The following is a 72,089-nucleotide window of genomic DNA, read 5'->3' as shown; positions in this document are numbered from 1 at the left end:
AATGCAGTTTCTAAGAAAGCTTCTCTTTACTTTTTATGTGAGGATATTTCCTTTATCACCATGGGCCCCTATAGGCTCCCAAATATCACTTTGCAGATTCCACGAAAAGAGTGTTAGCAAACTGCTTCTTGAGGCAGAGGTTGTAACTCTGTGAGGTGAACTCACAGATCAGAAAGAAGTTTCTCAGAAAGCTTCTTTCACGTTTTGAACGGATGAAATTTCCTTTATCAGCGTAGGCCTCAATGTGATCCAAGAAGCCCTTCTCAGTTTCCCCAAAGACAGTGTTAATGGACTGCTCCTCGAAACATAAGTGTAACTCTGTGAGATGAATTCACACATCACCAAGAAGTTTCTAAGAAAGCTTCTTTCTAGTTTTCATCTGTGTATATTTCCTTTGTCACTGTAATGTTCTTTGCGCTATGAAGTAGCTAATTGCAGATTTCCAGAAAACTGTGCTAACAAACTGATCATTGAAGAGAAACGTGTAACTCTGTGTGTTGCATTCACACATGGCAATGCAGTTTCTCAGAAAACTTCTCTTTAGTTATTATGTGAGGTTATTTCCTTTATCACCATGGGCCCCTATAGGCTCCCAAATATCACTTTGCAGATTCCACGAGAAGAGTGTTAGCAAACTTCTTCTTGAGGCAGAGGTTGTAACTCTGTGAGATGAACTCACAGATCAGAAAGAAGTTTCTCAGAAAGCTTCTTTAACGTTTTGAACGGATGAAATTTCCTTTATCAGCGTAGGCCTCAATGTGATCCAAAGAAGCCCTTCTCAGATTCCTCAAAAACAGTGTTAATGGACTGCTCCGCGAAACATAAGTGTAACTCTGTGAGATGAATTCACACATCACCAAGAAGTTTCTAAGAAAGCTTCTTTCTAGTTTTCATCTGTGGATATTTCCTTTCTCACTGTAATGTTCATTGTGCTATGAAGTATCTAATTGCAGATTTCCAGAAAACTGTGCTAACAAACTGATCACTGAAGAGAAAAGTGTAACTCGGTAAGTTGCATTCACACATGGCAATGCAGTTTCTCAGAAAGCTTCTCTTTAGTTATTATGTGAGGATATTTCCTTTATCACCATGGGCCCCTATAGGCTCCCAAACATCACTTTGCAGATTCCAGGAAAAGAGTGTTAGCAAACTGCTTCTTGAGGCAGAGTTTATAACTCAGTGACATGAAATCACAGATCAGAAAGAAGTTTCTCAGAAAGCTTCTTTCACGTTTTGAACGGATGAAATTTCCTTTATCAGCGTAGGCCTCAATGTGATCCAAGAAGCCCATCTCAGTTTCCCCAAAGACAGTGTTAATGGACTGCTCCTCGAAACATAAGTGTAACTCTGTGAGATGAATTCACACATCACCAAGAAGTTTCTAAGAAAGCTTCTTTCTAGTTTTCATCTGTGGATATTTCCTTTGTCACTGTAATGTTCATTGCGCTATGAAGTATCTAATTGCAGATTTCCAGAAAACTGTGCTAACAAACTGATCACTGAAGAGAAACGTGTAACTCGGTGAGTTGCATTCACACATGGCAATGCAGTTTCTCAGAAAGCTTCTCTTTATTTATTATGTGAGGATATTTCCTTTATCACCATGGGCCCCAATAGGCTGTCAAATATCACTTTGCAGATTCCACGAAAAGAGTGTTAGCAAACTGCTTCTTGAGGCAGAGGTTGTAACTCTGTGAGATGAACTCACAGATCAGAAAGAAGTTTCTCAGAAAGCTTCTTTCACTTTTTGAACGGATGAAATTTCCTTTATCCGCGTAGGCCTCAATGTGATCCAAAGAAGCCCTTCTCAGATACCTCAAAGATAGTGTTAATGCACTGCTCCACGAAACATAAGTGTAACTCTGTGAGATGAATTCACACATCACCAAGAACTTTCTAAGAAAGCTTCTATCTAGTTTCCATTTGTGGATATTTCCTTTGTCACTGTAATGTTCATTGCGCTATGAAGTATCTAATTGCAGATTTCCAGAAAACGGTGCTGGCAATGCAGTTTCTCAGAAAGCGTCTCTTTAGTTATTATGTGAGGATATATCCTTTATCACTATGGGCCCAATAGGCTCCCAAATATCACTTTGCAGATTCCACGAAAAGAGTGTTAGCAAACTGCTTCTTGAGGCAGAGGTTGTAACTCTGTGAGATGAACTCACAGATCAGAAAGAAGTTTCTCAGAAAGCTTCTTTCACGTTTTGAACGGATGAAATTTCCTTTATCAGCGTAGGCCTCAATGTGATCCAAGAAGCCCTTCTCAGTTTCCCCAAAGACAGTGTTAATGGACTGCTCCTCGAAACATAAGGGTAACTCTGTGAGATGAATTCACTCATCACCAAGAAGTTTCTAAGAAAGCTTCTTTCTAGTTTTCATCTGTGGATATTTCCTTTGTCACTGTAATGTTCATTGCGCTATGAAGTATCTAATTGCAGGTCTCCAGAAAACTGTGCTAACAAACTGATCACTGAAGAGAAACGTGTAACTCTGTGAGTTGCATTCACACATGGCAATGCAGTTTCTCAGAAAGCTTCTCTTTAGTTATTATGTGAGGATATTTCCTTTATCACCATGGGCCCCAATAGGCTCCCAAATATCACTTTGCAGATTCCACGAAAAGAGTTTTAGCAAACTGCTTATTGAGGCAGAGGTTTTAACACTGTGAGATGAACTCACAGATCAGAAAGAAATTTCTCAGAAAGCTTCTTTCACGTTTTGAACGGATGAAATTTCCTTTATCAGCGTAGGCCTCAATGTGATCCAAAGAAGCCTTTCTCACTTTCCCCAAAGACAGTGTTAATGGACTGCTCCACGAAACATAAGTGTAACTCTGTGAGATGAATTCACACATCACCAAGAAGTTTCTAAGAAAGCTTCTTTCTAGTTTTCATCTGTGGATATTTCCTTTGTCACTGTAATGTTCATTGTGCTATGAAGTATCTAATTGCAGATTTCCAGAAAACTGAGCTAACAAACTTATCACTGAAGAGAAAAGTGTAACTCGGTAAGTTGCATTCACACATGGCAATGCAGTTTCTCAGAAAGCTTCTCTTTAGTTATTATGTGAGGATATTTCCTTTATCACCATGGGCCCCTATAGGCTCCCAAATATCACTTTGCAGATTCCAGGAAAAGAGTGTTAGCAAACTGCTTCTTGAGGCAGAGTTTATAACTCTGTGAGATGAAATCACAGATCAGAAAGAAGTTTCTCAGAAAGCTTCTTTCACGTTTTGAACGGATGAAATTTCCTTTATCAGCGGAGGCCTCAATGTGATCCAAGAAGCCCTTCTCAGTTTCCCCAAAGACAGTGTTAATGGACTGCTCCTCGAAACATAAGTGTAACTCTGTGAGATGAATTCACACATCACCAAGAAGTTTCTAAGAAAGCTTCTTTCTAGTTTTCATCTGTGGATATTTCCTTTGTCACTGTAATGTTCATTGCGCTATGAAGTATCTAATTGCAGATTTCCAGAAAACTGTGCTAACAAACTGATCACTGAAGAGAAACGTGTAACTCAGTGAGTTGCATTCACCCATGGCAATGCAGTTTCTCAGAAAGCTTCTCTTTAGTTATTATGTGAGGATATTTCCTTTATCACCATGGGCCCCAATAGGCTGTCAAATATCACTTTGCAGATTCCTCGAAAAGAGTGTTAGCAAACTGCTTCTTGAGGCAGAGGTTGTAACTCTGTGAGATGAACTCACAGATCAGAAAGAAGTTTCTCAGAAAGCTTCTTTCACTTTTTGAACGGATGAAATTTCCTTTATCAGCGTAGGCCTCAATGTGATCCAAAGAAGCCCTTCTCAGATTCCTGAAAGACAGTGTTAATGGACTGCTCCACGAAACATAAGTGTAGCTCTGTGAAATGAATTCACACATCACCAAGAAGTTTCTAAGAAAGCTTCTTTCTAGTTTTCATCTGTGGATATTTCCTTTGTCACTGTAATGTTCATTGCGCTATGAAGTATCTAATTGCAGATTTCCAGAAAACTGTGCTAACAAACTGATCACTGAAGAGAAACGTGTAACTCTGTGAGTTGCATTCACACATGGCAATGCAGTTTCTAAGAAAGCTTCTCTTTAGTTTTTATGTGAGGATATTTCCTTTATCACCATGGGCCCCTATAGGCTCCCAAATATCACTTTGCAGATTCCACGAGAAGAGTGTTAGCAAACTACTTCTTGAGGCAGAGGTTGTAACTCTGTGAGATGAACTCAGAGATCAGAAAGAAGTTTCTCAGAAAGCTTCTTTCACGTTTTGAACGGATGAAATTTCCTTTATCAGCGTAGGCCTCAATGTGATCCAAAGAAGACCTTCTCAGTTTCCCCAGAGACAGTGATAATGGACTGCTCAACGAGACATAAGTGTAACTCTGTGAGATGAATTCACACATCACCAAGAAGTTTCTAAGAAAGCTTCTTTCTAGTTTTCATCTGTGGATATTTCCTTTGTCACTGTAATGTTCATTGCGCTATGAAGTATCTAATTGCAGATCTCCAGAAAACTGTGCTAACAAACTGATCGCTGAAGAGAAACGTGTAACTCTGTGAGTTGCATTCACACATGGCAATGCAGTTTCTCAGAAAGCTTCTCTTTAGTTATTATGTGAGGATATTTCCTTTATCACCATGGGCCCCAATAAGCTCCCAAATATCACTTTGCAGATTCCACGAGAAGAGTGTTAGCAAACTTCTTCTTGAGGCAGAATTTGAAACTCTGTGAGATGAACTCACAGATCAGAAAGAAGTTTCTCAGAAAGCTTCTTTCACGTTTTGAACGGATGAAATTTCCTTTATCAGCCCAGGCCTCAATGTGATCCAAAGAAGCCCTTCTCAGATTCCTCAAAGACAGTGTTAATGGACTGCTCCACGAAACATAAGTGTAACACTGCAAGATGAATTCACACATCACCAAGAAGTTTCTATGAAAGTTCTTTCTAATTTTCATCTGTGGATATTTCCTTTGTCACTGTAATGTTCATTGCGCTATGAAGTATCTAATTGCAGATTTCCAGAAAACTGTGCTAACAAACTGATCGCTGAAGAGAAACGTGTAACTCTGTGAGTTGCATTCACACATGGCAATGCAGTTTCTCAGAAAGCTTCTCTTTAGTTATTATGTGAGGATATTTCCTTTATCACCATGGGCCCCAATAAGCTCCCAAATATCACATTGCAGATTCCACGAAAAGAGTGTTAGCAAACTGCTTCTTGAGGCAGAGGTTGTAACTCTGTGAGATGAACTCACAGATCAGAAAGAAGTTTCTCAGAAAGCTTCTTTCACGTTTTGAACGGATGAAATTTCCTTTAACAGCGTAGGCCTCAATGTGATCCAAAGAAGCCCTTCTCAGTTTCCCCAAAGACAGTGTTAATGGACTGCTCCATGAAACATAAGTGTAACTCTGTGAGATGAATTCACACATCACCAAGAACTTTCTAAGAAAGCTTCTTTCTAGTTTTCATCTGTGGATATTTCCTTTGTCACTGTTATGTTCATTGCGCTATGAAGTATCTAATTGCAGATTTCCAGAAAACTGTGCTAACAAACTGATCACTGAAGAGAAACGTGTAAGTCTGTGAGTTGCATTCACACATGGCAATGCAGTTTCTCAGAAAGCTTCTCTTTAGTTATTATGTGAGGATAATTCCTTTATCACCATGGGCCCCAATAGGCTCCCAAATATCACATTGCAGATTCCACGAAAAGAGTGTTAGCAAACTGCTTCTTGAGGCAGAGTTTGTAATTCTGTGAGATGAACTCACAGATCAGAAAGAAGTTTCTCAGAAAGCTTCTTTCACGTTTAAAACGGATGAAATTTCCTTTATCAGCGTAGGCCTCAATGTGATCCAAAGAAGCCCTTCTCAGATTCCTCAAAGACAGTGTTAATGGACTGCTCTATGAAACATAAGTGTAACTCTGTGAGATGAATTCACACATCACCAAGAAGTTTCAAAGAAAGCTTCTTTCTAGTTTTCATCTGTGGATATTTCCTTTGTCACTGTAATGTTCATCGCGCTATGAAGTATCTAATTGCAGATTTCCAGAAAACTGTGCTAACAAACTGATCACTGAAGAGAAACGTGTAACTCTGTGAGTTGCATTCACACATGGCAATGCAGTTTCTCAGAAAGCTTCTGTTTAGTTATTATGTGGGGATATTTCCTTTATCACCATGGGCCCCAATAGGCTCCCAAATATCACTTTGGAGATTCCACGAAAAGAGTGTTAGCAAACTGCTTCTTGAGGCAGAGCTTGTAACTCTGTGAGATGAACTCACAGATCAGAAAGAAGTTTCTCAGAAAGCTTCTTTCACGTTTTGTACGGATGAAATTTCCTTTATCAGCGTCGGCCTCAATGTGATTCAAAGAAGCCCTTCTCAGTTTCTCCAAAGACAGTGTTACCGAACTGCTCCACGACCCATAAGTGTAACTCTGTGAGATGAATTCACACGTCACCAAGAAGTTTCTAAGAAAGCTTCTTTCTAGTTTTCATCTGTGGATATTTCCTTTGTCACTGTAATGTTCATTGCGCTATGAAGTATCTAATTGCAGATCTCCAGAAAAATGTGCTAAAAAACTGATCACTGAAGAGAAAGGTGTAACTCTGTGAGTTGCATTCACACATGGCAATGCAGTTTCTCAGAAAGCTTCTCCTTAGTTATGATGGGAGGATATTTCCTTTATCACCATGGGCCCCAATAGGCTCCCAAATATCACTTTGCAGATTCCACGAAAAGAGTGTTAGCAAACTACTTCTTGAGGCAGAGGTAGTAACTCTGTGAGATGAACTCACAGATCAGAAAGAAGTTTCTCAGAAAGCTTCTTTCACATTTTGAACGGATGAAATTTCCTTTATCAGTGTAGGCCTCAATGTGATCCAAAGAAGCCCTTCTCAGATACCTCAAAGACAGTGTTAATGGACTGCTCCACGAAACATAAGTGTAGCTCTGTGAGATGAATTCACACATCACCAAGAAGTTTCTAAGAAAGCTTCTTTCTAGTTTTCATCTGTGGATATTTCCTTTGTCACTGTAATGTTCATTGCACTATGAAGTATCTAATTGCAGATTTCCAGAAAATTGTGCTAACAAACTGATCACTGAAGAGAAAAGTGTAACTCGGTAAGTTGCATTCACACATGGCAATGCAGTTTCTCAGAAAGCTTCTCTTTAGTTATTATGTGAGGATATTTCCTTTATCACCATGGGCCCCTATAGGCTCCCAAACATCACTTTGCAGATTTCAGGAAAAGAGTGTTAGCAAACTGCTTCTTGAGGCAGAGTTTATAACTCTGTGAGATGAAATCACAGATCAGAAAGAAGTTTCTCAGAAAGCTTCTTTCACGTTTTGAACGGATGAAATTTCCTTTATCAGTGTAGGCCTCAATGTGATCCAAAGAAGCCCTTCTCAGATACCTCAAAGACAGTGTTAATGGACTGCTCCACGAAACATAAGTGTAGCTCTGTGAGATGAATTCACACATCACCAAGAAGTTTCTAAGAAAGCTTCTTTCTAGTTTTCATCTGTGGATATTTCCTTTGTCACTGTAATGTTCATTGCACTATGAAGTATCTAATTGCAGATTTCCAGAAAATTGTGCTAACAAACTGATCACTGAAGAGAAACGTGTAACTCTGTGAGTTGCATTCACACATGGCAATGCAGTTTCTCAGAAAGCTTCTCTTTAGTTATTATGTGAGGATATTTCCTTTATCACCATGGGTCCCAATAGGCTCCAAAATATCACTTTGCAGATTCCACGAAAAGAGTGTTAGCAAACTACTTCTTGAGGCAGAGGTAGTAACTCTGTGAGATGAACTCACATATCAGAAAGAAGTTTCTCAGAAAGCTTCTTTCACGTTTTGAATGGATGAAATTTCCGTTATCAGCGTAGGCCTAAATGTGATCCAAAGAAGCCCTTCTCTGTTTCCCCAAAGACAGTGTTAATGGACTGCTCCACGAAACATAAGTGTAACTCTGTGAGATGAATTCACACATCACCAAGAAGTTTCTAAGAAAGCTTCTTTCTAGTTTTCATCTGTGGATATTTCCTTTGTCACTGTAATGTTCATTGCGCTATGAAGTATCTAATTGCAGATTTCCAGAAAACTGTGCTAACAAACTGATCACTGAAGAGAAACGTGTAACTCGGTGAGTTGCATTCACACATGGCAATGCAGTTTCTCAGAAAGCTTCTCTTTAGTTATTATGTGAGGATATTTCCTTTATCACCATGGGCCCCAATAGGCTCAAAAATATCACTTTGCAGATTCCACGAAAAGAGTTTTAGCAAACTGCTTATTGAGGCAGAGGTTTTAACTCTGTGAGATGAACTCACAGATCAGAAAGAAGTTTCTCAGAAAGCTTCTTTCACGTTTTGAACGGATGAAATTTCCTTTATCAGCGTAGGCCTCAATGTGATCCAAGAAGCCCTTCTCAGTTTCCCCAAAGACAGTGTTAATGGACTGCTCCTCGAAACATAAGTGTAACTCTGTGAGATGAATTCACACATCACCAAGACGTTTCTAAGAAAGCTTCTTTCTAGTTTTCATCTGTGGATATTTCCTTTGTCACTGTAATGTTCATTGCGCTATGAAGTATCTAATTGCAGATTTCCAGAAAACTGTGCTAACAAACTGATCACTGAAGAGAAACGTGTAAATCTGTAAGTTGCATTCACACATGGCAATGCAGTTTCTAAGAAAGCTTCTCTTTACTTTTTATGTGAGGATATTTCCTTTATCACCATGGGCCCCTATAGGCTCCCAAATATCACTTTGCAGATTCCACGAAAAGAGTGTTAGCAAACTGCTTCTTGAGGCAGAGGTTGTAACTCTGTGAGGTGAACTCACAGATCAGAAAGAAGTTTCTCAGAAAGCTTCTTTCACGTTTTGAACGGATGAAATTTCCTTTATCAGCGTTGGCCTCAATGTGATCAAAGAAGCCCTTCTCAGTTTCCCCAAAGACAGTGTTAATGGACTGCTCCTCGAAACATAAGTGTAACTCTGTGACATGAATTCACACATCACCAAGAAGTTTCTAAGAAAGCTTCTTTCTAGTTTTCATCTGTGTATGTTTCCTTTGTCACTGTAATGTTCTTTGCGCTATGAAGTAGCTAATTGCAGATTTCCAGAAAACTGTGCTAACAAACTGATCATTGAAGAGAAACGTGTAACTCTGTGTGTTGCATTCACACATGGCAATGCAGTTTCTCAGAAAACTTCTCTTTAGTTATTATGTGAGGTTATTTCCTTTATCACCATGGGCCCCTATAGGCTCCCAAATATCACTTTGCAGATTCCACGAGAAGAGTGTTACCAAACTTCTTCTTGAGGCAGAGGTTGTAACTCTGTGAGATGAACTCACAGATCAGAAAGAAGTTTCTCAGAAAGCTTCTTTAACGTTTTGAACGGATGAAATTTCCTTTATCAGCGTAGGCCTCAATGTGATCCAAAGAAGCCCTTCTCAGATTCCTCAAAAACAGTGTTAATGGACTGCTCCGCGAAACATAAGTGTAACTCTGTGAGATGAATTCACACATCACCAAGAAGTTTCTAAGAAAGCTTCTTTCTAGTTTTCATCTGTGGATATTTCCTTTGTCACTGTAATGTTCATTGTGCTATGAAGTATCTAATTGCAGATTTCCAGAAAACTGTGCTAACAAACTGATCACTGAAGAGAAAAGTGTAACTCGGTAAGTTGCATTCACACATGGCAATGCAGTTTCTCAGAAAGCTTCTCTTTAGTTATTATGTGAGGATATTTCCTTTATCACCATGGGCCCCTATAGGCTCCCAAACATCACTTTGCAGATTCCAGGAAAAGAGTGTTAGCAAACTGCTTCTTGAGGCAGAGTTTATAACTCTGTGAGATGAACTCACAGATCAGAAAGAAGTTTCTCAGAAAGCTTCTTTCACGTTTTGAACGGATGAAATTTCCTTTATCAGCGTAGGCCTCAATGTGATCCAAAGAAGCCCTTCTCAGTTTTCCCAAAGACAGTGTTAATGGACTGCTCCAGGAAATATAAGTGTAACTCTGTGAGATGAATTCACACATCACCAAGAAGTTTCTAAGAAAGCTTCTTTATAATTTTCATCTGTGGATATTTCCTTTGTCACTGTAATGTTCATTGCGCTATGAAGTATCTAATTGCAGGTCTCCAGAAAACTGTGCTAACAAACTGATCACTGAAGAGAAACGTGTAACTCTGTGAGTTGCATTCACACATGGCAATGCAGTTTCTCAGAAAGCTTCTCTTTAGTTATTATGTGAGGATATTTCCTTTATCACCATGGGCCCCAATAGGCTCCCAAATATCACTTTGCAGATTCCACGAAAAGAGTTTTAGCAAACTGCTTATTGAGGCAGAGGTTTTAACACTGTGAGATGAACTCACAGATCAGAAAGAAGTTTCTCAGAAAGCTTCTTTCACGTTTTGAACGGATGAAATTTCCTTTATCAGCTTAGGCCTCAATGTGATCCAAGAATCCCTTCTCAGTTTCCCCAAAGACAGTGTTAATGGACTGCTCCTCGAAACATAAGTGTAACTCTGTGAGATGAATTCACACATCACCAAGACGTTTCTAAGAAAGCTTCTTTCTAGTTTTCATCTGTGGACATTTCCTTTGTCACTGTAATGTTCATTGCGCTGTGAAGTATCTAATTTCAGATTTCCAGAAAACTGTGCTAACAAACTGATCACTGAAGAGAAACGTGTAACTCAGTGAGTTGCATTCACACATGACAATGCAGTTTCTCAGAAAGCTTCTCTTTAGTTATTATGTGAGGATATTTCCTTTATCACCATGGGCCCCAATAGGCTGTCAAATATCACTTTGCAGATTCCTCGAAAAGAGTGTTAGCAAACTGCTTCTTGAGGCAGAAGTTGTAACTCTGTGAGATGAACTCACAGATCAGAAAGAAGTTTCTCAGAAAGCTTCTTTCACTTTTTGAACGGATGAAATTTCCTTTATCAGCGTAGGCCTCAATGTGATCCAAAGAAGCCCTTCTCAGATTCCTCAAAGACAGTGTTAATGGAGTGCTCCACGAAACATAAGTGTAGCTCTGTGAAATGAATTCACACATCAGCAAGAAGTTTCTAAGAAAGCTTCTTTGTAGTTTTCATCTGTGGATATTTCCTTTGTCACTGTAATGTTCATTGCGCTATGAAGTATCTAATTGCAGATTTCCAGAAAACTGTGCTAACAAATTGATCACTGAAGAGAAACGTGTAACTCTGTAAGTTGCATTCACACATGGCAATGCAGTTTCTAAGAAAGCTTCTCTTTAGTTTTTATGAGGATATTTCCTTTATCACCATGGGCCCCTATAGGCTCCCAAATATCACTTTGCAGATTCCACGAGAAGAGTGTTAGCAAACTACTTCTTGAGGCAGAGGTTGTAACTCTGTGAGATGAACTCACAGATCAGAAAGAAGTTTCTCAGAAAGCTTCTTTCACGTTTTGAACGGATGAAATTTCCTTTATCAGCGTAGGCCTCAATGTGATCCAAAGAAGACCTTCTCAGTTTCCCCAGAGACAGTGTTAAAGGACTGCTCCACGAGACATAAGTGTAACTCTGTGAGATGAATTCACACATCACCAAGAAGTTTCTAAGAAAGCTTCTTTCTAGTTTTCATCTGTGTATATTTCCTTTGTCACTGTAATGTTCATTGCGCTATGAAGTATCTAATTGCAGATCTCCAGAAAACTGTGCTAACAAACTGATCGCTGAAGAGAAACGTGTAACTCTGTGAGTTGCATTCACACATGGCAATGCAGTTTCTCAGAAAGCTTCTCTTTAGTTATTATGTGAGGATATTTCCTTTATCACCATGGGCCCCAATAAGCTCCCAAATATCACTTTGCAGATTCCACGAGAAGAGTGTTAGCAAACTTCTTCTTGAGGCAGAATTTGTAACACTGTGAGATGAACTCACAGATCAGAAAGAAGTTTCTCAGAAAGCTTCTTTCACGTTTTGAACGGATGAAATTTCCTTTATCAGCCTACGCCTCAATGTGATCCAAAGAAGCCCTTCTCAGATTCCTCAAAGACAGTGTAATGGACTCCTCCACGAAACATAAGTGTAACACTGCAAGATGAATTCACACATCACCAAGAAGTTTCTATGAAAGTTCTTTCTAATTTTCATCTGTGGATATTTCCTTTGTCACTGTAATGTTCATTGCGCTATGAAGTATCTAATAGCAGATTTCCAGAAAACTGTGCTAACAAACTGATCACTGAAGAGAAACGTGTAACTCTGTGAGTTGCATTCACACATGGCAATGCAGTTTCTCAGAAAGCTTCTGTTTAGTTATTATGTGAGGATATTTCCTTTATCACCATGGGCCCCAATAGGCTCCCAAATATCACTTTGGAGATTCCACGAAAAGAGTGTTAGCAAACTGCTTCTTGAGGCAGAGGTTGTAACTCTGTGAGATGAACTCACAGATCAGAAAGAAGTTTCTCAGAAAGCTTCTTTCACGTTTTGAACGGATGAAATTTCCTTTATCAGCGTAGGCCTCAATGTGATCCAAAGAAGCCCTTCTCAGATACCTCAAAGACAGTGTTAATGGACTGCTCCACGAAACATAAGTGTAGCTCTGTGAGATGAATTCACACATCACCAAGAAGTTTCTAAGAAAGCTTCTTTCTAGTTTTCATCTGTGGATATTTCCTTTGTCACTGTAATGTTCATTGCACTATGAAGTATCTAATTGCAGATTTCCAGAAAATTGTGCTAACAAACTGATCACTGAAGAGAAACGTGTAACTCTGTGAGTTGCATTCACACATGGCAATGCAGTTTCTCAGAAAGCTTCTCTTTAGTTATTATGTGAGGATATTACCTTTATCACCATGGGTCCCAATAGGCTCCAAAATATCACTTTGCAGATTCCACGAAAAGAGTGTTAGCAAACTACTTCTTGAGGCAGAGGTAGTAACTCTGTGAGATGAACTCACATATCAGAAAGAAGTTTCTCAGAAAGCTTCTTTCACGTTTTGAATGGATGAAATTTCCGTTATCAGCGTAGGCCTAAATGTGATCCAAAGAAGCCCTTCTCTGTTTCCCCAAAGAGAGTGTTAATGGACTGCTCCACGAAACATAAGTGTAACTCTGTGAGATGAATTCACACATCACCAAGAAGTTTCTAAGAAAGCTTCTTTCTAGTTTTCATCTGTGGATATTTCCTTTGTCACTGTAATGTTCATTGCGCTATGAAGTATCTAATTGCAGATTTCCAGAAAACTGTGCTAACAAACTGATCACTGAAGAGAAACGTGTAACTCGGTGAGTTGCATTCACACATGGCAATGCAGTTTCTCAGAAAGCTTCTCTTTAGTTATTATGTGAGGATATTTCCTTTATCACCATGGGCCCCAATAGGCTCCCAAATATCACTTTGCAGATTCCACGAAAAGAGTTTTAGCAAACTGCTTATTGAGGCAGAGGTTTTAACTCTGTGAGATGAACTCACAGATCAGAAAGAAGTTTCTCAGAAAGCTTCTTTCACGTTTTGAACGGATGAAATTTCCTTTATCAGCGTAGGCCTCAATGTGATCCAAGAAGCCCTTCTCAGTTTCCCCAAAGACAGTGTTAATGGACTGCTCCTCGAAACATAAGTGTAACTCTGTGAGATGAATTCACACATCACCAAGACGTTTCTAAGAAAGCTTCTTTCTAGTTTTCATCTGTGGATATTTCCTTTGTCACTGTAATGTTCATTGCGCTATGAAGTATCTAATTGCAGATTTCCAGAAAACTGTGCTAACAAACTGATCACTGAAGAGAAACGTGTAAATCTGTAAGTTGCATTCACACATGGCAATGCAGTTTCTAAGAAAGCTTCTCTTTACTTTTTATGTGAGGATATTTCCTTTATCACCATGGGCCCCTATAGGCTCCCAAATATCACTTTGCAGATTCCACGAAAAGAGTGTTAGCAAACTGCTTCTTGAGGCAGAGATTGTAACTCTGTGAGGTGAACTCACAGATCAGAAAGAAGTTTCTCAGAAAGCTTCTTTCACGTTTTGAACGTATGAAATTTCCTTTATCAGCGTAGGCCTCAATGTGATCAAAGAAGCCCTTCTCAGTTTCCCCAAAGACAGTGTTAATGGACTGCTCCTCGAAACATAAGTGTAACTCTGTGAGATGAATTCACACATCACCAAGAAGTTTCTAAGAAAGCTTCTTTCTAGTTTTCATCTGTGTATGTTTCCTTTGTCACTGTAATGTTCTTTGCGCTATGAAGTAGCTAATTGCAGATTTCCAGAAAACTGTGCTAACAAACTGATCATTGAAGAGAAACGTGTAACTCTGTGTGTTGCATTCACACATGGCAATGCAGTTTCTCAGAAAACTTCTCTTTAGTTATTATGTGAGGTTATTTCCTTTATCACCATGGGCCCCTATAGGCTCCCAAATATCACTTTGCAGATTCCACGAGAAGAGTGTTACCAAACTTCTTCTTGAGGCAGAGGTTGTAACTCTGTGAGATGAACTCACAGATCAGAAAGAAGTTTCTCAGAAAGCTTCTTTAACGTTTTGAACGGATGAAATTTCCTTTATCAGCGTAGGCCTCAATGTGATCCAAAGAAGCCCTTCTCAGATTCCTCAAAGACAGTGTTAATGGACTGCTCCAGCGAAACATAAGTGTAACTCTGTGAGATGAATTCACACATCACCAAGAAGTTTCTAAGAAAGCTTCTTTCTAGTTTTCATCTGTGGATATTTCCTTTGTCACTGTAATGTTCATTGTGCTATGAAGTATCTAATTGCAGATTTCCAGAAAACTGTGCTAACAAACTGATCACTGAAGAGAAACGTGTAACTCGGTAAGTTGCATTCACACATGGCAATGCAGTTTCTCAGAAAGCTTCTCTTTAGTTATTATGTGAGGATATTTCCTTTATCACCATGGGCCCCTATAGGCTCCCAAATATCACTTTGCAGATTCCACGAAAAGAGTGTTAGCAAACTGCTTCTTGAGGCAGAGTTTATAACTCTGTGAGATGAACTCACAGATCAGAAAGAAGTTTCTCAGAAAGCTTCTTTCACGTTTTGAACGGATGAAATTTCCTTTATCAGCGTAGGCCTCAATGTGATCCAAAGAAGCCCTTCTCAGTTTCCCAAAGACAGTGTTAATGGACTGCTCCACGAAACATAAGTGTAACTCTGTGAGATGAATTCACACATCACCAAGAAGTTTCTAAGAAAGCTTCTTTCTAGTTTTCATCTGTGGATATTTCCTTTGTCACTGTAATGTTCATTGCGCTATGAAGTATCTAATTGCAGGATCTCCAGAAAACTGTGCTAACAAACTGATCACTGAAGAGAAACGTGTAACTCTGTGAGTTGCATTCACACATGGCAATGCAGTTTCTCAGAAAGCTTCTCTTTAGTTATTATGTGAGGATATTTCCTTTATCACCATGGGCCCCATAGGCTCCCAAATATCACTTTGCAGATTCCACGAAAAGAGTGTTAGCAAACTGCTTATTGAGGCAGAGGTTGTAACTCTGTGAGATGAACTCACAGATCAGAAAGAAGTTTCTCAGAAAGCTTCTTTCACGTTTTGAACGGATGAAATTTCCTTTATCAGCTTAGGCCTCAATGTGATCCAAGAATCCCTTCTCAGTTTCCCCAAAGACAGTGTTAATGGACTGCTCCTCGAAACATAAGTGTAACTCTGTGAGATGAATTCACACATCACCAAGACGTTTCTAAGAAAGCTTCTTTCTAGTTTTCATCTGTGGATATTTCCTTTGTCACTGTAATGTTCATTGCGCTATGAAGTATCTAATTTCAGATTTCCAGAAAACTGTGCTAACAAACTGATCACTGAAGAGAAACGTGTAACTCATGTGAGTTGCATTCACACATGACAATGCAGTTTCTCAGAAAGCTTCTCTTTAGTTATTATGTGAGGATATTTCCTTTATCACCATGGGCCCCAATAGGCTTCCAAATATCACTTTGCAGATTCCTCGAAAAGAGTGTTAGCAAACTGCTTCTTGAGGCAGAGTTGTAACTCTGTGAGATGAACTCACAGATCAGAAAGAAGTTTCTCAGAAAGCTTCTTTCACTTTTTGAACGGATGAAATTTCCTTTATCAGCGTAGGCCTCAATGTGATCCAAAGAAGCCCTTCTCAGATTCCTCAAAGACAGTGTTAATGGACTGCTCCTATGAAACATAAGTGTAACTCTGTGAGATGAATTCACACATCACCAAGAAGTTTCTAAGAAAGCTTCTTTCTAGTTTTCATCTGTGGATATTTCCTTTGTCACTGTAATGTTCATCGCGCTATGAAGTATCTAATTGCAGATTTCCAGAAAACTGTGCTAACAAACTGATCACTGAAGAGAAACGTGTAACTCTGTGAGTTGCATTCACACATGGCAATGCAGTTTCTCAGAAAGCTTCTCTTAGTTATTATGTGAGGATATTTCCTTTATCACCATGGGCCCCAATAGGCTCCCAAATATCACATTGCAGATTCCACGAAAAGAGTGTTAGCAAACTGCTTCTTGAGGCAGAGGTTGTAACTCTGTGAGATGAACTCACAGATCAGAAAGAAGTTTCTCAGAAAGCTTCTTTCACGTTTTGAACGGATGAAATTTCCTTTATCAGCGTAGGCCTCAATGTGATCCAAAGAAGCCCTTCTCAGTTTCCCCAAAGACAGTGTTAATGGACTGCTCCACGAAACATAAGTGTAACTCTGTGAGATGAATTCACACATCACCAAGAAGTTTCTAAGAAAGCTTCTTTCTAGTTTTCATCTGTGGATATTTCCTTTGTCACTGTAATGTTCATTGCGCTATGAAGTATCTAATTGCAGATCTCCAGAAAACTGTGCTAACAAACTGATCACTGAAGAGAAACGTGTAACTCTGTGAGTTGCATTCACACATGGCAATGCAGTTTCTCAGAAAGCTTCTCTTTAGTTATTATGTGAGGATATTTCCTTTATCACCATGGGCCCCAATAGGCTCCCAAATATCACTTTGCAGATTCCACGAAAAGAGTGTTAGCAAACTGCTTCTTGAGGCAGAGGTTGTAACTCTGTGAGATGAACTCACAGATCAGAAAGAAGTTTCTCAGAAAGCTTCTTTCACGTTTTGAACGGATGAAATTTCCTTTATCAGCGTAGGCCTCAATGTGATCCAAAGAAGCCCTTCTCAGTTTCTCCAAAGACAGTGTTAATGGACTGCTCCATGAAACATAAGTGTAACTCTGTGAGATGAATTCACACATCACCAAGAAGTTCTAAGAAAGCTTCTTTCTAGTTTTCATCTGTGGATATTTCCTTTGTCACTGTAATGTTCATTGCGCTATGAAGTATCTAATTGCAGATCTCCAGAAAACTGTGCTAACAAACTGATCACTGAAGAGAAACGTGTAACTCTGTGAGTTGCATTCACACATGGCAATGCAGTTTCTCAGAAAGCTTCTCTTTAGTTATTATGTGAGGATATTTCCTTTATCACCATGGGCCCCAATAGGCTCCCAAATATCACTATTGCAGATTCCACGAAAAGAGTGTTAGCAAACTTCTTCTTGAGGCAGAGGTTGTAACTCTGTGAGATGAACTCACAGATCAGAAAGAAGTTTCTCAGCAAGCTTCTTTCACGTTTTGAACGGATGAAATTTCCTTTATCAGCGTAGGCCTCAATGTGATCCAAAGAAGCCCTTCTCAGTTTCCCCAAAGACAGTGTTAATGGACTGCTCCACGAAACATAAGTGTAACTCTGTGAGATGAATTCACACATCACCAAGAAGTTTCTAAGAAAGCTTCTTTCTAGTTTTCATCTGTGGATATTTCCTTTGTCACTGTAATGTTCATTGCGTTATGAAGTATCTAATTGCAGATTTCCAGAAAACTGTGCTAACAAACTGATTACTGAAGAGAAACGTGTAACTCTGTGAGTTGCATTCACACATGGCAATGCAGTTTCTCAGAAAGCTTCTCTTTAGTTATTATGTGAGGATAATTCCTTTATCACCATGGGCCCCTATAGGCTCCCAAATATCACTTTGCAGATTCCACGAGAAGAGTGTTAGCAAACTTCCTCTTGAGGCAGAGGTTGTAACTCTGTGAGATGAACTCACAGATCAGAAAGAAGTTTCTCAGAAGCTTCTTTACACGTTTTGAACGGATGAAATTTCCTTTATCAGCGTAGGCCTCAATGTGATCCAAAGAAGCCCTTCTCAGATTCCTCAAAGACAGTGTTAATGGACTGCTCCACGAAACATAAGTGTAACTCTGTGAGATGAATTCACACATCACCAAGAAGTTTCTAAGAAAGCTTCTTTCTAGTTTTCATCTGTGGATATTTCCTTTGTCACTGTAATGTTCATTGCGCTATGAAGTATCTAATTGCAGATTTCCAGAAAACTGTGCTAACAAACTGATCACTGAAGAGAAACAGTGTAACTCTGTGAGTTGCATTCACACATGGCAATGCAGTTTCTCAGAAAGCTTCTCTTTAGTTATTATGTGAGGATATTTCCTTTATCACCATGGGCCCCAATAGGCTCCCAAATATCACTATTGCAGATTCCACGAAAAGAGTGTTAGCAAACTGCTTCTTGAGGCAGAGTTTGTAACTCTGTGAGATGAACTCACAGATCAGAAAGAAGTTTCTCAGAAAGCTTCTTTCACGTTTTGAACGGATGAAATTTCCTTTATCAGCGTAGGCCTCAATGTGATCCAAAGAAGCCCTTCTCAGATTCCTCAAAGACAGTGTTAATGGACTGCTCCACGAAACATAAGTGTAACTCTGTGAGATGAATTCACACATCACCAAGAAGTTTCTAAGAAAGCTTCTTTCTAGTTTTCATCTGTGGATATTTCCTTTGTCACTGTAATGTTCATTGCGCTATGAAGTATCTAATTGCAGATTTCCAGAAAACTGTGCTAACAAACTGATCACTGAAGAGAAACGTGTAACTCTGTGAGTTGCATTCACACATGGCAATGCAGTTTCTCAGAAAGCTTCTCTTTAGTTATTATGTGAGGATATTTCCTTTATCACCATGGGCCCCAATAGGCTCCCAAATATCACTTTGCAGATTCCACGAAAAGAGTGTTAGCAAACTGCTTCTTGAGGCAGAGGTTGTAACTCTGTGAGATGAACTCACAGATCAGAAAGAAGTTTCTCAGAAAGCTTCTTTCACGTTTTGAACGGATGAAATTTCCTTTATCAGCGTAGGCCTCAATGTGATCCAAAGAAGCCCTTCTCAGTTTCCCCAAAGACAGTGTTAATGGACTGCTCCATGAAACATAAGTGTAACTCTGTGAGATGAATTCACACATCACCAAGAAGTTTCTAAGAAAGCTTCTTTCTAGTTTTCATCTGTGGATATTTCCTTTGTCACTGTTATGTTCATTGCGCTATGAAGTATCTAATTGCAGATTTCCAGAAAACTGTGCTAACAAACTGATCACTGAAGAGAAACGTGTAAGTCTGTGAGTTGCATTCACACATGGCAATGCAGTTTCTCAGAAAGCTTCTCTTTAGTTATTATGTGAGGATAATTCCTTTATCACCATGGGCCCCAATAGGCTCCCAAATATCACATTGCAGATTCCACGAAAAGAGTGTTAGCAAACTGCTTCTTGAGGCAGAGTTTGTAACTCTGTGAGATGAACTCACAGATCAGAAAGAAGTTTCTCAGAAAGCTTCTTTCACGTTTTAAACGGATGAAATTTCCTTTATCAGCGTAGGCCTCAATGTGATCCAAAGAAGCCCTTCTCAGATTCCTCAAAGACAGTGTTAATGGACTGCTCCACGAAACATAAGTGTAACTCTGTGAGATGAATTCACACATCACCAAGAAGTTTCTAAGAAAGCTTCTTTCTAGTTTTCATCTGTGGATATTTCCTTTGTCACTGTAATGTTCATTGCGCTATGAAGTATCTAATTGCAGATTTCCAGAAAACTGTGCTAACAAACTGATCACTGAAGAGAAACGTGTAACTCTGTGAGTTGCATTCACACATGGCAATGCAGTTTCTCAGAAAGCTTCTCTTTAGTTATTATGTGAGGATATTTCCTTTATCACCATGGGCCCAATAGGCTCCCAAATATCACTTTGCAGATTCCACGAAAAGAGTGTTAGCAAACTGCTTCTTGAGGCAGAGGTTGTAACTCTGTGAGATGAACTCACAGATCAGAAAGAAGTTTCTCAGAAAGCTTCTTTCACGTTTTGAACGGATGAAATTTCCTTTATCAGCGTAGGCCTCAATGTGATCCAAAGAAGCCCTTCTCAGTTTCTCCAAAGACAGTGTTAATGGACTGCTCCACGACACATAAGTGTAACTCTGTGAGATGAATTCACACATCACCAAGAAGTTTCTAAGAAAGCTTCTTTCTAGTTTTCATCTGTGGATATTTCCTTTGTCACTGTAATGTTCATTGCGCTATGAAGTATCTAATTGCAGATCTCCAGAAAACTGTGCTAAAAAACTGATCACTGAAGAGAAACGTGTAACTCTGTGAGTTGCATTCACACATGGCAATGCAGTTTCTCAGAAAGCTTCTCTTTAGTTATTATGTGAGGATATTTCCTTTATCACCATGGGCCCCAATAGGCTCCCAAATATCACTTTGCAGATTCCACGAAAAGAGTGTTAGCAAACTGCTTCTTGAGGCAGAGGTTGTAACTCTGTGAGATGAACTCACAGATCAGAAAGAAGTTTCTCAGAAAGCTTCTTTCACGTTTTGAACGGATGAAATTTCCTTTATCAGCGTAGGCCTCAATGTGATCCAAAGAAGCCCTTCTCAGTTTCCCCAAAGACAGTGTTAATGGACTGCTCCACGAAACATTAGTGTAACTCTGTGAGACTGAATTCACACATCACCAAGAAGTTTCTAAGAAAGCTTCTTTCTAGTTTTCATCTGTGGATATTTCCTTTGTCACTGTAATGTTCATTGCGCTATGAAGTATCTAATTGCAGATTTCCAGAAAACTGTGCTAACAAACTGATCACTGAAGAGAAACGTGTAACTCTGTGAGTTGCATTCACACATGGCAATGCAGTTTCTCAGAAAGCTTCTCTTTAGTTATTATGTGAGGATATTTCCTTTATCACCATGGGCCCCAATAGGCTCCCAAATATCACATTGCAGATTCCACGAAAAGAGTGCTAGCAAACTGCTTCTTGAGGCAGAGGTTGTAACTCTGTGAGATGAACTCACAGATCAGAAAGAAGTTTCTCAGAAAGCTTCTTTCACGTTTTCAACGGATGAAATTTCCTTTAACAGCGTAGGCCTCAATGTGATCCAAAGAAGCCCTTCTCAGTTTCCCCAAAGACAGTTTTAATGGACTGCTCCACGAAACATAAGTGTAGCTCTGTGAGATGAATTCACACATCACCAAGAAGTTTCTAAGAAAGCTTCTTTGTAGTTTTCATCTGTGGATATTTCCTTTGTCACTGTAATGTTCATTGCGTTATGAAGTAATGAATTGCAGATTTCCAGAAAACTGTGCTAATCAAACTGATTACTGAAGAGAGACGTGTAACTCTCTGAGTTGCATTCACACATGGCAATGCAGTTTCTCAGAAAGCTTCTCTTTAGTTATTATGTGAGTATAATTCCTTTATCACCGTGGGCCCCAATAGGCTCCCAAATATCACTTTGCAGATTTCACGAAAAGAGTGTTAGCAAACTGCTTCTTGAGGCAGAGGTTGTAACTCTGTGAGGTGAACTCACAGATCAAAAAGAAGTTTCTCAGAAAGCTTCCTTCACTTTTTGAACGGATGAAATTTCCTTTATCAGCGTAGGCCTCAATGTGATCCAAAGAAGCCCTTCTCAGTTTCCCCAAAGATAGTGTTAATGGACTGCTCCACGAAACATAAGTGTAACTCTGTGAGATGAATTAACACATCACCAAGAAGTTTCTAAGAAGCTTCTTTCTAGTTTTCATCTGTGGATATTTCCTTTGTCACTGTAATGTTCATTGCGCTATGAAGTATCTAATTGCAGATCTCCAGAAAACTGTGCTAACAAACTGATCACTGAAGAGAAACGTGTAACTCTGTGAGTTGCATTCACACATGTCAATGCAGTTTCTCAGAAAGCTTCTCTTTAGTTATTATGTGAGGATATTTCCTTTATCACCATGGGCCCCAATAGGCTCCCAAATATCACTTTGCAGATTCCACGAAAAGAGTGTTAGCAAACTGCTTCTTGAGGAAGAGGGTTGTAACTCTGTGAGCTGAACTCACCGATCAGCAAGAAGTTTCTCAGAAAGCTTCTTTCACGTTTTGAACGGATGAAATTTCCTTTATCAGCGTAGGCCTCAATGTGATCCAAAGAAGCCCTTCTCAGTTTCCCCAAAGACAGTGTTAATGGACTGCTCCACGAAACATTAGTGTAACTCTGTGAGATGAATTCACACATCACCAAGAAGTTTCTCAGAAAGCTTCTTTCTAGTTTTCATCTGTGGATATTTCCTTTGTCACTGTAATGTTCATTGCGCTTATGAAGTATCTAATTGCAGATTTCCAGAAAACTGTGCTAACAAACTGATCACTGAAGAGAAACGTGTAACTCTGTGAGTTGCATTCACACATGGCAATGCAGTTTCTCAGAAAGCTTCTCTTTAGTTATTATGTGAGGATATTTCCTTTATCACCATGGGCCCCAATAGGCTCCCAAATATCACTTTGCAGATTCCACGAAAAGAGTGTTACCAAACTGCTTCTTGAGGAAGAGGTTGTAACTCTGTGAGATGAGCTCACAGATCAGAAAGAAGTTTCTCAGAAAGCTTTTTTCACGTTTTGAACGGATGAAATTTCCTTTATCAGCGTAGGCCTCAATGTGATCCAAAGAAGCCCTTCTCAGTTTCCCCAAAGATAGTGTTAATGGACTGCTCCACGAAACATAAGTGTAACTCTGTGAGATGAATTAACACATCACCAAGAAGTTTCTAAGAAGCTTCTTTCTAGTTTTCATCTGTGGATATTTCCTTTGTCACTGTAATGTTCATTGCGCTATGAAGTATCTAATTTCAGATTTCCAGAAAACTGTGCTAACAAACTGATTACTGAAGAGAAACCTGAAACTCTGTGAGTTGCACTCACACATGGCAATGAATTTTGTCAGAAAGCTTCTCTTTAGTTATTATGTGAGGATAATTCTTTTATCACCATGGGCCCCAATAGGCTCCCAAATATCACTTTGCAGATTCCACGAAAAGAGTGTTAGCAAACTGCTTCTTGAGGCAGAGGTTGTAACTCTGTGAGGTGAACTCACAGATCAAAAAGAAGTTTCTCAGAAAGCTTCCTTCACTTTTTGAACGGATGAAATTTCCTTTATCAGCGTAGGCCTCAATGTGATCCAAAGAAGCCCTTCTCAGATTCCTCAAAGACAGTGATAACGGACTGCTCCACGAAACATAAGTGTAACTCTGTGGGATGAATTCACACATCACCAAGAAGTTTCTAAGAAAGCTTCTTTCAAGTTTTCATCTGTGGATATTTCTTTGTCACTGTAATGTTCATTGCGCTATGAAGTATCTAATTGCAGATCTCCAGAAAACTGTGCTAACAAACTGATCACTGAAGAGAAACGTGTAACTCTGTGAGTTGCATTCACACATGGCAATGCAATTTCTCAGAAAGCTTCTCTTTAGTTATTAAGTTAGGATAATTCCTTTATCACCATGGGCTCCAATAGGCTCACAAATGTCACTTTGCAGATTCCACGAAAAGAGTGTTAGCAAACTGCTTCTTGAGGCAGAGGTTGTAAGTCTGTGAGATGAGCTCACAGATCAGAAAGAAGTTTCTCAGAAAGCTTCTTTCACGTTTTGAACGGATGAAATTTCCTTTATCAGCGTAGGCCTCAATGTGATCCAAAGAAGCCCTTCTCAGTTTCCCCAAAGACAGTGTTAATGGACTGCTCCACGAAACATTAGTGTAACTCTGTGAGATGAATTCACACATCACCAAGAAGTTTCTAAGAAGCTTCTTTCTAGTTTTCATCTGTGGATATTTCCTTTGTCACTGTAATGTTCATTGCGCTATGAAGTATCTAATTTCAGATATCCAGAAAACTGTGCTAACAAACTGATCACTGAAGAGAAACGTGTAACTCTGTGAGTTGCATTCACACATGGCAATGCAGTTTCTCAGAAAGCTTCTCTTTAGTTATTATGTGAGGATATTTGCTTTATCACCATGGGCCCCAATAGGATCCCAAATATCACTTTGCAAATTTCACGAAAAGAGTGTTAGCAAACTGCTTCTTGAGGCAGAGGTTGTAACTCTGTGAGATGAACTCACAGATCAGAAAGAAGTTTCTCAGAAAGCTTCTTTCACGTTTTGAACGGATGAAATTTCCTTTATCAGCGTAGGCCTCAATGTGATCCAAAGAAGCCCTTCTCAGATTCCTCAGAGACAGTGTTAATGGACTGCTCCAGGAAACATAAGTGTATCTGTGAGACGAATTCACACATCACCAAGAAGTTTCTAAGAAAGCTTCTTTCTAGTTTTCATCTGTGGATATTTCCTTTGTTTCTGTAATGTTCATTGCGCTATGAAGTATCTAATGCAGATTTCCAGAAAACTGTGCTAACAAACAGATTACTGAAGAGAAACCTGTAACTCTGTGAGTTGCATTCACACATGGCAATGAATTTTGTCAGAAAGCTTCTCTTTAGTTATTATGTGAGGATAATTCTTTTATCACCATGGGCCCCAATAGGCTCCCAAATATCACTTTGCAGATTCCACGAAAAGAGTGTTAGCAAACTGCTTCTTGAGGCAGAGGTTGTAACTCTGTGAGGTGAACTCACAGATCAGAAAGAAGTTTCTCAGAAAGCTTCCTTCACTTTTTGAACGGATGAAATTTCCTTTATCAGCGTAGGCCTCAATGTGATCCAAAGAAGCCCTTCTCAGATTCCTCAAAGACAGTGATAACGGACTGCTCCACGAAACATAAGTGTAACTCTGTGGGATGAATTCACACATCACCAAGAAGTTTCTAAGAAAGCTTCTTTCTAGTTTTCATCTGTGGATATTTCTTTGTCACTGTAATGTTCATTGCGCTATGATGTATCTAATTGCAGATCTCCAGAAAACTGTGCTAACAAACTGATCACTGAAGAGAAACGTGTAACTCTGTGAGTTGCATTCACACATGGCAATGCAATTTCTCAGAAAGCTTCTCTTTAGTTATTAAGTGAGGATAATTCCATTATCACCATGGGCTCCAATAGGCGCCCAAATGTCACTTTGCAGATTCCACGAAAAGAGTGTTAGCAAACTGCTTCTTGAGGCAGAGGTTGTAAATCTGTGAGATGAGCTCACAGATCAGAAAGAAGTTTCTCAGAAAGCTTCTTTCACGTTTTGAACGGATGAAATTTCCTTTATCAGCGTAGGCCTCCATGTGATCCAAAGAAGCCCTTCTCAGATTCCTCAAAGACAGTTTTTATGGACTGCTCCACGAAACATAAGTGTAACTCTGAGAGATGAATTCACACATCTCCAAGAAGTTTCTAAGAAAGCTTCTTTCTAGTTTTCATCTGTGGATATTTCCTTTGTCAGTGTAATGTTCATTCCGCTATGAAGTATCTAATTGCAGATTTCCAGAAAACTGTGCTAACAAACTGATCACTGAAGAGAAACGTGTAACTCTGTGAGTTGCATTCACACATGGCAATGCAGTTTCTCAGAAAGCTTCTCTTTAGTTATTATGTGAGGATATTTCCTTTATCACCATGGGCCCCAATAGGCTCCCAAATATCACTTTGCAGATTCCACGAAAAGAGTGTTAGCAAACTGCTTCTTGAGGCAGAGGTTGTAACTCTGTGAGATGAGCTCACAGATCCGAGAGAAGTTTCTCAAAAAGCTTCTTTCACGTTTTGAACCGATGAAATTTCCTTTTCAGCGTAGGCCTCAATGTGATCCAAAGAAGCCCTTCTCAGTTTCCCCAAAGACAGTGTTAATGGACTGCTCCATGAAACATAAGTGTAACTCTGTGAGATGAATTCACACATCACCAAGAAGTTTATAAGAAACCTTCTTTCTAGTTTTCATCTGTGGATATTTCCGTTGTCACTGTAAAGTTCATTGCGCGATGAAGTATCTAATTGCAGATTTCCAGAGAACTGTGCTAACAAACTGATCACTGAAGAGAAACGTGTAACTCTGTGAGTTGCATTCACACATGGCAATGCAGTTTCTCAGAAAGCTTCTCTTTAGTTATTATGTGAGGATATTTCCTTTATCACCATGGGCCCCCATAGGCTCCAAATATCACTTTGCAGATACCACGAAAAGAGTGTTAGCGAACTGCTTCTTGAGGCAGAGGTTGTAACTCTGTGAGGTGAACTCACAGATCAGAAAGAAGTTTCTCAGAAAGCTTCTTTCACTTTTTGAACGGATGAAATTTCCTTTATCAGCGTAGGCCTCAATGTGATCCAAAGAAGCCTTTCTCAGATTCCTCAAAGACAGTGTTAATGGAGTGCTCCACGAAACATAAGTGTAGCTCTGTGAAATGAATTCACACATCAGCAAGAAGTTTCTAAGAAAGCTTCTTTGTAGTTTCCATTTGTGGATATTTCCTTTGTCACTGTAATGTTCATTGCGCTATGAAGTATCTAATTGCAGATTTCCAGAAAACGGTGCTGGCAATGCAGTTTCCCAGAAAGCATCTCTTTAGTTATTATGTGAGGATATTTCCTTTATCACCATGGGCCCAATAGGCTCCCAAATATCACTTTGCAGATTCCACGAAAAGAGTGTTAGCAAACTGCTTCTTGAGGCAGAGGTTGTAACTCTGTGAGATGAACTCACAGATCAGAAAGAAGTTTCTCAGAAAGCTTCTTTCACGTTTTGAACGGATGAAATTTCCTTTATCAGCGTAGGCCTCAATGTGATCCAAAGAAGCCCTTCTCAGTTTTCCCAAAGACAGTGTTAATGGACTGCTCCACGAAATATAAGTGTAACTCTGTGAGATGAATGCTCACGTCACCAAGACGTTTCTAAGAAAGCTTCTTTCTTGTTTTCATCTGTGGATATTTCCTTTGTCACTGTAATGTTCATTGCGCTATGAAGTATCTAATTGCAGATTTCCAGAAAACTGTGCTAACAAACTGATCACTGAAGAGAAACGTGTAACTCTGTAAGTTGCATTCACACATGGCAATGCAGTTTCTCAGAAAGCTTCTCTTTAGTTATTATGTGAGGATATTTCCCTTATCACCATGGGCCCCTATAGGCTCCCAAATATCACTTTGCAGATTCCACGAAAAGAGTGTTAGCAAACTGCTTCTTGAGGCAGAGGTTGTAACTCTGTGAGATGAACTCACAGATCAGAAAGAAGTTTCTCAGAAAGCTTCTTTCACGTTTTGAACGGATGAAATTTCCTTTATCAGCGTAGGCCTCAATGTGATCCAAAGAAGCCCTTCTCAGATTCCTCAAGGACAGTGTTAATGGACTGCTCCACGAAAAATAAGTGTAACTCTGTGAGATGAATTCACACATCACGAAGAAGTTTCTAAGAAAGCTTCTTTCTAGTTTTCATCTGTGGATATTTCCTTTGTCACTGTAATGTTCATTGCGCTATGAAGTATCTAATTGCAGATTTCCAGAAAACTGTGCTAATAAACTGATCACTGAAGAGAAACGTGTAACTCTGTGAGTTGCATTCACACATGGCAATGCAGTTTCTCAGAAAGCTTCTCTTTAGTTATTATGTGAGGATATTTCCTTTATCACCATGGGCCCCAATAGGCTCCAAAATATCACTTTGCAGATTCCACGAAAAGAGTGTAAGCAAACTTCTTCTTGAGGCAGAGGTTGTAACTCTGTGAGATGAACTCACAGATCAGAAAGAAGTTTCTCAGAAAGCTTCTTTCACGTTTTGAACGGATGAAATTTCCTTTATCAGCGTAGGCCTCAATGTGATCCAAAGAAGCCCTTCTCAGATTCCTCAAAGAGATGGTTAATGGACTGCTACACGACACATAAGTGGAACTCTGTGAGATGAATTCACACATCACCAAGAAGTTTCTAAGAAAGCTTCTTTCTAGTTTTCATCTGTGGATATTTCCTTAGTGACTGTAATGTTCATTGCGCTATGAAGTATCTAATTGCAGATTTCCAGAAAACTGTGTTAACAAACTGATCACTGAAGAGAAACGTGTAATCTGTGAGTTGCATTCACACATGGCAATGCAGTTTCTCAGAAAGGTTCTCTTTAGTTATTATGTGAGGATATTTCCTTTATCACCATGTGCCCCTATGGGCTCCCAAATATCACTTTGCAGATTCCACGAGAAGAGTGTTAGCAAACTTCTTCTTGAGGCAGAGGTTGTAACTCTGTGAGATGAACTCACAGATCAGAAAGAAGTTTCTCAGAAAGCTTCTCTCACGTTTTGAACGGATGAAATTTCCTTTATCAGCGTAGGCCTCAATGTGATCCAAAGAAGCCTTTCTCAGATTCCTCAAAGACAGTGTTAATGGACTGCTCCACGAAACATAAGTGTAACTCTGTGAGTTGCATTCACACATGGCAATGCAGTTTCTCAGAAAGCTTCTCTTTTGTTATTATGTGAGGATATTTCCTTTATCACCATGGGCCCCAATAGGCTCCCAAATATCACTTTGCAGATTCCACGAAAAGAGTGTTAGCAAACTGCTTCTTGAGGCAGAGGTAGTTACTGTGTGAGATGAACTCACAGATCAGAAAGAAGTCTCTCAGAAAGCTTCTTTAACGTTTTGAACGGATGAAATTACCTTTATCAGCGTAGGTCTCAATGTGATCCAAAGAAGCCCTTCTCAGATTCCTCAAAGACAGTGTTAATGGACTTCTTCACGAAACATAAGTGTAACTCTCTGAGATGAATTCACACATCACCAAGAAGTTTCTAAGAAAGCTTCTTTCTAGTTTTCATCTGTGGATATTTCCTTTGTCACTGTAATGTTCATTGCGCTATGAAGTATCTATTTGCAGATTTCCAGACAACTGTGCTAACAAACTGATCACTGCAGAGAAACGTGTAACTCTGTGAGTTGCATTCACACATGGCAATGCAGTTTCTCAGAAAGCTTCTCTTTAGTTATTATGTGAGGATATTTCCTTTATCACCATGGTCCCAATAGGCTCCCAAATATCACTTTGCAGATTCCACGAAAAGAGTGTTAGCAAACTGCTTCTTGAATCAGAGGTTGTAACTCTGTGAGATGAACTCACAGATCAGAAAGAAGTTTCTCAGAAAGCTTCTTTCACGTTTTAAACGGATGAAATTTCCTTTATCAACGTTGGCCTCAGTGTGATCCAAAGAAGCCCTTCTCAGATTCCTCAAAGACAGTGTTAATGGACTGCTCCAGGAAACATAAGTGTAACTCTGTGAGTTGCATTCACACATGGCAATGCAGTTTCTCAGAAAGCTTCTCTTTTGTTATTATGTGAGGATATTTCCTTTATCACCATGGTCCCAATAGGCTCCCAAATATCACTTTGCAGATTCCACGAAAAGAGTGTTAGCAAACTGCTTCTTGAGGCAGAGGTAGTTACTGTGTGAGATGAACTCACAGATCAGAAAGAAGTTTCTCAGAAAGCTTCTTTAACATTTTGAACGGATGAAATTACCTTTATCAGCGTAGGCCTCAATGTGATCCAAAGAAGCCCTTCTCAGATTCCTCAAAGACAGTGTTAATGGACTGCTCCACGAAACATAAGTGTAACTCTCTGAGATGAATTCACACATCACCAAGAAGTTTCAAAGAAAGCTTCTTTCTAGTTTTCATCTGTGGATATTTCCTTTGTCACTGTAATGTTCATTGCGCTATGAAGTATCTATTTGCAGATTTAAAGACAACTGTGCTAACAAACTGATCACTGCAGAGAAACGTGTAACTCTGTGAGTTGCATTCACACATGGGAATGCAGTTTCTCAGAAAGCTTCTCTTTAGTTATTATGTGAGGATATTTCCTTTATCACCATGGTCCCAATAGGCTCCCAAATATCACTTTGCAGATTCCATGAAAAGAGTGTTAGCAAACTGCTTCTTGAATCAGAGGTTGTAACTCTGTGAGATGAACTCACAGATCAGAAAGAAGTTTCTCAGAAAGCTTCTGTCACGTTTTGAACGGATGAAATTTCCTTTATCAACGATGGCCTCAATGTGATTAAAAGAAGCCCTTCTCAGATTCCTCAAAGACAGTGTTAATGGACTGCTCCACGAAACATAAGTGTAACTCTGTGAGATGAATTCACAGATCAGAAAGAAGTTTCTCAGAAAGCTTCCTTCACATTTTGAACGCATGAAATTTCACTTATCAGCGTAGGCCTCAATGTGATCCAAAGAAGCCCTTCTCAGATTCCTCAAAGACAGTGTTAACGGACTGCTCCACGAAACATAAGTGTATCTCTGTGAGATGAATTCACACATCACCAAGAAGTTTCTAATATACCTTCTTTCTAGTTTTCATCTGTGGATATATCCTTTGTCACTGTATTGTTCATTGCACTATGAAGTATCTAATTGCAGATTTCCAGAAAACTGTGCTGGCAATGCAGTTTCTCAGAAAGCTTCTCTTTAGTTATTATGTGAGGATATTTCCTTTATCACCATGGGCCCCAATAGGCTCCCAAATATCACTTTGCAGATTCCACGAAAAGAGTGTTAGCAAACTGCTTCTTGAGGCAGAGGTTGTAACTCTGTGAGATGAACTCACAGATCAGAAAGAAGTTTCTCAGAAAGCTTCTTTCACGTTTTGAACGGATGAAATTTCCTTTATCAGCGTAGGCCTCAATGTGATCCAAAGAAGCCCTTCTCAGTTTCCCCAAACACAGTGTTAATGGACTGCTCCACGAAACATAAGTGTAACTCTGTGAGACGAATTCACACATCACCAAGAAGTTTCTAAGAAAGCTTCTTTCTAGTTTTCATCTGTGGATATTTCCTTTGTCACTGTAATGTTCATTGCGCTATGAAGTATCTAATTGCAGATTTCCAGAAAACTGTGCAAACAAACTGATCACTGAAGAGAAACGTGTAACTCTGTGAGTTGCATTCACACATGGCAATGCAGTTTCTCAGAAAGCTTCTCTTTAGTTATTATGTGAGGATATTTCCTTTATCACCATGGGCCCCAATAGGCTCCCAAATATCACTTTGCAGATTCCACGAAATGAGTGTTAGCAAACTGCTTCTTGAGGCAGAGGTTGTAACTCTGTGAGATGAACTCACAGATCAGAAAGAAGTTTCTCAGAAAACTTCTCTCACGTTTTGAACTGATGAAATTTCCTTTATCAGCGTAGGCCTCAATGTGATCCAAAGAAGCCCTTCTCAGTTTCCCCAAAGAGAGTGTTAATGGAATGCTCCACGAAACATAAGTGTAACTCTGTGAGATGAATTCACACATCACCAAGAACTTTCTAAGAAAGCTTATTTCCAGTTTTCATCTGTGCATATTTTCTTTGTCACTGTAATGTTCATTGCGCTATGAAGTATCTAATTGCAGATTTCCAGAAAACTGTGCTAACAAACTGATCACTGAAGAGAAACGTGTAACTCTGTGAGTGGCATTCACACATGGCAATGCAGTTTCTCAGAAAGCTTCTCTTTAGTTATTATGTGAGGATATTTCCTTTATCACCATGGGCCCCAATAGGCTCCCAAATATCATATTGCAGATTCCACGAAAAGAGTGTTAGCAAACTGCTTCTTGAGGCAGAGGTTGTAACTCTGTGAGATGAACTCACAGATCAGAAAGAAGTTTCTCAGAAAGCTTCTTTCACGTTTTGTACGGATGAAATTTCCTTTATCAGCGTCGGCCTCAATGTGATTCAAAGAAGCCCTTCTCAGTTTCTCCAAAGACAGTGTTACTGAACTGCTCCACGACCCATAAATGTAACTCTGTGAGATGAATTCACACGTCACCAAGAAGTTTCTAAGAAAGCTTCTTTCTAGTTTTCATCTGTGGATATTTCCTTTGTCACTGTAATGTTCATTGCGCTATGAAGTATCTAATTTCAGATCTCCAGAAAACTGTGCTAACAAACTGATCACTGAAGAGAAACGTGTAACTCTGTGAGTTGCATTCACACATGGCAATGCAGTTTCTCAGAAAGCTTCTCTTTAGTTATTATGTGAGGATATTTCCTTTTCACCATGGGCCCCAATAGGCTCCCAAATATCACTTTGCAGATTCCAAGAAAAGAGTGTTAGCAAACTGTTTCTTGAGGCAGAGGTTGTAACTCTGTGAGATGAACTCACAGATCAGAAAGAAGTTTCTCCGAAAGTTTCTTTCACGTTTTGAACGGATGAAATTTCCTTTATCAGCGTCGGCCTCAATGTGATCCAAAGAAGCCCATCTCAGTTTCTCCAAAGACAGTGTTAATGGACTGCTCCATGAAACATAATTGTAACTCTGTGAGATGAATTCACACATCACCAAGAAGTTCCTAAGAAAGCTTCTTTCTAGTTTTCATCTGAGGATATTTAATTTGTCACTGTAATGTTCATTGCGCTACGAAGTATCTAAATGCAGATCTCCAGAAAACTGTGCTAACAAACTGATCACTGAAGAGAAACGTGTAACTCTGTGAGTTGCATTCACACATGGCAATGCAGTTTCTCAGAAAGCTTCTCTTTAGTTATTATGTGAGGATATTTCCTTTATCACCATGGGCCCCAATAGGCTCCCAAATATCATATTGCAGATTCCACGAAAAGAGTGTTAGCAAACTTCTTCTTGAGGCTGAGTTTGTAACTCTGTGAGATGAACTCACAGATCAGAAAGAAGTTTCTCAGTAAGCTTCTTTCACGTTTTGAACGGATGAAATTTCCTTTATCAGCGTAGGCCTTAATGTGATCCAAAGAAGCCCTTCTCAGATACCTCAAAGACAGTGTTAATGGACTGCTCCACGATACATAAGTGTAACTCTGTGAGATGAATTCACACATCACCAAGAAGATTCTACGAAAGCTTCTTTCTAGTTTTCATCTGTGGATATTTCCTTTGTCACTGTAATGTTCATTGCGCTATGAAGTATCTAATTGCAGATCTCCAGAAAACTGTGCTAACAAACTGATCACTGAAGAGAAACGTGTAACTCTGTGAGTTGCATTCACACATGGCAATGCAGTTTCTCAGAAAGCTTCTCTTTAGTTATTATGTGAGGATATTTCCTTTATCACCATGGGCCCCAATAGGCTCCCAAATATCACTTTGCAGATTCCACGAAAAGAGTGTTAGCAAACTGTTTCTTGAGGCAGAGGTTGTAACTCTGTGAGATGAACTCACAGATCAGAAAGAAGTTTCTCAGAAAGCTTCTTTCACGTTTTGAACGGATGAAATTTCCTTTATCAGCGTAGGCCTCAATGTGATCCAAAGAAGCCCTTCTCAGTTTCCTCCAAAGACAGTGTTAATGGACTGCTCCACGAAACATAAGTGTAACTCTGTGAGATGAATTCACACATCACCAAGAAGTTCTAAGAAAGCTTCTTTCTAGTTTTCATCTGTGGATATTTCCTTTGTCACTGTAATGTTCATTGCGCTATGAAGTATCTAATTGCAGATCTCCAGAAAACTGTGCTAACAAACTGATCACTGAAGAGAAACGTGTAACTCTGTGAGTTGCATTCACACATGGCAATGCAGTTTCTCAGAAAGCTTCTCTTTAGTTATTATGTGAGGATATTTCCTTTATCACCATGGGCCCCAATAGGCTCCCAAATATCACTTTGCAGATTCCAAGAAAAGAGTGTTAGCAAACTGTTTCTTGAGGCAGAGGTTGTAACTCTGTGAGATGAACTCACAGATCAGAAAGAAGTTTCTCAGAAAGTTTCTTTCACGTTTTGAACGGATGAAATTTCCTTTATCAGCGTCGGCCTCAATGTGATCCAAAGAAGCCCATCTCAGTTTCTCCAAAGACAGTGTTAATGGACTGCTCCATGAAACATAATTGTAACTCTGTGAGATGAATTCACACATCACCAAGAAGTTCCTAAGAAAGCTTCTTTCCAGTTTTCATCTGTGGATATTTCCTTTGTCACTGTAATGTTCATTGCGCTATGAAGTATCTAATTGCATATCTCCAGAAAACTGTGCTAACAAACTGATCACTGAAGAGAAACTTGTAACTCTGTGAGTTGCATTCACACATGGCAATGCAGTTTCTCAGAAAGCTTCTCTTTAGTTATTATGTGAGGATATTTCCTTTATCACCATGGGCCCCAATAGGCTCCCAAATATCATATTGCAGATTCCACGAATAGAGTGTAAGCAAACTTCTTCTTGAGGCAGAGTTTGTAACTCTGTGAGATGAACTCACAGATCAGAAAGAAGTTTCTCAGCAAGCTTCTTTCACGTTTTGAACGGATGAAATTTCCTTTATCAGCGTAGGCCTCAATGTGATCCAAAGAACCCCTTCTCAGTTTCCCCAAAGACAGTGTTAATGGACTGCTCCACGAAACATAAGTGTAACTCTGTGAGATGAATTCACACATCACCAAGAAGTTTCTAAGAAAGCTTCTTTCTAGTTTTCATCTGTGGATATTTCCTTTGTCACTGTAAAGTTCATTGCGTTATGAAGTATCTAATTGCAGATTTCCAGAAAACTGTGCTAACAAACTGATTACTGAAGAGAAACGTGTAACTCTGTGAGTTGCATTCACACATGGCAATGCAGTTTCTCAGAAAGCTTCTCCTTAATTATTATGTGAGGATAATTCCTTTATCACCATGTGCCCCTATAGGCTCCCAAATATCACTTTGCAGATTCCACGAGAAGAGTGTTAGCAAACTTCCTCTTGAGGCAGAGGTTGTAACTCTGTGACATGAACTCACAGATCAGAAAGAAGTTTCTCAGGAAGCTTCTAACACGTTTTGAACGGATGAAATTTCCTTTATCAGCGTAGGCCTCAATGTGATCCAAAGAAGCCCTTCTCAGATTCCTCAAAGACAGTGTTAATGGACTGCTCCACGAAACATAAGTGCAACTCTGTGAGATGAATTCACACATCACCAAGAAGTTTCTAAGAAAGCTTCTTTCTAGTTTTCATCTGTGGATATTTCCTTTGTCACTGTAATGTTCATTGCGCTATGAAGTATCTAATTGCAGATCTCCAGAAAACTGTGCTAACAAACTGATCGCTGAAGAGAAACATGTAACTCTGTGAGTTGCATTCACACATGGCAATGCAGTTTCTCAGAAAGCTTCTCTTTAGTTATTATGTGAGGATATTTCCTTTATCACCATGGGCCCCAATAAGCTCCCAAATATCATATTGCAGATTCCACGAAAAGAGTGTTAGCAAACTTCTTCTTGAGGCAGAGTTTGTAACTCTGTGAGATGAACTCACAGATCAGAAAGAAGTTTCTCAGAAAGCTTCTTTCACGTTTTGAACGGATGAAATTTCCTTTATCAGCGTAGGCCTCAATGTGATCCAAAGAAGCCCTTCTCAGATTCCTCAAAGACAGTGTTAATGGACTGCTCCACGAAACATAAGTGTAACACTGCAAGATGAATTCACACATCACCAAGAAGTTTCTATGAAAGTTCTTTCTAATTTTCTTCTGTGGATATTTCCTTTGTCCCTGTAATGTTCATTGCGCTATGAAGTATCTAATTGCAGATTTCCAGAAAACTGTGCTAACAAACTGATCACTGAAAAGAAACGTGTAACTCTGTGAGTTGCATTCACACATGGCAATGCAGTTTCTCAGAAAGCTTCTCTTTAGTTATTATGTGAGGATATTTCCTTTATCACCATGGGCCCCAATAGGCTCCCAAATATCATATTGCAGATTCCACGAAAAGAGTGTTAGCAAACTGCTTCTTGAGGCAGAGGTTGTAACTCTGTGAGATGAACTCACAGATCAGAAAGAAGTTTCTCAGAAAGCTTCTTTCACGTTTTGAACGGATGAAATTTCCTTTATCAGCGTAGGCCTCAATGTGATCCAAAGAAGCCCTTCTCAGTTTCCCCAAAGACAGTGTTAATGGACTGCTCCATGAAACATAAGTGTAACTCTGTGAGATGAATTCACACATCACCAAGAAGTTTCTAAGAAAGCTTCTTTCTAGTTTTCATCTGTGGATATTTCCTTTGTCACTGTTATGTTCATTGCGCTATGAATTATCTAATTGCAGATTTCCAGAAAACTGTGCTAACAAACTGATCACTGAAGAGAAACGTGTAAGTCTGTGAGTTGCATTCACACATGGCAATGCAGTTTCTCAGAAAGCTTCTCTTTAGTTATTATGTGAGGATAATTCCTTTATCACCATGGGCCCCAATAGGCTCCCAAATATCACATTGCAGATTCCACGAAAAGAGTGTTAGCAAACTGCTTCTTGAGGCAGAGTTTGTAACTCTGTGAGATGAACTCACAGATCAGAAAGAAGTTTCTCAGAAAGCTTCTTTCACGTTTAAAACGGATGAAATTTCCTTTATCAGCGTAGGCCTCAATGTGATCCAAAGAAGCCCTTCTCAGATTCCTCAAAGACAGTGTTAATGGACTGCTCTATGAAACATAAATGTAACTCTGTGAGATGAATTCACACATCACCAAGAAGTTTCAAAGAAAGCTTCTTTCTAGTTTTCATCTGTGGATATTTCCTTTGTCACTGTAATGTTCATTGCGCTATGAAGTATCTAATTGCAGATTTCCAGAAAACTGTGCTAACAAACTGATCACTGAAGAGAAACGTGTAACTCTGTGAGTTGCATTCACACATGGCAATGCAGTTTCTCAGAAAGCTTCTCCTTAGTTATGAAGGGAGGATATTTCCTTTATCACAATGGGCCCCAATAGGCTCCCAAATATCACTTTGCAGATTCCACGAAAAGAGTGTTAGCAAACTGCTTCTTGAGGCAGAGGTTGTAACTCTGTGAGATGAACTCACAGATCAGAAAGAAGTTTCTCAGAAAGCTTCTTTCACATTTTGAACGGATGAAATTTCCTTTATCAGCGTAGGCCTCAATGTGATCCAAAGAAGCCCTTCTCAGTTTCCCCAAAACAGTGTTAATGGACTGCTCCACGAAACATTAGTGTAACTCTGTGAGACGAATTCACACATCACCAAGAAGTTTCTAAGAAAGCTTCTTTCTAGTTTTCATCTGTGGATATTTCCTTTGTCCCTGTAATGTTCATTGCGCTATGAAGTATCTAATTGCAGATTTCCAGAAAACTGTGCTAACAAACTGATCACTGAAGAGAAACGTGTAACTCTGTGAGTTGCATTCACACATGGCAATGCAGTTTCTCAGAAAACTTCTCTTTAGTTATTATGTGAGGATATTTCCTTTATCACCATGGGCCCCAATAGGCTCCCAAATATCACATTGCAGATTCCATGAAAAGAGTGCTAGCAAACTGCTTCTTGAGGCAGAGGTTGTAACTCTGTGAGATGAACTCACAGATCAGAAAGAAGTTTCTCAGAAAGCTTCTTTCACGTTTTCAACGGATGAAATTTCCTTTAACAGCGTAGGCCTCAATGTGATCCAAAGAAGCCCTTCTCAGTTTCCCCAAAGACAGTTTTAATGGACTGCTCCACGAAACATAAGTGTAGCTCTGTGAGATGAATTCACACATCACCAAGAAGTTTCTAAGAAAGCTTCTTTGTAGTTTTCATCTGTGGATATTTCCTTTGTCACTGTAATGTTCATTGCGTTATGAAGTAATGAATTGCAGATTTCCAGAAAACTGTGCTATCAAACTGATTACTGAAGAGAGACTTGTAACTCTCTGAGTTGCATTCACACATGGCAATGCAGTTTCTCAGAAAGCTTCTCTTTAGTTATTATGTGAGTATAATTCCTTTATCACCATGGGCCCCAATAGGCTCCCAAATATCACTTTGCAGATTTCACGAAAAGAGTGTTAGCAAACTGCTTCTTGAGGCAGAGGTTGTAACTCTGTGAGATGAACTCACAGATCAGAAAGAAGTTTCTCAGAAAACTTCTTTCACGTTTTGAACGGATGAAATTTCCTTTATCAGCGTAGGCCTCAATGTGATCCAAAGAAGCCCTTCTCAGATTCCTCAAAGACAGTGTTAATGGACTGCTCCACGAAACATAAGTGTAACACTGCGAGATGAATTCACACATCACCAAGAAGTTTCTTTGAAAGCTTCTTTCTAATTTTCATCTGTGGATATTTCCTTTGTCCCTGCAATGTTCATTGTGCTATGAAGTATCTAATTGCAGATTTCCAGAAAACTGTGCTAACAAACTGATCACTGAAGAGAAACGTGTAACTCTGTGAGTTGCATTCACACATGTCAATGCAGTTTCTCAGAAAGCTTCTCTTTAGTTATTATGTGAGGATATTTCCTTTACACCATGGGCCCCAATAGGCTCCCAAATATCACTTTGCAGATTCCACGAAAAGAGTGTTACCAAACTGCTTCTTGAGGAAGGGGTTGTAACTCTGTGAGCTGAACTCACCGATCAGCAAGAAGTTTCTCAGAAAGCTTCTTTCACGTTTTGAACGGATGAAATTTCCTTTATCAGCGTAGGCCTCAATGTGATCCAAAGAAGCCCTTCTCAGTTTCCCCAAAGACAGTGTTAATGGACTGCTCCACGAAACATTAGTGTAACTCTGTGAGATGAATTCACACATCACCAAGAAGTTTCTCAGAAAGCTTCTTTCTAGTTTTCATCTGTGGATATTTCCTTTGTCACTGTAATGTTCATTGCGTTATGAAGTATCTAATTGCAGATTTCCAGAAAACTGTGCTAACAAACTGATCACTGAAGAGAAACGTGTAACTCTGTGAGTTGCATTCACACATGGCAATGCAGTTTCTCAGAAAGCTTCTCTTTAGTTATTATGTGAGGATATTTCCTTTATCACCATGGGCCCCAATAGGCTCCCAAATATCACTTTGCAGATTCCACGAAAAGAGTGTTACCAAACTGCTTCTTGAGGAAGAGGTTGTAACTCTGTGAGATGAGCTCACAGATCAGAAAGAAGTTTCTCAGAAAGCTTTTTTCACGTTTTGAACGGATGAAATTTCCTTTATCAGCGTAGGCCTCAATGTGATCCAAAGAAGCCCTTCTCAGTTTCCCCAAAGATAGTGTTAATGGACTGCTCCACGAAACATAAGTGTAACTCTGTGAGATGAATTAACACATCACCAAGAAGTTTCTAAGAAGCTTCTTTCTAGTTTTCATCTGTGGATATTTCCTTTGTCACTGTAATGTTCATTGCGCTATGAAGTATCTAATTTCAGATTTGCAGAAAACTGTGCTAACAAACTGATCACTGAAGAGAAACGTGTAACTCTGTGAGTTGCATTCACACATGGCAATGCAGTTTCTCAGAAAGCTTCTCTTTAGTTATTATGTGAGGATATTTCCTTTATCACCATGGGCCCCAATAGGATCCCAAATATCACTTTGCAAATTTCACGAAAAGAGTGTTAGCAAACTGCTTCTTGAGGCGGAGGTTGTAAGTCTGTGAGATGAACTCACAGATCAGAAAGAAGTTTCTCAGAAAGCTTCTTTCACGTTTCGAACGGATGAAATTTCCTTTATCAGCGTAGGCCTCAATGTGATCCAAAGAAGCCCTTCTCAGATTCCTCAGAGACAGTGTTAATGGACTGCTCCAGGAAACATAAGTGTAACTGTGAGACGAATTCACACATCACCAAGAAGTTTCTAAGAAAGCTTCTTTCTAGTTTTCATCTGTGGATATTTCCTTTGTTTCTGTAATGTTCATTGCGCTATGAAGTATCTAATGCAGATTTCCAGAAAACTGTGCTAACAAACTGATTACTGAAGAGAAACCTGAAACTCTGAGTTGCATTCACACATGGCAATGAATTTTGTCAGAAAGCTTCTCTTTAGTTATTATGTGAGGATAATTCTTTTATCACCATGGGCCCCAATAGGCTCCCAAATATCACTTTGCAGATTCCACGAAAAGAGTGTTAGCAAACTGCTTCTTGAGGCAGAGGTTGTAACTCTGTGAGGTGAACTCACAGATCAAAAAGAAGTTTCTCAGAAAGCTTCCTTCACTTTTTGAACGGATGAAATTTCCTTTATCAGCGTAGGCCTCAATGTGATCCAAAGAAGCCCTTCTCAGATTCCTCAAAGACAGTGATAACGGACTGCTCCACGAAACATAAGTGTAACTCTGTGGGATGAATTCACACATCACCAAGAAGTTTCTAAGAAAGCTTCTTTCAAGTTTTCATCTGTGGATATTTCTTTGTCACTGTAATGTTCATTGCGCTATGAAGTATCTAATTGCAGATCTCCAGAAAACTGTGCTAACAAACTGATCACTGAAGAGAAACGTGTAACTCTGTGAGTTGCATTCACACATGGCAATGCAATTTCTCAGAAAGCTTCTCTTTAGTTATTAAGTGAGGATAATTCCTTTATCACCATGGGCTCCAATAGGCTCCCAAATGTCACTTTGCAGATTCCACGAAAAGAGTGTTAGCAAACTGCTTCTTGAGGCAGAGGTTGTAAGTCTGTGAGATGAGCTCACAGATCAGAAAGAAGTTTCTCAGAAAGCTTCTTTCACGTTTTGAACGGATGAAATTTCCTTTATCAGCGTAGGCCTCAATGTGATCCAAAGAAGCCCTTCTCAGTTTCCCCAAAGACAGTGTTAATGGACTGCTCCACGAAACATTAGTGTAACTCTGTGAGATGAATTCACACATCACCAAGAAGTTTCTAAGAAGCTTCTTTCTAGTTTTCATCTGTGGATATTTCCTTTGTCACTGTAATGTTCATTGCGCTATGAAGTATCTAATTTCAGATATCCAGAAAACTGTGCTAACAAACTGATCACTGAAGAGAAACGTGTAACTCTGTGAGTTGCATTCACACATGGCAATGCAGTTTCTCAGAAAGCTTCTCTTTAGTTATTATGTGAGGATATTTGCTTTATCACCATGGGCCCCAATAGGATCCCAAATATCACTTTGCAAATTTCACGAAAAGAGTGTTAGCAAACTGCTTCTTGAGGCAGAGGTTGTAACTCTGTGAGATGAACTCACAGATCAGAAAGAAGTTTCTCAGAAAGCTTCTTTCACGTTTTGAACGGATGAAATTTCCTTTATCAGCGTAGGCCTCAATGTGATCCAAAGAAGCCCTTCTCAGATTCCTCAGAGACAGTGTTAATGGACTGCTCCAGGAAACATAAGTGTATCTGTGAGACGAATTCACACATCACCAAGAAGTTTCTAAGAAAGCTTCTTTCTAGTTTTCATCTGTGGATATTTCCTTTGTTTCTGTAATGTTCATTGCGCTATGAAGTATCTAATGCAGATTTCCAGAAAACTGTGCTAACAAACAGATTACTGAAGAGAAACCTGTAACTCTGTGAGTTGCATTCACACATGGCAATGAATTTTGTCAGAAAGCTTCTCTTTAGTTATTATGTGAGGATAATTCTTTTATCACCATGGGCCCCAATAGGCTCCCAAATATCACTTTGCAGATTCCACGAAAAGAGTGTTAGCAAACTGCTTCTTGAGGCAGAGGTTGTAACTCTGTGAGGTGAACTCACAGATCAGAAAGAAGTTTCTCAGAAAGCTTCCTTCACTTTTTGAACGGATGAAATTTCCTTTATCAGCGTAGGCCTCAATGTGATCCAAAGAAGCCCTTCTCAGATTCCTCAAAGACAGTGATAACGGACTGCTCCACGAAACATAAGTGTAACTCTGTGGGATGAATTCACACATCACCAAGAAGTTTCTAAGAAAGCTTCTTTCTAGTTTTCATCTGTGGATATTTCTTTGTCACTGTAATGTTCATTGCGCTATGATGTATCTAATTGCAGATATCCAGAAAACTGTGCTAACAAACTGATCACTGAAGAGAAACGTGTAACTCTGTGAGTTGCATTCACACATGGCAATGCAATTTCTCAGAAAGCTTCTCTTTAGTTATTAAGTGAGGATAATTCCATTATCACCATGGGCTCCAATAGGCGCCCAAATGTCACTTTGCAGATTCCACGAAAAGAGTGTTAGCAAACTGCTTCTTGAGGCAGAGGTTGTAAATCTGTGAGATGACCTCACAGATCAGAAAGAAGTTTCTCAGAAAGCTTCTTTCACGTTTTGAACGGATGAAATTTCCTTTTTCAGCGTAGGCCTCAATGTGATCCAAAGAAGCCCTTCTCAGATTCCTCAAAGACAGTTTTTATGGACTGCTCCATGAAACATAAGTGTAACTCTGTGAGATGAATTCACACATCACCAAGAAGTTTCTAAGAAACCTTCTTTCTAGTTTTCATCTGTGGATATTTCCGTTGTCACTGTAAAGTTCATTGCGCGATGAAGTATCTAATTGCAGATTTCCAGAGAACTGTGCTAACAAACTGATCACTGAAGAGAAACGTGTAACTGTGTGAGTTGCATTCACACATGGCAATGCAGTTTCTCAGAAAGGTTCTCTTTAGTTATTATGTGAGGATATTTCCTTTATCACCATGTGCCCCTATGGGCTCCCAAATATCACTTTGCAGATTCCACGAGAAGAGTGTTAGCAAACTTCTTCTTGAGGCAGAGGTTGTAACTCTGTGAGATGAACTCACAGATCAGAAAGAAGTTTCTCAGAAAGCTTCTCTCACGTTTTGAACGGATGAAATTTCCTTTATCAGCGTAGGCCTCAATGTGATCCAAAGAAGCCTTTCTCAGATTCCTCAAAGACAGTGTTAATGGAGTGCTCCACGAAACATAAGTGTAGCTCTGTGAAATGAATTCACACATCAGCAAGAAGTTTCTAAGAAAGCTTCTTTGTAGTTTCCATTTGTGGATATTTCCTTTGTCACTGTAATGTTCATTGCGCTATGAAGTATCTAATTGCAGATTTCCAGAAAACGGTGCTGGCAATGCAGTTTCCCAGAAAGCATCTCTTTAGTTATTATGTGAGGATATTTCCTTTATCACCATGGGCCCAATAGGCTCCCAAATATCACTTTGCAGATTCCACGAAAAGAGTGTTAGCAAACTGCTTCTTGAGGCAGAGGTTGTAACTCTGTGAGATGAACTCACAGATCAGAAAGAAGTTTCTCAGAAAGCTTCTTTCACGTTTTGAACGGATGAAATTTCCTTTATCAGCGTAGGCCTCAATGTGATCCAAAGAAGCCCTTCTCAGTTTTCCCAAAGACAGTGTTAATGGACTGCTCCACGAAATATAAGTGTAACTCTGTGAGATGAATGCTCACGTCACCAAGACGTTTCTAAGAAAGCTTCTTTCTAGTTTTCATCTGTGGATATTTCCTTTGTCACTGTAATGTTCATTGCGCTATGAAGTATCTAATTGCAGATTTCCAGAAAACTGTGCTAACAAACTGATCACTGAAGAGAAACGTGTAACTCTGTAAGTTGCATTCACACATGGCAATGCAGTTTCTCAGAAAGCTTCTCTTTAGTTATTATGTGAGGATATTTCCCTTATCACCATGGGCCCCTATAGGCTCCCAAATATCACTTTGCAGATTCCACGAAAAGAGTGTTAGCAAACTGCTTCTTGAGGCAGAGGTTGTAACTCTGTGAGATGAACTCACAGATCAGAAAGAAGTTTCTCAGAAAGCTTCTTTCACGTTTTGAACGGATGAAATTTCCTTTATCAGCGTAGGCCTCAATGTGATCCAAAGAAGCCCTTCTCAGATTCCTCAAGGACAGTGTTAATGGACTGCTCCACGAAAAATAAGTGTAACTCTGTGAGATGAATTCACACATCACGAAGAAGTTTCTAAGAAAGCTTCTTTCTAGTTTTCATCTGTGGATATTTCCTTTGTCACTGTAATGTTCATTGCGCTATGAAGTATCTAATTGCAGATTTCCAGAAAACTGTGCTAATAAACTGATCACTGAAGAGAAACGTGTAACTCTGTGAGTTGCATTCACACATGGCAATGCAGTTTCTCAGAAAGCTTCTCTTTAGTTATTATGTGAGGATATTTCCTTTATCACCATGGGCCCCAATAGGCTCCAAAATATCACTTTGCAGATTCCACGAAAAGAGTGTTAGCAAACTTCTTCTTGAGGCAGAGGTTGTAACTCTGTGAGATGAACTCACAGATCAGAAAGAAGTTTCTCAGAAAGCTTCTTTCACGTTTTGAACGGATGAAATTTCCTTTATCAGCGTAGGCCTCAATGTGATCCAAAGAAGCCCTTCTCAGATTCCTCAAAGAGATGGTTAATGGACTGCTACACGACACATAAGTGGAACTCTGTGAGATGAATTCACACATCACCAAGAAGTTTCTAAGAAAGCTTCTTTCTAGTTTTCATCTGTGGATATTTCCTTTGTGACTGTAATGTTCATTGCGCTATGAAGTATCTAATTGCAGATTTCCAGAAAACTGTGTTAACAAACTGATCACTGAAGAGAAACGTGTAATCTGTGAGTTGCATTCACACATGGCAATGCAGTTTCTCAGAAAGGTTCTCTTTAGTTATTATGTGAGGATATTTCCTTTATCACCATGTGCCCCTATGGGCTCCCAAATATCACTTTGCAGATTCCACGAGAAGAGTGTTAGCAAACTTCTTCTTGAGGCAGAGGTTGTAACTCTGTGAGATGAACTCACAGATCAGAAAGAAGTTTCTCAGAAAGCTTCTCTCACGTTTTGAACGGATGAAATTTCCTTTATCAGCGTAGGCCTCAATGTGATCCAAAGAAGCCTTTCTCAGATTCCTCAAAGACAGTGTTAATGGACTGCTCCACGAAACATAAGTGTAACTCTGTGAGTTGCATTCACACATGGCAATGCAGTTTCTCAGAAAGCTTCTCTTTTGTTATTATGTGAGGATATTTCCTTTATCACCATGGGCCCCAATAGGCTCCCAAATATCACTTTGCAGATTCCACGAAAAGAGTGTTAGCAAACTGCTTCTTGAGGCAGAGGTAGTTACTGTGTGAGATGAACTCACAGATCAGAAAGAAGTCTCTCAGAAAGCTTCTTTAACGTTTTGAACGGATGAAATTACCTTTATCAGCGTAGGTCTCAATGTGATCCAAAGAAGCCCTTCTCAGATTCCTCAAAGACAGTGTTAATGGACTTCTTCACGAAACATAAGTGTAACTCTCTGAGATGAATTCACACATCACCAAGAAGTTTCTAAGAAAGCTTCTTTCTAGTTTTCATCTGTGGATATTTCCTTTGTCACTGTAATGTTCATTGCGCTATGAAGTATCTATTTGCAGATTTCCAGACAACTGTGCTAACAAACTGATCACTGCAGAGAAACGTGTAACTCTGTGAGTTGCATTCACACATGGCAATGCAGTTTCTCAGAAAGCTTCTCTTTAGTTATTATGTGAGGATATTTCCTTTATCACCATGGTCCCAATAGGCTCCCAAATATCACTTTGCAGATTCCACGAAAAGAGTGTTAGCAAACTGCTTCTTGAGGCAGAGGTAGTTACTGTGTGAGATGAACTCACAGATCAGAAAGAAGTTTCTCAGAAAGCTTCTTTAACGTTTTGAACGGATGAAATTACCTTTATCAGCGTAGGCCTCAATGTGATCCAAAGAAGCCCTTCTCAGATTCCTCAAAGACAGTGTTAATGGACTGCTCCACGAAACATAAGTGTAACTCTCTGAGATGAATTCACACATCACCAAGAAGTTTCAAAGAAAGCTTCTTTCTAGTTTTCATCTGTGGATATTTCCTTTGTCACTGTAATGTTCATTGCGCTATGAAGTATCTATTTGCAGATTTAAAGACAACTGTGCTAACAAACTGATCACTGCAGAGAAACGTGTAACTCTGTGAGTTGCATTCACACATGGGAATGCAGTTTCTCAGAAAGCTTCTCTTTAGTTATTATGTGAGGATATTTCCTTTATCACCATGGTCCCAATAGGCTCCCAAATATCACTTTGCAGATTCCATGAAAAGAGTGTTAGCAAACTGCTTCTTGAATCAGAGGTTGTAACTCTGTGAGATGAACTCACAGATCAGAAAGAAGTTTCTCAGAAAGCTTCTGTCACGTTTTGAACGGATGAAATTTCCTTTATCAACGATGGCCTCAATGTGATTAAAAGAAGCCCTTCTCAGATTCCTCAAAGACAGTGTTAATGGACTGCTCCACGAAACATAAGTGTATCTCTGTGAGATGAATTCACAGATCAGAAAGAAGTTTCTCAGAAAGCTTCCTTCACATTTTGAACGCATGAAATTTCACTTATCAGCGTAGGCCTCAATGTGATCCAAAGAAGCCCTTCTCAGATTCCTCAAAGACAGTGTTAACGGACTGCTCCACGAAACATAAGTGTATCTCTGTGAGATGAATTCACACATCACCAAGAAGTTTCTAATATACCTTCTTTCTAGTTTTCATCTGTGGATATTTCCTTTGTCACTGTATTGTTCATTGCACTATGAAGTATCAAATTGCAGATTTCCAGAAAACTGTGCTGGCAATGCAGTTTCTCAGAAAGCTTCTCTTTAGTTATTATGTGAGGATATTTCCTTTATCACCATGGGCCCCAATAGGCTCCCAAATATCACTTTGCAGATTCCACGAAAAGAGTGTTAGCAAACTGCTTCTTGAGGCAGAGGTTGTAACTCTGTGAGATGAACTCACAGATCAGAAAGAAGTTTCTCAGAAAGCTTCTTTCACGTTTTGAACGGATGAAATTTCCTTTATCAGCGTAGGCCTCAATGTGATCCAAAGAAGCCCTTCTCAGTTTTCCCAAACACAGTGTTAATGGACTGCTCCACGAAACATAAGTGTAACTCTGTGAGACGAATTCACACATCACCAAGAAGTTTCTAAGAAAGCTTCTTTCTAGTTTTCATCTGTGGATATTTCCTTTGTCACTGTAATGTTCATTGCGCTATGAAGTATCTAATTGCAGATTTCCAGAAAACTGTGCAAACAAACTGATCACTGAAGAGAAACGTGTAACTCTGTGAGTTGCATTCACACATGGCAATGCAGTTTCTCAGAAAGCTTCTCTTTAGTTATTATGTGAGGATATTTCCTTTATCACCATGGGCCCCAATAGGCTCCCAAATATCACTTTGCAGATTCCACGAAATGAGTGTTAGCAAACTGCTTCTTGAGGCAGAGGTTGTAACTCTGTGAGATGAACTCACAGATCAGAAAGAAGTTTCTCAGAAAACTTCTCTCACGTTTTGAACTGATGAAATTTCCTTTATCAGCGTAGGCCTCAATGTGATCCAAAGAAGCCCTTCTCAGTTTCCCCAAAGAGAGTGTTAATGGAATGCTCCACGAAACATAAGTGTAACTCTGTGAGATGAATTCACACATCACCAAGAACTTTCTAAGAAAGCTTATTTCCAGTTTTCATCTGTGCATATTTTCTTTGTCACTGTAATGTTCATTGCGCTATGAAGTATCTAATTGCAGATTTCCAGAAAACTGTGCTAACAAACTGATCACTGAAGAGAAACGTGTAACTCTGTGAGTGGCATTCACACATGGCAATGCAGTTTCTCAGAAAGCTTCTCTTTAGTTATTATGTGAGGATATTTCCTTTATCAACATGGGCCCCAATAGGCTCCAAATATCACTTTGCAGATTCCACGAAAAGAGGGTTAGCAAACTGCTTCTTGAGGCAGAGGTTGTAACTCTGTGAGATGAACTCACAGATCAGAAAGAATTTTCTCAGAAAGCTTTTTTCACGTTTTGAACGGATGAAATTTCCTTTCTCAGCGTAGGCCTCAATGTGATCCAAAGAAGCCCTTCTCAGTTTCCCCAAATACAGTGTTAATGGACTGCTCCACGAAACATAAGTGTAACTCTGTGAGATGAATTCACACATCACCAAGAAGATTCTAAGAAAGATTCTTTCTAGTTTTCATCTCTGGATAGTTCCTTTGTCACTGTAATGTTCATTGCGCTATGAAGCATCTAATTGCAGATTTCCAGAAAACTGTGCTAACAAACTGATCACTGAAGAGAAACGTGCAACTCTGTGAGTTGCATTCACACATGGCAATGCAGTTTCTCAGAAAGCTTCTCTTTAGTTATTATGTGAGGATAATTCCTTTATCACCATGGGCCCCAATAGGCTCCCAAATATCACTTTGCAGATTCCACGAAAAGAGTGTTAGCAAACTGCTTCTTGAGGCAGAGATTGTAACTCTGTGAGATGAACTCACAGATCAGAAAGAAGTTTCTCAGAAAGCTTCTTTCACGTTTTGAACGGATGAAATTTCCTTTATCAGCGTAGGCCTCAATGTGATCCAAAGAAGCCCTTCTCAGATTCCTCAAAGACAGTGTTAATGGACTGCTCCACGAAACATAAGTGTAACTCTGTGAGATGATTTCACACATCACCAAGAAGTTTCTAAGAAAGCTTCTTTCTAGTTTTCAACTGTGGATATTTCCTTTGTCACTGTAATGTTCATTGCGCTATGCAGCATCTAATTGCAGATTTCCAGAAAACTGTGCTAACAAACTGATCACTGAAGAGAAACGTGTAACTCTGTGAGTTGCATTCACACATGGCAATGCAGTTTCTCAGAAAGCTTCTCTTTAGTTATTATGTGAGGATATTTCCTTTATCACCAGGGGCCCCAATAGGCCCCCAAATATCACATTGCAGATTCCACGAAAAGAGTGTTAGCAAACTTTTTCTTGAGGCAGAGGATATAACTCTGTGAGATGAACTCACAGATCAGAAAGAAGTTTCTCAGAAAGCTTCTTTCACGTTTTGAACGGATGAAATTTCCTTTATCAGCGTAGGCCTCAATGTGATCCAAAGAAGCCCTTCTCAGATTCCTCAAAGACAGTGTTAATGTACTGCTCCACGAAACATAAGTGTAACTCTGTGAGATGAATTCACACATCACCAAGAAGTTTCAAAGAAAGCTTCTTTCTAGTTTTCATCTGTGGATATTTCCTTTGTCACTGTAATGTTCATTGCGCTATGAAGCATCTAATTGCAGATTTCCAGAAAACTGTGCTAACAAACTGATCACTGAAGAGAAACGTGCAACTCTGTGAGTTGCATTCACACATGGCAATGCAGTTTCCCAGAAAGCTTCTCTTTAGTTATTATGTGAGGATAATTCCTTTATCACCATGGGCCCCAATAGGCTCCCAAATATCACTTTGCAGATTCCACGAAAAGAGTGTGGGAAACTGCTTCTTGAGGCAGAGGTTGTAACTGTGAGATGAACTCACAGATCAGAAAGAAGTTTCTCAGAAAGCTTCTTTCACGTTTTGAACGGATGAAATTTCCTTTATCAGCGTAGGCCTCAATGTGATCCAAAGAAGCCCTTCTCAGATTCCTCAAAGACAGTGTTAATGGACTGCTCCACAAAACATAAGTGTAACTCTGTGAGATGAATTCACACATCACCAAGAAGTTTTTAAGAAACCTTCATTCTAGTTTTCATCTGTGGATATTTCCTTTGTCACTGTAATGTTCATTGCGCTATGAAGTATCTAGTTGCAGATTTCCAGAAAACTGTGCTAACAAACTGATCACTGAAGAGAAACGTGTAACTCTGTGAGTTGCATTCACACATGGCAATGCAGTTTCTCAGAAAGCTTCTCTTTAGTTATTATGTGAGGATATTTCCTTTATCACCATGGGCCCCAATAGGCTCCCAAATATCACTTTGCAGATTCCACGAAAAGAGTGTTAGCAAACTGCTTCTTGAGGCAGAGGTTGTAACTCTGTGAGATGAACTCAGAGATCAGAAAGAAGTTTCTCAGAAAGCTTCTTTCACGTTTTGAACGGATGAAATTTCCTTTATCAGCGTAGGCCTCAATGTGATCCAAAGATGCCGTTCTCAGATTCCTCAAAGACAGTGTTAATGGACTGCTCCACGAAACATAAGTGTAACTCTGTGAGATGAATTCACACATCACCAAGAAATTTCTAAGAAAGCTTCTTTCTAGTTTTCGTCTGTGGATATTGCCTTTGTCACTGTAATGTTCATTGCGCTATGAAGTATCTAATTGCAGATTTCCAGAAAACTGTGCTGGCAATGCAGTTTCTCAGAAAGCTTCTCTTTAGTTATTATGTGAGGATATTTCCTTTATCACCATGGTCCACAATAGGCTCCCAAATATCACTTTGCAGATTCCATGAAAAGAGTGTTAGCAAACTGCTTCTTGATTCAGAGTTTGTAACTCTGTGAGATGAACTCACAGATCAGAAAGAAGTTTCTCAGAAAGCTTCTTTCACCTTTTGAACGGATGAAATTTCCTTTATCAGCGTAGGCCTCAATGTGATCCAAAGAAGCCCTTCTCAGATTCCTCAAAGACAGTGTTAATGGACTGCTCCACGAAACATAAGTGTAACTCTCTGAGATGAATTCACACATCAACAAGAAGTTTCTAAGAAACCTTCTTTCTAGTTTTCATCTTTGGATATTTCCTTTGTCACTGTAATGTTCATTGCGCTATGAAGTATCTAATTGCAGATTTCCAGAAAACTGTGCTAACAAACTGATCACTGAAGAGAAACGGGTAACTCTGTGAGTTGCATTCACACATGGCAATGCAGTTTCTCAGAAAGCTTCTCTTTAGTTATTATGTGAGGATATTTCCTTTTCACCATGGTCCACAATAGGCTCCCAAATATCCCTTTGCAGATTCCACGAAAAGAGGGTTAGCAAACTGCTTCTTGAGGCAGAGGTTGTAACTCTGTGAGATGAACTCACAGATCAGAAAGAAGTTTCTCAGAAAGCTTCTTTCACGTTTTGAACGGATGAAATTTCCTTTATCAGCGTAGGCCTCAATGTGATCCAAAGAAGCCCTTCTCCGTTTCCCCAAAGACAGTGTTAATGGACTGCCCCACGAAACATAAGTGTAACTCTGTGAGATGAATTCACACATCACCATGAAGTTTCTAAGAAAGCTTCTTTCTATTTTTCATCTGTGGATATTTCCTTTGTCACTGTAATATTCATTGCTCTCTGAAGTATCTAATTGCAGATCTCCAGAAAACTGTGCTAACAAACTGATCAATGAAGAGAAACATGTAACTCTGTGAGTTGCATTCACACATGGCAATGCAGTTTCTCAGAAAGCTTCTCTTTAGTTATTATGTGAGGATAATTCCTTTATCACCATGGGCCCCAATAGGCTCCCAAATATCACTTTGCAGATTCCACGAAAAGAGTGTTAGCAAACTGCTTCTTGAGGCAGAGGTTGTAACTCTGTGAGATGAACTCACAGATCAGAAAGAAGTTTCTCAGAAACTTCTTTCACGGTTTGAACGGATGAAATTTCCTTTATCAGCGTAGGCCTCAATGTGATCCAAAGAAGCCCTTCTCAGATTCCCCAAAGACAGTGTTAATGGATTGCTCCACGAAACATAAGTGTAACTCTGTGAGATGAATTCACACATCACCAAGAAGTTTCTAAGAAAGCTTCTTTCTAGTTTTCATCTGTGGATATTTCCTTTGTCACTGTAATGTTCATTGCGCTATGAAATATCTAATTTCAGATTTCCAGAAAACTGTGCTAACAAACTGATCACTGAAGAGAAACGTGTAACTCTGTGAGTTGCATTCACACATGGCAATGCAGTTTCTCAGAAAGCTTCTCTTTAGTTATTATGTGAGGATATTTCCTTTATCACCATGGGTCCCTATAGGCTCCCAAATATCACTTTGCAGATTCCACGAGAAGAGTGTTAGCAAACTGCTTCTTGAGGCAGATGCTGTAACAATGTGAGATGAACTCACAGATCAGAAAGAAGTTTCTCAAAAAGCTTCTTTCACGTTTTGACGGATGAAATTTCCTTTATCATCGTAGGCCTCAATGTGATCCAAAGAAGCCCTTCTCAGATTCCTCAAAGACAGTGTTAATGGACTGCTCCACGAAACATAAGTGTAACTCTGTGAGATGAATTCACACATCACCAGGAAGTTTCTAAGAAAGCTTCTTTCTAGTTTTCAACTGTAGATATTTCCTTTGTCACTGTAATGTTCATTGCGCTATGAAGTATCTAATTTCAGATCTCCAGAAAACTGTGCTAACAAACTGATCACTGAAGAGAAACGTGTAACTCTGTGAGTTGCATTCACACATGGCAATGCAGTTTCTCAGAAAGCTTCTCTTTAGTTATTATGTGAGGATATTTCCTTTATCACCATTGGCCCCTATAGGCTCCCAAATATCACTTTGCAGATTCCACGAGAAGAGTGTTAGCAAACTTCTTCTTGAGGCAGAGGTTGTAACTCTGTGAGATGAACTCACAGATCAGAAAGAAGTTTCTCAGAAAGCTTCTTTCACGTTTTGAACGGATGAAATTTCCTTTATCAGCGTAGGCCTCAATGTGATCCAAAGAAGCCCTTCTCAGATTCCTCAAAGACAGTGTTAATGGACTGCTACAGGAAACATAAGTGTAACTCTGTGAGATGAATTCACACATCACCAAGAAGTTTCTAAGAAAGCTTCTTTCCAGTTTTCATCTGTGGATATTTCCTTTGTCACTGTAATGTTCATTGCGCTATGAAGTATCTAATTGCAGATTTCCAGAAAACTGTGCTTACAAACTGATCGCTGAAGAGAAACGTGTAACTCTGTGAGTTGCATTCACACATGGCAGTGCAGTTTCTCAGAAAGCTTCTCTATGTTATTATGTGAGGATATTTCCTTTATCACCATTGGCCCCAAAAGGCTCCCAAATATCACTTTGCAGATTGCACGAGAAGAGTGTTAGCAAACTGCTTCTTAAGGCAGAGGTTGTAACTCTGTGAGATGAACTCACAGATCAGAAAGAAGTTTCTCAGAAAGCTTCTGTCACCTTTTGAACGGATGAAATTTCCTTTATCAACGTTGGCCTCAATGTGATCCAAAGAAGCCCTTCTCAGATTCCTCAAAGACAGTGTTAATGGACTGCTCCACGAAACATAAGTGTAACTCTGTGAGATGAATTCACAGATCAGAAAGAAGTTTCTCAGAAAGCTTCCTTCACATTTTGAACGCATGAAATTTCACTTATCAGCGTAGGCCTCAATGTGATCCAAAGAAGCCCTTCTCAGATTCCTCAAAGACAGTGTTAACGGACTGCTCCACGAAACATAAGTGTAACTCTGTGAGATGAATTCACACATCACCAAGAAGTTTCTAAAATACCTTCTTTCTAGTTTTCATCTGTGGATATTTCCTTTGTCACTGTATTGTTCATTGCACTATGAAGTATCTAATTGCAGATTTCCAGAAAACTGTGCTGGCAATGCAGTTTCTCAGAAAGCTTCTCTTTAGTTATTATGTGAGGATATTTCCTTTATCACCATGGGCCCCAATAGGCTCCCAAATATCACTTTGCAGATTCCACGAAAAGAGTGTTAGCAAACTGCTTCTTGAGGCAGAGGTTGTAACTCTGTGAGATGAACTCACAGATCAGAAAGAAGTTTCTCAGAAAGCTTCTTTCACGTTTTGAACGGATGAAATTTCCTTTATCAGCGTAGGCGTCAATGTGATCCAAAGAAGCCCTTCTCAGTTTCCCCAAGGATAGTGTTAATGGACTGCTCCAAGAAACATAAGTGTAACTCTCTGAGACGAATTCACACATCACCAAGAAGTTTCTAAGAAAGCTTCTTTCTAGTTTTCATCTGTGGATATTTCCTTTGTCACTGTAATGTTCATTGCGCTATGAAGTATCTAATTGCAGATTTCCAGAAAACTGTGCTAACAAACTGATCACTGAAGAGAAACGTGTAACTCTGTGAGTTGCATTCACACATGGCAATGCAGTTTCTCAGAAAGCTTCTCTTTAGTTATTATGTGAGGATATTTCCTTTATCACAATGTACCCCAATAGGCTCCCAAATATCACTTTTCAGATTCCACGAAAAGAGTGTTAGCAAACTGCTTCTTGAGGCAGAGGTTGTTACTCTGTGAGATGAACTCACAGATCAGAAAGAAGTCTCTCAGAAAGCTTCTTTCACGTTTTGAACGGATGAAATTACCTTTATCAGCGTAGGCCTCAATGTGATCCAAAGAAGCCCTTCTCAGATTCCTCAAAGACAGTGTCAATGGACTGCTCCTCGATACATAAGCGTAACTCTGTGAGATGAATTCACACATCACCAAGAAGTTTCTAAGAAAGCTTCTTTCTAGTTTTCATCTGTGGATATTTCCTTTGTCACTGTAATGTTCATTACGCTCTTAAGTATCTAATTGCAGATTTCCAGAAAACTGTGCTAACAAACTGATCACTGCAGAGAAACGTGTAACTCTGTGAGTTGCCTTCACACATGGCAATGCAGTTTCTCAGAAAGCTTCTCTTTAGTTATAATGGGAGTATATTTCCTTTATCACCATGTGCCACTATGGGCTCCCAAATATCACTTTGCAGATTCCACAAGAAAAGTGTTAGCAAACTTCTTCTTGAGGCAGAGGATGTAACTCTGTGAGATGAACTCAGAGATCAGAAAGAAGTTTCTCAGAAAGCTTCTTTCACGTTTTGAACGGATGAAATTTCCTTTATCAGCGTAGGCCTCAATGTGATCCAAAGAAGCCGTTCTCAGATTCCTCAAAGACAGTGTTAATGGACTGCTCCACGAAACATAAGTGTAACTCTGTGAGATGAATTCACACATCACCAAGAAATTTCTAAGAAAGCTTCTTTCTAGTTTTCGTCTGTGGATATTGCCTTTGTCACTGTAATGTTCATTGCGCTATGAAGTATCTAATTGCAGATTTCCAGAAAACTGTGCTGGCAATGCAGTTTCTCAGAAAGCTTCTCTTTAGTTATTATGTGAGGATATTTCCTTTATCACCATGGTCCCAATAGGCTCCCAAATATCACTTTGCAGATTCCATGAAAAGAGTGTTAGCAAACTGCTTCTTGAATCAGAGTTTGTAACTCTATGAGATGAACTCACAGATCAGAAAGAAGTTTCTCAGAAAGCTTCTTTCACGTTTTGAACGGATGAAATTTCCTTTATCAGCGTAGGCCTCAATGTGATCCAAAGAAGCCCTTCTCAGATTCCTCAAAGACAGTGTTAATGGACTGCTCCACGAAACATAAGTGTAACTCTGTGAGATGAATTCACACATCAACAAGAAGTTTCTAAGAAACCTTCTTTCTAGTTTTCATCTGTAGATATTTCCTTTTTCACTGTAATGTTCATTGCGCTATGAAGTATCTAATTGCAGATTTCCAGAAAACTGTGCTAACAAACTGATCACTGAAGAGAAACGTGTAACTCTGTGAGTTGCATTCACACATGGCAATGCAGTTTCTCAGAAAGCTTCTCTTTAGTTATTATGTGAGGATATTTCCTTTTCACCATGGTCCACAATAGGCTCCCAAATATCCCTTTGCAGATTCCACGAAAAGAGGGTTAGCAAACTGCTTCTTGAGGCAGAGGTTGTAACTCTGTGAGATGAACTCACAGATCAGAAAGAAGTTTCTCAGAAAGCTTCTTTCACGTTTTGAACGGATGAAATTTCCTTTATCAGCGTAGGCCTCAATGTGATCCAAAGAAGCCCTTCTCACATTCCTCAAGACAGTGTTAATGGACTGCTCCACGAAACATAAGTGTAACTCTGTGAGATGAATTCACACATCACCAAGAAGTTTCTAAGAAAGCTTCTTTCTATTTTTCATCTGTGGATATTTCCTTTGTCACTGTAATATTCATTGCTCTCTGAAGCATCTAATTGCAGATCTCCAGAAAACTGTGCTAACAAACTGATCAATGAAGAGAAACATGTAACTCTGTGAGTTGCATTCACACATGGCAATGCAGTTTCTCAGAAAGCTTCTCTTTAGTTATTATGTGAGGATATTTCCTTTATCACCATGGGTCCCTATAGGCTCCCAAATATCACTTTGCAGATTCCACGAGAAGAGTGTTAGCAAACTGCTTCTTGAGGCAGATGCTGTAACCCTGTGAGATGAACTCACAGATCAGAAAGAAGTTTCTCAAAAAGCTTCTTTCACGTTTTGACGGATGAAATTTCCTTTATCAGCGTAGGCCTCAATGTGATCCAAAGAAGCCCTTCTCAGATTCCTCAAAGACAGTGTTAATGGACTGCTCCACGAAACATAAGTGTAACTCTGTGAGATGAATTCACACATCACCAGGAAGTTTCTAAGAAAGCTTCTTTCTAGTTTTCATCTGTAGATATTTCCTTTGTCACTGTAATGTTCATTGCGCTATGAAGTATCTAATTTCAGATCTCCAGAAAACTGTGCTAACAAACTGATCACTGAAGAGAAACGTGTAACTCTGTGAGTTGCATTCACACATGGCAATGCAGTTTCTCAGAAAGCTTCTCTTTAGTTATTATGTGAGGATATTTCCTTTATCACCATTGGCCCCTATAGGCTCCCAAATATCACTTTGCAGATTCCACGAGAAGAGTGTTAGCAAACTTCTTCTTGAGGCAGAGGTTGTAACTCTGTGAGATGAACTCACAGATCAGAAAGAAGTTTCTCAGAAAGCTTCTTTCACGTTTTGAACGGATGAAATTTCCTTTATCAGCGTAGGCCTCAATGTGATCCAAAGAAGCCCTTCTCAGATTCCTCAAAGACAGTGTTAATGGACTGCTACAGGAAACATAAGTGTAACTCTGTGAGATGAATTCACACATCACCAAGAAGTTTCTAAGAAAGCTTCTTTCCAGTTTTCATCTGTGGATATTTCCTTTGTCACTGTAATGTTCATTGCGCTATGAAGTATCTAATTGCAGATTTCCAGAAAACTGTGCTTACAAACTGATCGCTGAAGAGAAACGTGTAACTCTGTGAGTTGCATTCACACATGGCAGTGCAGTTTCTCAGAAAGCTTCTCTATGTTATTATGTGAGGATATTTCCTTTATCAACATTAGCCCCAAAAGGCTCCCAAATATCACTTTGCAGATTGCACGAGAATAGTGTTAGCAAACTGCTTCTTAAGGCAGAGGTTGTAACTCTGTGAGATGAACTCTCGGATCAGAAAGAAGTTTCTCAGAAAGCTTCTTTCACGTTTCGAACGGATGAAATTTCCTTTATCAGCGTAGGCCTCTATGTGGTCCAAAGAAGCCCTTCTCAGTTTCCTCAAAGACAGTGTTAATGGACTGCTCCACGAAACATAAGTGTAACTCTGTGAGATGAATTCACACATCACCAAGAAGTTTCTAAGAAAGCTTCTTTCTACTTTTCATCTGTGGATATTTCCTTTGTCACTGTAATGTTCATTGCGCTATGAAGTATCTAATTGCAGATCTCCAGAAAACTGTGCTAACAAACTGATCACTGAAGAGAAACGTGTAACTCTCTGAGTTGCATTCACACATGGCAATGCAGTTTCTCAGAAAGCTTCTCTTTCGTTATTATGTGAGGATATTTCCTTTATCACCATGGGCCCCTATAGGCTCCCAAATATCACTTTGCAGATTCCACGAAAAGAGGGTTAGCAAACTGCTTCTTGAGGCAGAGGTTGTAACTCTGTGAGATGAACTCACAGATCAGAAAGAAGTTTCTCAGAAAGCTTCTTTCACGTTTTGAACGGATAAAATTTCCTTTATCAGCGTAGGCCTCAATGTGGTTCAAAGAAGCCCTTCTCAGTTTCCCCAAAGACAGTGTTTATGGACTGCTCCTCGAAACATAAGTGTAACTCTGTGAGATGAATTCACACATCACCAAGAAGTTTCTAAGAAAGCGTCTTTCTAGTTTTCATCTGTGGATATTTCCTTTGTCACTGTAATGTTCATTGAGCTATGAAGTATCTAATTGCAGATTTCCAGAAAACTGTGCTAACAAACTGATCACTGAAGTGATACGTGTAACTCTGTGAGTTGCATTCACACATGGCAATGCCGTTTCTCAGAAAGCTTCTCTTTAGTTATTATGTGAGGATATTTCCTTTATCACCATGGGCTCCTATAGGCTCCCAAATATCACTTTGTAGATTCCACGAAAAGAGTGTTAGCAAACTGCTTCTTGAGACAGAGGTTGTTACTCTGTTAAGTGAACTCACAGATCAGAAAGAAGTTTCTCAGAAAGCTTCTTTCACGTTTTGAACCCATGAAATTTCCTTTATCAGCGTAGGCCTCAATGTGATCCAAAGAAGCCCTTCTCAGTTGCCCCAAAGACAGTGTTAATGGACTGCTCCACGAAACATAAGTGTAACTCTGTGAGATGAATTCACACATCACCAAGAAGTTTCTAAGAAAGCTCCTTTCCAGTTTTCATCTGTGGATATTTCCTTTGTCACTGTAATGTTCATTGCGCTATGAAGTATCTAATTGCAGATTTCGAGAAAACTGTGCTTACAAACTGATCACTGAAGAGAAACGTTTAACTCTGTGAGTTGCATTCACACATGGCAATGCAGTTTCTCAGAAATCTTCTCTTTAGTTATTATGTGAGGATATTTCCTTTATCACCAGGTGCCCCTATGGGCTCCCAAATATCACTTTGCAGATTCCACGAGAAGAGTGTTAGCAAACTTCTTCTTGAAGCAGAGGTTGTAACTCTGTGAGATGAACTCACAGATCAGAAAGAAGTTTCTCAGAAAGCTTCTTTCACGTTTTCAACGGATGAAATTTCCTTTATCAGCGTAGGCCTCAATGTGATCCAAAGAAGCCCTTCTCAGATTCCTCAAAGACAGTGTTAATGGACTGCTCCACGAAACATAAGTGTAACTCTGTGAGATGAATTCACACATCACCAAGAAGTTTCTAAGAAAGCTCCTTTCTAGTTTTCATCTGTGGATATTTCCTTTTTCACTGTAATGTTCATTGCGCTATGAAGTATTTAATTGCAGATTTCGAGAAAACTGTGCTTACAAACTGATCACTGAAGAGAAACGTGTAACTCTGTGAGTTTCATTCACACATGGCAATGAAGTTTCTCAGAAAGTTTCTCCTTAGTCATTATGTGAGGATAATTCCTTTATCACCATGGGCCCCATTAGGCTCCCAAATATCACATTGCAGATTCCACGAAAAGCGTGTTAGGAAACTTATTCTTGAGGCAGTGGTTGTAACTCTGTGAGATGAACTCACAGATCAGAAAGAAGTTTCTCAGAAAGCTTCTTTCACGTTTCGAACGGATGAAATTTCCTTTATCAGCGTAGGCCTCAATGTGATCCAAAGAAGCCCTTCTCAGTTTCCCCAAAGACAGTGTTAATGGACTGCTCCACGAAACATAAGTGTAACTCTGTGAGATGAATTCACACATCACCAAGAAGATTCTAAGAAAGCTTCTTTCTAGTTTTCATCTGTGGATATTTCCTTTGTCACTGTAATGTTCATTCCGCTATGAAGCATCAAATTGCAGATTTCCAGAAAACTGTGCTAACAAACTGATCACTGAAGAGAAACGTGCAACTCTGTGAGTTGCATTCACACATGGCAATGCAGTTTCTCAGAAAGCTTCTCTTTAGTTATTATGTGAGGATAATTCCTTTATCACCATGGGCCCCAATAGGCTCCCAAATATCACTTTGCAGATTCCACGAAAAGAGTGTTAGCAAACTGCTTCTTGAGGCAGAGGTTGTAACTGTGAGATGAACTCACAGATCAGAAAGAAGTTTCTCAGAAAGCTTCTTTCACGTTTTGAACGGATGAAATTTCCTTTATCAGCGTAGGCCTCAATGTGATCCAAAGAAGCCCTTCTCAGATTCCTCAAAGACAGTGTTAATGGACTGCTCCACGAAACATAAGTGTAACTCTGTGAGATGAATTAACACATCACCAAGAAGTTTCTAAGAAAGCTTCTTTCTAGTTTTCATCTGTGGATATTTCCTTTGTCACTGTAATGTTCATTGCGCTATGAAGTATCTAATTGCAGATTTCGAGAAAACTGTGCTTACAAACTGATCACTGAAGAGAAACGTTTAACTCTGTGAGTTGCATTCACACATGGCAATGCAGTTTCTCCGAAATCTTCTCTTTAGTTATTATGTGAGGATATTTCCTTTATCACCAGGTGCCCCTATGGGCTCCCAAATATCACTTTGCAGATTCCACGAGAAGAGTGTTAGCAAACTTCTTCTTGAAGCAGAGGTTGTAACTCTGTGAGATGAACTCACAGATCAGAAAGAAGTTTCTCAGAAAGCTTCTTTCACGTTTTCAACGGATGAAATTTCCTTTATCAGCGTAGGCCTCAATGTGATCCAAAGAAGCCCTTCTCAGATTCCTCAAAGACAGTGTTAATGGACTGCTCCACGAAACATAAGTGTAACTCTGTGAGATGAATTCACACATCACCAAGAAGTTTCTAAGAAAGCTCCTTTCTAGTTTTCATCTGTGGATATTTCCTTTTTCACTGTAATGTTCATTGCGCTATGAAGTATTTAATTGCAGATTTCGAGAAAACTGTGCTTACAAACTGATCACTGAAGAGAAACGTGTAACTCTGTGAGTTTCATTCACACATGGCAATGAAGTTTCTCAGAAAGTTTCTCCTTAGTCATTATGTGAGGATAATTCCTTTATCACCATGGGCCCCATTAGGCTCCCAAATATCACATTGCAGATTCCACGAAAAGCGTGTTAGGAAACTTATTCTTGAGGCAGTGGTTGTAACTCTGTGAGATGAACTCACAGATCAGAAAGAAGTTTCTCAGAAAGCTTCTTTCACGTTTCGAACGGATGAAATTTCCTTTATCAGCGTAGGCCTCAATGTGATCCAAAGAAGCCCTTCTCAGTTTCCCCAAAGACAGTGTTAATGGACTGCTCCACGAAACGTAAGTGTAACTCTGTGAGATGAATTCACACATCACCAAGAAGATTCTAAGAAAGCTTCTTTCTAGTTTTCATCTGTGGATATTTCCTTTGTCACTGTAATGTTCATTCCGCTATGAAGCATCAAATTGCAGATTTCCAGAAAACTGTGCTAACAAACTGATCACTGAAGAGAAACGTGCAACTCTGTGAGTTGCATTCACACATGGCAATGCAGTTTCTCAGAAAGCTTCTCTTTAGTTATTATGTGAGGATAATTCCTTTATCACCATGGGCCCCAATAGGCTCCCAAATATCACTTTGCAGATTCCACGAAAAGAGTGTTAGCAAACTGCTTCTTGAGGCAGAGGTTGTAACTGTGAGATGAACTCACAGATCAGAAAGAAGTTTCTCAGAAAGCTTCTTTCACGTTTTGAACGGATGAAATTTCCTTTATCAGCGTAGGCCTCAATGTGATCCAAAGAAGCCCTTCTCAGATTCCTCAAAGACAGTGTTAATGGACTGCTCCACGAAACATAAGTGTAACTCTGTGAGATGAATTCACACATCACCAAGAAGTTTCTAAGAAAGCTTCTTTCTAGTTTTCATCTGTGGATATTTCCTTTGTCACTGTAATGTTCATTGCGCTATGAAGCATCTAATTGAAGATTTCCAGAAAACTGTGCTAACAAACTGATCACTGAAGAGAAACTTGTAACTCTGTGAGTTGCATTCACACATGGCAATGCAGTTTCTCAGAAAGCTTCTCTTTAGTTATTATGTGAGGATAATTCCTTTATCACCATGGGCCCCATTAGGCTCCCAAATATCACATTGCAGATTCCACGAAAAGCGTGTTAGGAAACTTCTTCTTGAGGCAGTGGTTGTAACTCTGTGAGATGAACTCACAGATCAGAAAGAAGTTTCTCAGAAAGCTTCTTTCACGTTTCGAACGGATGAAATTTCCTTTATCAGCGTAGGCCTCTATGTGGTCCAAAGAAGCCCTTCTCAGTTTCCCCAAAGAAAGTGTTAATGGACTGCTCCACGAAACATAAGGGTAACTCTGTGAGATGAATTCACACATCACTAAGAAGTTTTTAAGAAAGCTTCTTTCTAGTTTTCATCTGTGGATATTTCCTTTGTCACTGTAATGTTCATTGCCCTATGAAGTATCTAATTGCAGATTTCCAGAAAACTGTGCTAACAAACTGATCACTGAAGAGAAACGTGTAACTGTGTGAGTTGCATTCACACATGGCAATGCAGTTTCTCAGAAAGCTTCTCTTTAGTTATTATGTGAGGATATTTCCTTTATCACCATGGGCCCCAATAGGCTCCCAAATATCACTTTGCAGATTCCACGAAAAGAGTGTTAGCAAACTGCTTCTTGAGGCAGAGGTAGTAACTCTGTGAGATGAACTCACAGATCAGAAAGAAGTTTCTCAGAAAGCTTCTTTCACGTTTTGAACGGATTAAATTTCCTTTATCAGCGTAGGCATCAATGTGATCCAAAGAAGCCCTTCTCAGATTCCTCAAAGACAGTGTTAATGGACTGCTCCATGAAACATAAGTGTAACTCTGTGAGATGAATTCACACATCACCAAGAAGTTTTTAAGAAAGCTTCTTTCTAGTTTTCATCTGTGGATATTTCCTTTGTCACTGTAATGTTCATTGCGCTATGAAGTATCTAATTGCAGATTTCCAGAAAACTGTGCTAACAAACTGATCACTGAAGAGAGAAGTGTAACTCTGTGAGTTGCATTCACACATGGCAATGCAGTTTCTCAGAAAGCTTCTCTTTAGTTATTTTGTGAGGATATTTCCTTTATCACCATGGGCCCCAATAGGCTCCCAAATATCACTTAGCAGATTCCACGAAAAGAGGGTTAGCAAACTGCTTCTTGATTCAGAGGTTGTAACTCTGTGAGATGAACTCACAGATCAGAATGAAGTTTCTCAGAAAGCTTCTTTCACGTTTTGAACGGATGAAATTTCCTTTATCAGCGTAGGCCTCAATGTGATCCAAAGAAGCCCTTCTCAGATTCCTCAAAGACAGTGTTAATGGACTGCTCCAGGAAACATAAGTGTAACTCTGTGAGATGAATTCACACATCACCAAGAAGATTCTAAGAAAGCTTCTTTCTAGTTTTCATCTGTGGATATTTCCTTTGTCACTGTAATGTTCATTGCGCTGTGAAGCATCTAATTGCAGATTTCCAGAAAACTGTGCTAACAAACTGATCACTGAAGAGAAACGTGCAACTCTGTGAGTTGCATTCACACATGGCAATGCAGTTTCTCAGAAAGCTTCTCTTTAGTTATTATGTGAGGATAATTCCTTTATCACCATGGGCCCCAATAGGCTCCCAAATATCACATTGCAGATTCCACGAAAAGAGTGTTAGCAAACTGCTTCTTGAGGCAGAGGTTGTAACTGTGAGATGAACTCACAGATCAGAAAGAAGTTTCTCAGAAAGCTTCTTTCACGTTTTGAACGGATGAAATTTCCTTTATCAGCGTAGGCATCAATGTGATCCAAAGAAGCCCTTCTCAGATTCCTCAAAGACAGTGTTAATGGACTGCTCCACGAAACATAAGTGTAACTCTGTGAGATGAATTCACACATCACCAAGAAGTTTCTAACAAAGCTTCTTTCTAGTTTTCTTTTTTTTTTTTTTTTTTTTTTTTTTTTTTTTTTTTTTATTATACTTTAAGTTCTAGGGTACATGTGCATAACGTGCAGGTTTGTTACATATGTATACTTATGCCATGTTGGTGTGCTGCACCCATCAACTCGTCAGCACCCATCAATTCATCATTTATATCATGTATAACTCCCCAATGCAATCCCTCCCTCCTCCCCCCTCCCCCCTCCCCATGATAGACCCCAGTGTGTGATGTTCCCCTTCCCGAGTCCAAGTGATCTCATTGTTCAGTTCCCACCTATGAGTGAGAACATGCGGTGTTTGGTTTTCTCTTCTTGTGATAGTTTGCTAAGAATGATGGTTTCCAGCTGCATCCATGTCCCTACAAAGGACGCAAACTCATCCTTTTTTATGGCTGCATAGTATTCCATGGTGTATATGTGCCACATTTTCTTAATCCAGTCTGTCACAGATGGACATTTGGGTTGATTCCAAGTCTTTGCTATTGTGAATAGTGCCGCAATAAACATACGTGTACATGTGTCTTTGTAGTAGACTAATTTATAATCCTTTGGTTATATACCCAGTAGTGGGATGGCTGGGTCATATGGTACATCTAGTTCTAGATCCTTGAGGAATTGCCATACTGTTTTCCATAATGGTTGAACTAGTTTACAATCCCACCAACAGTGTAAAAGTGTTCCTATTTCTCCACATCCTCTCCAACACCTGTTGTTTCCTGACTTCTTAATGATTGCCATTCTAACTGGTGTGAGATGGTATCTCATTGTGGTTTTGATTTGCATTTCTCTGATGGCCAGTGATGATGAGCATTTTTTCATGTGTCTGTTGGCTGTATGAATATCTTCTTTTGAGAAATGTCTGTTCATATCCTTTCCCCACTTTTTGATGGGGTTGTTTGTTTTTTTCTCGTATATTTGTTTGAGTTCTTTGTAGATTCTGGATATTAGCCCTTTGTCAGATGAGTAGGTTGCAAAAATTTTCTCCCATTCTGTAGGTTGCCTGTTCACTCTGATGGTAGTTTCTTTTGCTGTGCAAAAGCTCTTTAGTTTAATTAGATCCCATTTGTCAATTATGGCTTTTGCTGCCGTTGCTTTTGGTGTTTTAGACATGAAGTCCTTGCCCATGCCTATGTCCTGAATGGTACTACCTAGATTTTCTTCTAGGGTTTTTATGGTATTAGGTCTAACATTTAAGTCTCTAATCCATCTTGAATTAATCTTCGTATAAGGGGTAAGGAAAGGATCCAGTTTCAGCTTTCTACTTATGGCTAACCAATTTTCCCAGCACCATTTATTAAATAGGGAATCCTTTCCCCATTTCTTGTTTCTCTCAGGTTTGTCAAAGATCAGATGGCTGTAGATGTGCGGTATTATTTCTGAGGACTCTGTTCTGTTCCATTGGTCTATATCTCTGTTTTGGTACCAGTACCATGCTGTTTTGGTTACTGTAGCCTTGTAGTATAGTTTGAAGTCAGGTAGCGTGACGCCTCCAGCTTTGTCCTTTTGACTTAGGATTGTCTTGGCAATGCGGGCTCTTTTTTGGTTCCATATGAACTTTAAAGCAGTTTTTTCCAATTCCGTGAAGAAAGTCATTGGTAGCTTGATGGGGATGGCATTGAATCTATAAATAACCTTGGGGAGTATGGCCATTTTCACGATACTGATTCTTCCTATCCATGAGCATGGTATGTTCTTCCATTTGTTTGTGTCCTCTTTGATTTCACTGAGCAGTGGTTTGTAGTTCTCCTTGAAGAGGTCCTTTACATCCCTTGTAAGCTGGATTCCTAGGTATTTTATTCTCTTTGAAGCAATTGTGAATGGAAGTTCATTCCTGATTTGGCTCTCTGCTTGTCTGTTGCTGGTGTATAAGAATGCTTGTGATTTTTGCACATTAATTTTGTATCCTGAGACTTTGCTGAAGTTGCTTATCAGCTTAAGGAGAATTTGGGCTGAGACGATGGGGTTTTCTAAATATACAATCATGTCATCTGCAAACAGGGACAATTTGACTTCTTCTTTTCCTAACTGGATACCCTTGATTTCTTTCTCTTGCCTGATTGCCCTAGCCAGAACTTCCAACACTATGTTGAATAGGAGTGGTGAGAGAGGGCATCCCTGTCTTGTGCCAGTTTTCAAAGGGAATTTTTCCAGTTTTTGCCCATTCAGTATGATATTAGCTGTGGGTTTGTCATAAATAGCTCTTATTATTTTGAGGTACGTTCCATCAATACCGAATTTATTGAGCGTTTTTAGCATGAAGGGCTGTTGAATTTTGTCAAAAGCCTTTTCTGCATCTATTGAGACAATCATGTGGTTCTTGTCTTTGGTTCTGTTTATATGCTGGATTACGTTTATTGATTTGCGAATGTTGAACCAGCCTTGCATCCCAGGGATGAAGCCCACTTGATCATGGTGGATAAGCTTTTTGATGTGCTGCTGAATCCGGTTTGCTAGTATTTTATTGAGGATTTTTTCATCAATGTTCATCAGGGATATTGGTCTAAAATTCTCTTTTTTTGTTGTGTCTCTGCCAGGCTTTGGTATCAGGATGATGTTGGCCTCATAAAATGAGTTAGGGAGGATTCCCTCTTTTTCTATTGATTGGAATAGTTTCAGAAGGAATGGTACCAGCTCCTCCTTGTACCTCTGGTAGAATTCAGCTGTGAATCCATCTGGTCCTGGACTTTTTTTTGGTTGGTAGGCTATTAATTATTGCCTCAATTTCAGAGCCTGCTATTGGTCTTTTCAGGGATTCAATTTCTTCCTGGTTTAGCCTTGGGAGAGTGTAAGTGTCCAGGAAATTATCCATTTTTTCTAGATTTTCTAGTTGATTTGCGTAGAGGCGTTTATAGTATTCTCTGATGGTAGTTTGTATTTCTGTGGGGTCAGTGGTGATATCCCCTTTATCATTTTTTATTGCATCTATTTGATTCCTCTCTCTTTTTTTCTTTATTAGCCTTGCTAGCGGTCTGTCAATTTTGTTGATCTTTTCAAAAAACCAACTCCTGGATTCATTGATTTTTTGGAGGGTTTTTTGTGTCTCTATCTCCTTCAGTTCTGCTCTGATCTTAGTTATTTCTTGCCTTCTGCTAGCTTTTGAATGTGATTGCTCTTGTCTCTCTAGTTCTTTTAATTGTGATGTTAGAGTGTCAATTTTAGATCTTTCCTGCTTTCTCTTGTGGGCATTTAGTGCTATAAATTTCCCTCTACACACTGCTTTAAATGTGTCCCAGAGATTCTGGTATGTTGTATCTTTGTTCTCATTGGTTTCAAAGAACATCTTTATTTCCGCTTTCATTTCGTTATGTACCCAGTAGTCATTCAGGAGCAGGTTGTTCAGTTTCCATGTAGTTGAGCGGTTTTGATTGAGTTTCTTAGTCCTGAGTTCTAGTTTGATTGCACTGTGGTCTGAGAGACAGTTTGTTATAATTTCTGTTCTTTTACATTTGCTGAGGAGTACTTTACTTCCAATTATGTGGTCAATTTTGGAATAAGTGCGATGTGGTGCTGAGAAGAATGTATATTCTGTTGATATGGGGTGGAGAGTTCTATAGATGTCTATTAGGTCCGCTTGGTGCAGAGATGAGTTCAATTCCTGGATATCCTTGTTAACTTTCTGTCTCGTTGATCTGTCTAATGTTGACAGCGGAGTGTTGAAGTCCCCTATTATTATTGTATGGGAGTCTAAGTCTCTTTGTAAGTCTCTAAGGACTTGCTTTATGAATCTGGGTGCTCCTGTATTGGGTGCATATATATTTAGGAGAGTTAGCTCTTCCTGTTGAATTGATCCCTCTACCATTATGTAATGGCCTTCTTTGTCTCTTTTGATCTTTGATGGTTTAAAGTCTGTTTTATCAGAGACTAGGATTGCAACCCCTGCTTTTTTTTGTTCTCCATTTGCTTGGTAGATCTTCCTCCATCCCTTTATTTTGAGCCTATGTATGTCTCTGCATGTGAGATGGGTCTCCTGAATACAGCAGACTGATGGGTCTTGACTCTTTATCCAGTTTGCCAGTCTGTGTCTTTTAATTGGAGCATTTAGTCCATTAACATTTAAGGTTAATATTGTTATGTGTGAACTTGATCCTGCCATTATGATATTAACTGGTTATTTTGCTCGTTAGTTGATGCAGTTTCTTCCTAGCCTCGATGGTCTTTACATTTTGCCATGTTTTTGCGATGGCTGGTACCGGTTGTTCCTTTCCATGTTTAGGGCTTCCTTCAGGGTCTCTTGTAAGGCAGGCCTGGTGGTGACAAAATCTCTAAGCATTTGCTTATCTGTAAAGGATTTTCTTTCTCCTTCACTTATGAAACTTAGTTTGGCTGGATATGAAATTCTGGGTTTAAAATTCTTTTCTTTAAGAACGTTGAATATTGGCCCCCACTCTCTTCTGGCTTGTAGAGTTTCTGCCGAGAGATCTGCTGTTAGTCTGATGGGCTTCCCTTTGTGGGTGACCCGACCTTTCTCTCTGGCTGCCCTTAAGATTTTTTCCTTCATTTCAACTTTGGTGAATCTGGCAATTATGTGTCTTGGAGTTGCTCTTCTGGAGGAGTATCTTTGTGGCGTTCTCTGTATTTCCTGAATTTGAATGTTGGCCTGCCCTACTAGGTAGGGGAAGTTCTCCTGGATGATATCCTGAAGAGTGTTTTCCAACTTGGTTCCATTTTCCCCCTCACTTTCAGGCACCCCAATCAGACGTAGATTTGGTCTTTTTACGTAATCCCATACTTCTTGCAGGCTTTGCTCATTTCTTTTTCTTCTTTTTTCTTTTGGTTTCTCTTCTCGCTTCATTTCATTCATTTGATCTTCAATCGCTGATACTCTTTCTTCCAGTTGATCGAGTCGGTTACTGAAGCTTGTGCATTTGTCATGTATTTCTCGTGTCATGGTTTTCATCTCTGTCATTTCGTTTATGATCTTCTCTGCATTAATGAGTCTAGCTGTCAATTCTTCCACTCTTTTTTCAAGATTTTTAGTTTCTTTGCGCTGGGTGCGTAATTCCTCCTTTAGCTCTGATAAGTTTGATGGACTGAAGCCTTCTTCTCTCCTCTCGTCCAAGTCATTCTCTGACCAGCTTTGATCCGTTGCTGGTGATGGGCTGCGCTCCTTTGCAGGGGGAGATGCGCTCTTATTTTTTGAATTTCCAGCTTTTCTGCCCTGCTTCTTCCCCATCTTTGTGGTTTTATCTGTCTCTGGTCTTTGATGGTGGTGACGAACTGATGGTGTTTTGGTATAGGTGGCCTTCCTGTTTGATAGTTTTCCTTCTGACAGTCAGAAGGACTCTCTGTTGGTCTGTTGGAGATTGCTTGAGGTCCACTCCAGACCCTGTTTGCCTGGGTATCAGCAGCAGAGGTTGCCGAAGATAGAATATTGCTGAACAGCGAGTGTACCTGTCTGATTCTTCCTTTGGAAGTGTCCTCTCAGGGGTGTACTCCACCCTGTGAGGTGTGGGGTGTCAGACTGCCCCTAGTGGGGGATTTCTCCCAGCTAGGCTACTCAGGGGTCAGGGACACACCTGAGCAGGCAGTCTGTCCGTTCTCAGATCTCAACCTCCGCGTTGGGAGATCCGCGGCTCTCCCCAAAGCTGTCAGACAGAGTCGTTCGCGTCTGCACCGGCTCCCGTTACTTCCCCTGTTGGTCTTCAGCTGTGCGCTGTCCCCAGAGGTGGAGACTACAGAGACAGGCAGGCTTCCTTGAGCTGCTGTGAGCTCCACCCAGTTCGAGCTTCCCAGCGGCTTTGTTTACCTACTTAAGCCTCAGCAATGGCGGGCGCCCCTCCCCCAGCCTCGCTGCTGCCTTGCGGATAGATCACGGCAGACTGCTGTGTTAGCAGTGAGGGAGGCTTCGTGGGTGTGGGACCCTCCCGGCCAGGTGTGGGATATATTCTCCTGGAATGCCTGTATGCTTACAGCGCAGTATTGGGGTGGGAGTTACCCGATTTTCCAGGTGTTGTGTGTCTCAGTTCCCCTGGCTAGGAAAACGGATCCCCTTGCCCCTTGCGCTTCCAGGTGAGGCGATGCCTCGCCCTGCTTCAGCTCTCGCTGGTCAGGCTGCAGCAGCTGACCAGCACCGATTGTCCGGCACTCCCTAGTGAGATGACCCCAGTACCTCAGTTGAAAATGCAGAAATCACCGGTCTTCGGTGTCGCTCGCGCTGGGAGTTGGAGACTGGAGTTGTTCCTATTCGGCCATCTTCAGAAGTTTCTAAGAAAGCTTCTTTCTAGTTTTCATCTGCGGATATTTCCTTTGTCACTGTAATGTTCATTGCGCTATGAAGTATCTAATTGCAGATATCCAGAAAACTGTGCTAACAAACTGATCACTGAAGAGAAACGTGTAACTCTGTGAGTTGCATTCACACATGGCAATGCAGTTTCTCAGAAAGCTTCTCTTTAGTTATTATGTGAGGATATTTCCTTTATCACCATGGGTCCCAATAGGCTCCCAAATATCACTTTGCAGATTCCACGAAAAGAGTGTTAACAAACTTCTTCTTGAGGCAGAGGTTGTAACTCTGTGAGATGAACTCACAGATCAGAAAGAAGTTTCTCAGAAAGCTTCTATCACGTTTTGAACGGATGAAATTTCCTTTATCAGCGTAGGCCTCAATGTGATCCAAAGAATCCCTTCTCAGTTTCCCCAAAGACAGTGTTAATGGACTGCTCCACGAAACATAAGTGTAACTCTGTGAGTTGAATTCACACATCACCAAGAAGGTTCTAAGATAGCTTCTTTCTAGTTTTCATCTGTGGATATTTCCTTTGTCACTGTAATGTTCATTGCGCTATGAAGTATCTAATTGCAGATCTCCAGAAAACTGTGCTAACAAACTGATCACTGAAGAAAAACGTGTAACTCTGTGAGTTGCATTCACACATGGCAATGCAGATTCTCAGAAAGCTTCTCTTTAGTTATTATGTGAGGATATTTCCTTTATCACCATGGGCCCCTATAGGCTCCCAAATATCACTTTGCAGATTCCACGAGAAGAGTGTTAGCAAACTTCTTCTTGAGGCAGAGGTTGTAACTCTGTGAGATGAACTCACAGAACAGAGAGAAGTTTCTCAGAAAGCTTCTTTCACGTTTTGAACGGATGAAATTTCCTTTATCAGCGTAGGCCTCAATGTGATCCAAAGAAGCCCTACTCAGATTCCTCAAAGACAGTGTTAATGGACTGCTCCACGAAACATAAGTGTAACTCTGTGAGATGAATTCACACATCACCAAGAAGTTTCTAAGAAAGCTTCTCTCTAGGTTTCATCTGCGGATATTTCCTTTGTCACTGTAATGTTCATTGCGCTATGAAGTATCGAATTGCAGATTTCCAGAAAACTGTGCTAACAAACTGATCACTGAAGAGAAACGTGTAACTCTGTGAATTGCATTCACACATGGCAATGCAGTTTCTCAGAAAGCTTCTCTTTAGTTATTATGTGAGGATATTTCCTTTATCACCATGGGCCCCAATAGGCTCCCAAATATCACTTTGCAGACTCCACGAAAAGAGTGTTAGCAAACTGCTTTTTGAGCACAGGTTGTAACTCTGTGAGATGAACTCACAGATCAGAAAGAAGTTTCTCAGAAAGCTTCTTTCACGTTTTGAACGGATGAAATTTCCTTTATCAGCGTAGGCCTCAATGTGATCCAAAGAAGCCCTTCTCAGTTTCCCCAAAGACAGTGTTAATGGACTGCTCCATGAAACATAAGTGTAAATCTGTGAGATGAATTCACACATCACCAAGAAGTTTCTATGAAAGCTTCTTTCTAGTTTTCATTTGTGGATATTTCCTTTGTCACTGTAATGTTCATTGCACTATGAAGTATCTTATTGTAGATTTCCAGATAACTGTGCTAAGAAACTGATCACTGAAGAGAAATGTGTAACTCTGTGAGTTGCATTCACACATGGCAATGCAGTTTCTCAGAAAGCTTCTCTTTAGTTATTATGTGAGGATATTTCCTTTATCACCATGGGCCCCTATAGGCTCCCAAATATCACTTTGCAGATTCCACGAGAAGAGTGTTAGCAAACTTCTTTTTGAGTCAGAGGTTGTAACTCTGTGAGATGAACTCACAGATCAGAAAGAAGTTTCTCAGAAAGCTTCTTTCACGTTTTGAACGGAAGAAATTTCCTTTATCAGCGTAGGCCTCAATGTGATCCAAAGAAGCCCTTCTCAGATTCCTCAAAGACACTGTTAATGGACTGCTCCATGAAACATAAGTGTAACTCTGTGAGATGAATTGACACATCACCAAGGAGTTTCCAAGAAAGCTTCTTTCTAGTTTTCATCTGTGGATATTTCCTTTGTCACTGTAATGTTCATTGCGCTATGAAGTATCTAATTGCAGATTTCCAGAAAACTATGCTAACAAACTGATCACTGAAGAGAAACGTGTAACTCTGTGAGTTGCATTCACACATGGCAATGCAGTTTCTCAGAAAGCTTCTCTTTAGTTATTATGTGAGGATATTTCCTTTATCACCATGGGCCCCTATAGGCTCCCAAATATCACTTTGCAGATTCCACGAAAAGAGTGATAGCAAACTGCTTCTTGAGGCAGAGGTTGTAACTCTGTGAGATGAACTCACAGATCAGAAAGAAGTTTCTCAGAAAGCTTCTTTCACGTTTTGAACGGATGAAATTTCCTTTTTCAGCGTAGGCCTCAATGTGATCCAAAGAAGCCCTTCTCAGTTTCCCCAAAGACAGTGTTAACGGACTGCTCCACGAAACATAAGTGTAACTCTGTGAGATGAATTCACACATCACCAAGAAGTTTCTAAGAAAGCTTCTTTCTAGTTTTCATCTGTGGATATTTCCTTTGTCACTGTAATGTTCATTGCGCTATGAAGTATCTAATTGC

The sequence above is a fragment of the Rhinopithecus roxellana genome, chromosome 10, assembly GCF_007565055.1.
Source record: "Rhinopithecus roxellana isolate Shanxi Qingling chromosome 10, ASM756505v1, whole genome shotgun sequence".
Taxonomy (NCBI): domain Eukaryota; kingdom Metazoa; phylum Chordata; class Mammalia; order Primates; family Cercopithecidae; genus Rhinopithecus; species Rhinopithecus roxellana.
This window is presented reverse-complemented; position numbering follows the sequence as displayed.